This window comes from Sceloporus occidentalis, unplaced genomic scaffold (assembly GCF_023333645.1).
Source record: "Sceloporus occidentalis isolate IW3139 unplaced genomic scaffold, rSceOcc1.0.p SCAF_91, whole genome shotgun sequence".
In the NCBI taxonomy this organism is placed as follows: Eukaryota; Metazoa; Chordata; class Lepidosauria; order Squamata; family Phrynosomatidae; genus Sceloporus; species Sceloporus occidentalis.
Window position 1 is genome coordinate 2,199,947 of NW_028317071.1, and position 70,913 is coordinate 2,270,859.

At 45.1% G+C, this 70,913-nt stretch overlaps 3 protein-coding genes and 1 non-coding gene across 7 annotated transcripts; 1 reads left to right on the top strand and 3 right to left on the bottom strand.

The window, feature by feature from the left end:
- Positions 1 to 14,242: 14,242 nt before the first annotated feature.
- R3HDM4 (R3H domain containing 4) lies at positions 14,243 to 28,399 on the bottom strand. The gene is made up of 8 exons (XM_089496521.1): positions 28,226 to 28,399; positions 24,510 to 24,667; positions 23,202 to 23,320; positions 21,943 to 22,063; positions 20,804 to 20,889; positions 19,564 to 19,649; positions 18,608 to 18,663; positions 14,243 to 17,272 (listed from the first exon to the last, which is right to left on the bottom strand). The coding sequence occupies exons 1-8, from the start codon at positions 28,306 to 28,308 to the stop codon at positions 17,169 to 17,171; spliced, it is 813 nt and encodes a 270-aa protein (XP_089352647.1). The 5' UTR covers positions 28,309 to 28,399; the 3' UTR covers positions 14,243 to 17,168.
- Positions 28,400 to 29,083: 684 nt separating this feature from the next.
- On the top strand, positions 29,084 to 52,297 carry MED16 (mediator complex subunit 16). 4 transcript variants are annotated; one of them, XM_089496493.1, is made up of 16 exons: positions 29,746 to 29,785; positions 29,886 to 29,974; positions 31,941 to 32,135; positions 32,668 to 32,775; positions 34,115 to 34,284; positions 34,773 to 35,204; positions 36,536 to 36,641; positions 39,449 to 39,604; positions 40,353 to 40,564; positions 41,451 to 41,657; positions 42,570 to 42,780; positions 43,732 to 43,865; positions 44,656 to 44,851; positions 45,938 to 46,154; positions 47,264 to 47,347; positions 50,721 to 52,297. In XM_089496493.1, the coding sequence occupies exons 3-16, from the start codon at positions 32,000 to 32,002 to the stop codon at positions 50,845 to 50,847; spliced, it is 2,496 nt and encodes an 831-aa protein (XP_089352619.1). In that variant the 5' UTR covers positions 29,746 to 29,785; positions 29,886 to 29,974; positions 31,941 to 31,999; the 3' UTR covers positions 50,848 to 52,297. The 4 variants fall into 4 exon arrangements, with proteins under 4 accessions (XP_089352618.1, XP_089352619.1, XP_089352620.1 ...); XM_089496492.1 differs by having other exon boundaries at positions 29,084 to 29,974; XM_089496494.1 differs by lacking the exons at positions 29,746 to 29,785; positions 29,886 to 29,974 and adding an exon at positions 31,504 to 31,590.
- LOC149284540 (U6 spliceosomal RNA) lies at positions 29,338 to 29,444 on the bottom strand. The gene has a single exon (XR_016277839.1). It is a non-coding gene; the product is annotated as a U6 spliceosomal RNA (small nuclear RNA).
- CFD (complement factor D) lies at positions 52,127 to 57,892 on the bottom strand. Its single transcript, XM_089496497.1, is given in 6 exon segments — positions 52,127 to 53,051; positions 53,721 to 53,953; positions 53,956 to 53,986; positions 54,718 to 54,862; positions 56,023 to 56,176; positions 57,669 to 57,892. Coding segments are annotated over 6 exon segments (774 nt in total). The 5' UTR covers positions 57,724 to 57,892; the 3' UTR covers positions 52,127 to 52,895.
- Positions 57,893 to 70,913: the final 13,021 nt, after the last annotated feature.

The window sequence follows — 70,913 nt, forward strand, 5'->3', positions numbered from 1 at the left end:
AAGCCATGCAGGGATATACAGATTCCTAGTTGGAAGCCATGCAGGGATATACAGATTCCTAGTTGGAAGCCATGCAGGGATACACAGAATCCTAGTGGGAAGCCATGCAGGGATACACAGAATCCTAGTTGGAAGCCATGCAGGGATATACAGAATCCTAGTTGAAAGCCATGCAGGGATACACACAATCCTAGTTGGAAGCCATGCAGGGATACACAGAATCCTAGTTGGAAGCCATGCAGGGATATACAGATTCCTAGTTGGAAGCCATGCAGGGATACTCAGAATCCTCGTTGGAAGCCATGCAGGGATATACAGAATCCTAGTTGAAAGCCATGCAGGGATACACAGAATCCTAGTTGGAAGCCATGCAGGGGTACACAGAATCCTAGTTGGAAGCCATGCAGGGATCCACACAATCCTAGTTGGAAGCCATGCAGGGATACACAGAATCCTAGTTGAAAGCCATGCAGGGATACACACAATCCTAGTTGGAAGCCATGCAGGGATACTCAGAATCCTAATTGGAAGCCATGCAGGGATACACAGAATCCTAGTTGAAAGCCATGCAGGGATACACAGAGTCCTAGTTGGAAGCCATGCAGGGATACACAGAATCCTAGTTCGAAGCCTTGCAGGGATACACAGAATCCTAGTTGGAAGCCATGCAGGGATACATAGAATCCTAGTTGGAAGCCATGCAGGGATACACAGAATCCTATTTGGAAGCCATGCAGGGATACACAGAATCCTAGTTGGAAGCCTTGCAGGAATACACAGAATCCTAGTTGAAAGCCATGCAGGGATACACAGAATCCTAGTTGGAAGCCTTGCAGAGATACACAGAATCCTAATTGGAAGCCGTGCAGGGAAACACAGAATCCTAGTTGAAAGCCATGCAGGGATACGGAGAATCCTAGTGGGAAGCCATGCAGGGATACACAGAATCCTAGTTGAAAGCCATGCAGGGATACACAGAATCCTAGTTGGAAGCCATGCTGGGATACACAGAATCCTAGTTGGAAGCCATGCAGGGATACACAGAATCCTAGTTGGGAGCCATGCAGGGATACACAGAATCCTAGTTGGCCGCCTTGCAGGGATACATAGAATCCTAGTTGGAAGGTATGCAGGGATACATAGAATCCTAGTGGGAAGCCATGCAGGGATACACAGAATCCTAGTTGGAAGCCATGCAGGGATACACAGAATCCTAGTTGGAAGCCATGCAGGGATACACAGAATCCTAGTTGGAAGCCATGCAGGGATACACAGAATCCTAGTTGGGAGCCATGCAGAGATACATAGAATCCTAGTTGGAAGCCATGGAGGGATACACAGAATCCTAGTGGGAAGCCATGCAGGGATACACAGAATGCTAGTTGGAAGCCATGCAGGGATACACAGAATCCTAGTTGGAAGCCATGCAGGGATACACAGAATCCTAGTTGGAAGCCATGCAGGGATACACAGAATCCTATTTGGAAGCCATGCAGGGATACACAGAATCCTAGTAAGAAGCCATGCAGGGATACACAGAATCCTAATTGGAAGCCATGCAGGGATACACAGATTCCTAGTTGGAAGCCATGCAGGGATACACAGAATCCTAGTTGGAAGCCATGCAGGGATACCCAGAATCCTAGTTGGAAGCCATGAAGGGATACACAGAATCCTAGTAAGAAGCCATGCAGGGATATACAGAATCCTAGTGTGAAGCCATGCAGGGATACACAGAATCCTAGTTGGAAGCCATGCAGGGATACATAGAATCGTAGTTGGAAGCTATACAGGGACACACAGAATCCTAGTGGGAAGCCCTGCAGGGATACACAGAATCCTAGTTGGAAGCCATTCAGGGATACACAGAATCCTAGTTGGAAGCCATGCAGTGATACACAGAATCCTAGTTGGGAGCCATGCAGGGATACACAGAATCCTTGTTGGGAGCCATGCAGAAATACGTAGAATCCTAATTGGAAGCCATGCAGGGATACACAGAATCCTAGTGGGAAGTCAAGCAGGGATACACAGAATCCTAGTTGGAAGCCATGCAGGGATACATAGAATCCTCGTTGGAAGCCATGCAGGGATACACACAATCCTAGTTGGAAGCCATGCAGGGATATACAGAATCCTAGTTGGAAGCCATGCAGGGATATACAGAATCCTAGTTGGAAGCCATGCAGGGATACACACAATCCTAGTTGGAAGCCATGCAAGGATACACACAATCCTAGTTGGAAGCCATGCAGGGATATACAGATTCCTAGTTGGAAGCCATGCAGGGATATACAGAATCCTAGTGGGAAGCCATGCAGGGATACACAGAATCCTAGTTGGAAGCCATGCAGGGATACACAGAATCCTAGTTGGAAGCCATGCAGGGCTATACAGAATCCTAGTTGGAAGCCATGCAGGGATACACACAATCCTAGTTGGAAGCCATGCAGGGATATACAGATTCCTAGTTGGAAGCCATGCAGGGATATACAGATTCCTAGTTGGAAGCCATGCAGGGATACACAGAATCCTAGTGGGAAGCCATGCAGGGATACACAGAATCCTAGTTGGAAGCCATGCAGGGATATACAGAATCCTAGTTGAAAGCCATGCAGGGATACACACAATCCTAGTTGGAAGCCATGCAGGGATACACAGAATCCTAGTTGGAAGCCATGCAGGGATATACAGATTCCTAGTTGGAAGCCATGCAGGGATACTCAGAATCCTCGTTGGAAGCCATGCAGGGATATACAGAATCCTAGTTGAAAGCCATGCAGGGATACACAGAATCCTAGTTGGAAGCCATGCAGGGGTACACAGAATCCTAGTTGGAAGCCATGCAGGGATCCACACAATCCTAGTTGGAAGCCATGCAGGGATACACAGAATCCTAGTTGAAAGCCATGCAGGGATACACACAATCCTAGTTGGAAGCCATGCAGGGATACTCAGAATCCTAATTGGAAGCCATGCAGGGATACACAGAATCCTAGTTGAAAGCCATGCAGGGATACACAGAGTCCTAGTTGGAAGCCATGCAGGGATACACAGAATCCTAGTTCGAAGCCTTGCAGGGATACACAGAATCCTAGTTGGAAGCCATGCAGGGATACATAGAATCCTAGTTGGAAGCCATGCAGGGATACACAGAATCCTATTTGGAAGCCATGCAGGGATATACAGAATCCTAGTTGGATTTGAAGGGCCATCCACTCCAACCCCCTTTAGCCATGCAGCAATACGCAATGCTGCCCTTTGCCTAATTTCTCCCTTGAGTTTGGACTTCACTTTTAGGGTTGTTGTTATTATTGTTGTTGTTGTTGTTGTTATAGTTTATTTTTATAGCGCCATAAATGTACTCAGTGCTGTACACACAAATGATCAAACCAATAAAAATGAAACCTTCCAATGGCATACAATCTACAAAATGCCTTAAAACGATAGGGAATAATATAAAATAGAACCAGGGCCTTCTCGGTGGCTGTCCCTAGGCTTTGGAAATCCTATAATAGCTCCATCCTTGCTGTCGTTCTGTTGGCATGAAAAGACCTTTTTTATTCAGTTGCCTGAGATGGAGAAGCCAGCGGGGCTTCGAAGGCTTGCATCATGTATTTTGTACATGTTGGTTGCCAATAAAGATATAGCTGTTTTGTGGATTTGGGATGTTATCATATATGTTGGTTGACCAATAACGGGGATGTTATTGTGTACTTGGGTAATTTTTGGCCACCTCTCTCTCTCTCTCTCTCTCTCTCTCTCTCACTCACACACACACACACATGTTTGAAAGTTTGCAACATATATTTTGTACATGTTAGTTGGCCAATAAACGTATCACTGTTTTGTGGATTTGGGAAGTTATTGTGCATCTTGGTTGGCCAACAAAGGTATCTGTGGATTTTTTTATTTTATTCTACTTGGATGACTTTGGGCCTGTCTGTCTCCCTCTCTCACGCACACACACACACACACACACACACACACACACACACTTGAAACCTTGCAACATATATTTTGTGCATGTTGGTTGGCCAATAAAGGTATCACTCTTTTGTGTGTTTTGGATTTTTGACACACAAACACACTGTTTGTCTGCCTCCCTGTTGGGCAAAAGGAGTCATGAACTCCACCTTGAGCTCATTGCACAAAAAGCGAGGATGGCGGTATAACTTGGAAACATGCACATTCTGATCCAGAGGCGACCGAAACAAAAATCTTGCCCTGTACCCATTGTGCTCCCCAAAGCCCTGACTCACCAACCCAGATGCTGAGGCTGACAGCCATGGCCAGGCGAGGGGTGCGCTGCCGCAAGGACCGCAGTGGGAAGACTGTCACGTACCACCGGTCCACACTCATGGCCGTCAGGGTCATGCACGTGGCTTGCACCGAGACCTCCAAGACAAAAGGAGAAGGGGCTTGATATGAACCTGGCGCTCCTTGCCTTTCAAATGCACTCTCCAAAGCAAAAAGACATTAGTCTTGGGGCATAGAATCATAAATAGATTTGGAAGAGACTGCAAGGGCCATCCAGTCCAGCCCCATTCTGCCATGCAGGAAATCTCCGTCAAAGCATCCCCACTGACAGATGGCCATCCAGCCTCTGCTTAAAGACCCCCAAGGTCCCTGACAACCATTCGTGAAAGCAGAAAGCAGCAGTAGAACCATATTTACAATGTGTGGCACCCATTGTGCAATATGCCAGATGCTTTGCGCAACTTGTCGGACCCTTTCTGAAATATGTGGCACCCTTCGTGAAATATGTGTAGCGCCCTTTGTGCAATACCATTTCAGAAATATGTTAGCACCCTTTGTGAAATGTGGACCACACTTTGTGTAAAACGGAGCACCCTTTTGTAATGCATTTTTGAAATTTCTCAGACTCTTTGTTTTGGAGTGGTGAAGAGGCAAATAATAGAGATCACTTTATGGAATCCACAGGGGAAAAAGGGGGGAGATATGTCTCCAAGTGCTCAGAGCATGTTTTCTCACTGCAATGGCAAACCTCCTCTGAACATACCTTGCCATGAAAGGGTCGCCTTAGGGGTGTGATAAGTCAGAAATGACTTGAAGGCACACAGCAACAACAAAGTCTTATATATAGCTTTTTGTGGGTTTTTCGGGCTCTGTGACCATGTTATAGAAGAGTTTATTCCTGACATTTAAGGTGTACAAAGTCTTATATGACTTGCTTATAATCATAGTACCTTATAATCATAGTATCTTATTGTGCGCATGCATCAGTCCATTTTGAAAAAATGCATTTGAGATAAACACTCGACTTTATACATCATCCTTCTAACAGAGGTGGACAATTTAAAAGTTACAAGCACTTTGTGATATCTCAGCCATTGTGTTTTGAGCGCAGCCTGCTGTGGCTTCACATCTTTATTTTATTTTATAGCTTCCATCTCAAAATGCCAAGCTCTGAATGGATAACAAAGAAACAGCCACACTGGAGAATACAGAGGTCTGATAGCTTGTATAATTAAAATGTTTGGTTTAGTTCCCTTTTAGGGTTTAGGTTGCAAGGATATGAGCATATGAGGATGAGCACAGAGAGTGCTTAGTTTACTATGAAGTGCTATAGCGATTGCTATTAATTCTCCTAGTGGGAGTGTGCAGTTGGAGAGCTGTCATAAGCCACAGTTTGGGACCTGTCTTTTAGAAAACTGGATGCAAAGGGATGCTCCCGAAACTAGGATGTGAGTTACTCACCTGTTGGATGTAGTTGACAAATTTGCACATGAACTCCCCAAAGATCCAGCCCGGAAGCGGGTAGAGCATGGCGGTGAATGGGATGCAACACACCAGGAAGATGATATCGGTAGCGGCTAGATTGGCTGTGGGACAAAAAAACACACAACCCTAGTCTCAGTCTCCTGCGGATCATGTACCCTCCAACACTGCACAGAGGAAAACTGGGACTCGTGTGGGCAAGTGACCCCAGAGTGTAGTCAAGATGGCAAATGTATAAAGGGAGGGTTTACTTCTTGTCAGATGAGAAACGACAGGTCATGCATTCATCCCAAAGTCTGGGAGAGAGCAGCCACCAAGAAGGCCCTGTTGTTCCCCTTGTTTGCACCAAAGGAGCCGGAGAAGGTGGTGGGGCAGAAAGAAGGGCCTCCTCTGAAGGTCTCAGAGCTTTAATGTCTAATTAACAATTTGTAAGCCGCTCTGAAGAGTGGGGTATAAATAAATAAATATTATCATTATTATTATTTAATGGGTTCACAGAGGTGGACACCTTGGGAATTGCAGATCAGAAAAGTAACATCTCCAGACTCTAGTGCTAGCATAAAACCCCGTCATCCATATGCTCCTCCAGTCCCTTCCTGCCCTCATCCCTCCTCCATCTCACCAATGAGAAGTTGGTCACCGTCCTCATCGGCTTGTGTTTTCGGATGACGTAGATCACGAGGGAGTTGCCCACCAAGCCGACCACCATCAGCAAGGCAAAGAAGAGGGGTACAAGCCAGGCGTCCACCAAGCGGGGCGGGCGAGGGGGCTCTGAGCCGTTGATACACAACAGCCCTGCCATGCAGGCCACCGAGTTGTTTGGAAAGAAAAAGGAGGCATTGAAATCCGACTCAGAGGCACCTGCTAACATGGTCCCTACTTGCTTTCCTCCCTGGACCATGCACTTTCTTCCAAGAACAACTGGCAATGTCAACACCTACTAAGAAGGAACACTGTGGTCTGGCCAAGGTTCCACCAAGAAGTAGCTGAGGGATGAGGAAGCTGTCCAGAACCTTTCAGGACCATGGATAGCTCCCAACGGAGGGAGAGGTTGCTCCAGCACCTTCCAAAGCTGAGCTTACATGCCTCTGCAAAGGGACCGAGTGCCAAAATCACCCCACAAAAGTTACAAGTAACACAGCACTGAGCAGACAGTCCTCCACCTTCTCCTGTCTTTTGGAGAGTGGACAGATATGGTAGGTCAGATCAGATCAGATCACAGTTGCCTTTCCCAGGTTCAGAACTGTCATTTCTCCTCTTCTTTTCCTTCCAAAGAAGAATTTGGTGGATTCCAGAGACGTGAATCTTGCAGAGGTCAAAATGAGACACTTTGCATCTTTTCGCTTGATCCTTCAATTTCTTCCTTGTCAAGCAACTTCAAATCACAACTATGCCGGAAACCTCCCCGTACACATCAGCTCCATCTTCCTACAAAGGACAGTCTCCATCCCATGAAGGTGGCTTTCGTCTTCCTTCCCTGCAGCTTTGTAGGCAGCAAACTCATTTGTATTCGTTTGCATCCCTGGAAGAGACAAAAAGTTGGCATTGACATCCAAAGATGCCTCGGCAGTGGCGTGCAAGCAGTTTTTATTTTTTTGCTGCACTTCCAAAGTGTTTCTTTGACAGGCTGGGAGGACTTGATGCCATCAAGAATTCACCACGATGGACTCTGAAAGAAACTTAGGAGTTGGGGAAGCTGGAAGGATAGTGGACAAAGGAACTGCTGGCTTGCCACCGATTACTCATTGCAAGATAGCAGACGGATTCCTCTTCTCAGGTTGGAGAGCAACTGAGCCGTGTGCTTGTTCTTCCACTTCACTCTCTCCATCTGCCTTTGGTGGGTGTAGATATGGATGTGGAGGGGAAAGAGACTTTGCTTGCATCCAAGCAACCTCCTTTGGCAAGCGACAAACCCATCCATCATAGGAGGAGGCATAACGATTGAAGCGGGAAGCAAAAAATACCAGGTGAAGGACAAGAGGCAGCATCGCTCCCTGCAGCCGCATGATACAGTTAAATAGGTCAATTGCGTAGCAGCATGTGTCTGCTAACAACTTTTTTATTTTAAATGTGTCCCTGTCCTCAGCTGCCTCTCCATTCAAGACGGGTGACATAGGGCCTAAACAGACAGGCCAAAATAAAGCTGCTTCAGGTCGCATTGGAGGTATGTTGTTTAAATGATGCATGCATCCTGAGAGGCCAGAAGCCGTGCCAAAGCTAAGTCCTAAGGACTGGAGCACAGCTTTGGTGCAGCTTCTGACCTCTTAAAATGCTCATTTAAACAGCATACTTCCAAAGTGACCTGAAGCAGCTTTATTTGGTGAATCAATTTACTCCAAAGTAGGCATGGATGTAAGCCGCCTCAATCTTATTGAAGAGGCAGGATAGAAATAATAATGATGATGATGATGATGATGATGATGATGATGATGATAATAATAATGATAATAATAATAGTTGTTGTGTTTGTTGTTCTTTCCCACCTCACGGATGTTGCTTTGCAACCACACTGACTTTGGAAGGGAGGCTGAATCATTTTATCTCCTAAAGCTAAATTATCTTTGAGAGTTGGGTGCTGCATAAGCGTAGGGTTTCCAATCATCCACTTGTTTCTCTGGGCTATGCCTCTGAACATGGGCAGAGAGTCTTCCAGGATAGAGGATTAGGTAACCACCTCTCGGGAGGGCTTTGGTTCTGTGTTGCGGCATGGCAGGGGGTTGAACTAGATCTCCCTTGAGGTCTCTTCCAACTTGGCCCAAATTAGTGGCTTTTCTTATCTCTGTTGCAATAGAAACTTCCACATTGCTTGTGGCTGGCAGATCCTTACTTATCTTTGGCTTGTGTTTTCAGGCATGAATGGACGGCTTCATGAAATTACTGGGAAAGAGAGGCTTTCCCTTGGCCAAGCAAGTGCTTGGCTGGGGAGAATGGAAGATGTTGTTCACCTGTATTCACCTTGGGCCTGTCATGATGTTCCAAGAAACCATTGCCTGTCGCACAGTGGTAGCCAGTGGTGTGACTTGATGTGCCCCGGGGTCAATGCACAACAGGGTGCACCACAACGCACATCCAGATGCTGGCTGGGAAGTGCCAGAGCATCACAAGAGTGTCAGAAGTTGGGTGCTGCATAAGGTGCTGGATGCTTTATAAGAAGCACCTAGTGTGAAGTGGAGCACCGGGTGCATATTTTTTCAATTCACCAAGAGGGTCTCATTGCATTTCTGCAATCCAGCTCTGGATCTGTAAAGGCGTGAAATGTTGGTCAGGATGTAGGATATCGGCTAGCATTGTGGTTCCCAGTTCTCTACGCAAACACAGGGACGAAAACCCAGCAACGATCAGGTCACGAAGCCCTCCTTGAAATTAAAAGTGGCTATTTACTCCTGCTCTCTCCGTGCAAAAGGACTCTGTTCATTAAGCTATACAACATGCTTGCAAAAAGAATAGGGACAATCAATGGTCAGGAAAAAAACATCAAGGCCCAAACAAAGAGGAAACCAAAATAGCTTCCAGCATTAGCCCAGCATTATAAAGCTTCCAGCATTATAAGTGCAAGACTCTTATAAATGGCTGTGAAGCAGGTTTAATTCACACTTGACTTCGTCCAAGGCTCATTGGTCGAAAAACCCAGGTGTTTGCATTGTTGCAGCTTTAGGAAAGCCATTCGGATGCCTAGTCAAATGCTTTTCTTTTGGAAGCATTTGTGCACCAGCTTTTAGGGATGCTTGGCTCCCCCGACTCCTCAGTAGCTAATAAATGTGTGGTTATTCTGCTAACCTGAAGTCTAATAACCAAAGACAAAATAAAAACTAGAGGGATAGATAGATACAGTAGATAGATAGATAGATAGATAGATAGATAGATAGATAGATAGACAGACAGTTGTTAGGATTGTCAGTTTAGGATTTTCCCAGGCTCTGGTTTCCAGGTCAAGACCTAGGGGTGGTTCCTTGTGATGCCATTAAATGTTGCATTTCACTCTTTTAATGTGTTTAATTAATAATGATGGAGTTATGGAGTTAAAGCTCCATCCATAACTCCATTTATGGGACAGAATCAATTGCACTCTCTGCCCCATAAAACCCCATGATAGATTTGCCTTTGGTTCTCCATAAAGCGGAAACAACTTGAAGGCACGCGACGAAAACAAAAATAACAGTTGCAGGAATTGGGATGCCATGCACCAGTTTGGCACCAGAAAACAAAGGTAATCGTGACAAGAGGTTGCCTGAGCATGTGCCAAATTAACCTCTTTTTTTGCTACTGATGGGAACATTAAGCCCAATAAAGAAGAAGAAAGGACTGCATGTTGTTGAAGTGTCTATCTGTCTGTCTCTGTGCATATAAGACAGAGAGAGACAGGTCAAACTTTGAATTAATATTAATTAATTGAATTAATATGAATATAATACTGGCATTAACACCCCAGTTCCTGCTTCAAAAGCAACCATGGAGAGTCCAGCCCATGCTCCAAATTATATATATATGCGCGCTTCTGAAAATACAGAGAAGGTGCAAATTTTCTTTAATGGGGTCAGTCTGTGCAAAGGATTGTGTTCATGTGTTTGTGGCACCGTATCCTAGTCTGCTGATAGGCATTCGGAGATGAAAGAGAGAAAATTAGCAGCATCCTTAACTGGTTACCATTCATGCGTCTTATGCTGCATACCCATTGCCATGCTCCACCAGTGAAAGCTTTGTGATGCATCTCTGCCATGTACTGTACTGTCTGCTGCACCATCTAACACCAATGAAGCTGATGCTATTCTCACACATGTCAGAAGTGCATGGAAGGAGTACACTCTTTTTCCACATGTGGTGGAATTGTCAATATGCTAAAGAAACATTGGAAAGGCATACACACCTTGGCTTTAAAAATCCTGAATTGCAAAAGAAGTTTCGACCTGAAATTGTATCTACTGGATATGACTACAAATGAAATGTTAGCAAAGCAGCTTTTCTTTTATATGACAACTGTTACCCATGCTGCAATATAAATTTTGGAATCAATGATAACCCTTGGATGACCCCTGGCCAGACTCCAAGCCTGTCCGCCATTACTGGCAAAGCGAGAGGACATGTACACCTCCCCTAAGGGAGTTCCTATATTAACATCTCAGAGGGTCCAGGGAAGTCGCATGAAGGGATTATCTCAAGGCTGGGAAGAGTGAAAGGATTGCCTTCCCTGAAGCTATCAACCTCCTCCTCGAACCTATTGTCCAAGTGGCATAAGCCCTTTATACTATCTAAAGCAGACATCCAGGTGAAAAGAAAATCTTTAGAACACCTTTGTTTCGGCCAAGCCAGCCTCTTTGCCTCAGGCCAGATTTGGCCTATAAAAAGTCCCCACTTTGGCTGCTCAGTGCGCCATTTTCAAGGTCTACTTGCTCCACGTCAGTCAGACCTCTGTTTTGGTAGCCGGCATTTCTGCTCACTCCCAGGTTGCGGAGCAGACTTGTCTCACTGTCCAGCACCCCATTCGCTCCCCGGAGGGAACCTACATTCTGGCAAGCATCTCCATTAGTAGCGCCTGAAATCTGTTCCCATTTTTCCAACCCTAATTTTCCTGAGTCCTGAGTGTGTGGGTGAGTGTATGCGCAACGCATGTGTTTTTCCCCTATTTCAATAAATTAGACATCTAGTTATTAATATCTGTCTCAGCTTTATTTATTGGGATCCCCTGGTCTACTCCGTATACATATCGGGAGGGCGATTTCGGTGGGCTCTCGTAGCCAGCCCCCTCTTGCAATATTTGAGCTAATAACAATAATAATAAAATTCCCCTAAACGGACCCTTGGCTACACAACCGCAGCTCATATTTTGTATGGGGGAAATGGAAGAAAAAGGAATTCCTCGATAGTAAGTAACAGTTATAAGGAGAGGAAAGTCATTAGATTTTAAAATAATAATAATAATAATAATAATAATAATAATAGCTGATGCTATAGCAGTAACATGTAAACATTCAGCACTGAAAAAACCCCGGGGGAAGCCTGGACTCAGTGCAAAAGGATCCTTGAAAGGTGGCCATCCAGCCAACCTCTGTTTAAAAATCTCTAAGAAAGAATCATCCCATACCTTCCATGGGAATCCATTTGGTTCTTATCCTCAGGACGTTTCCCCCCCAAATCCTTCCTTGGAGTTTGAATTCATTAGTTAAAGTTCTAGAATCCAAGACTTGGAAGAGACCCCCAAAGGACATCCAAACCAACCCCCTTCTGCTACGGAGGAAGACACAGTCCATTTAAGAGAATGCTATCAAGCTGGTCCATCAATGGTACTCTCCCCAATGCTAATCCAAAATGCTGGAGGGTTGTGAAGGTAGGGGAACCTTTACAGATATGTGGCTGGATTGCCCCTTGGTATTGGACAGAAATTTTACAGCACATCTCCAAGATCACTAAAGCAAGTATACAGTTATCCCCACTTCAGCTCCTGTTCTCCATTTTTATGAATGAAAACAAAGCCCTGCAGCATAAAGGACTTATTAGTTTGCTTCTGGCTATTGCTAGGCTTGAGATAGCCAAGAACTGGAAAACTGGAAAGTTGACTATTGCAGGACAGAAGACTAGACTCTGGGGCTTGTGGCTAATGGAGAAAATGGCAGAGAAGATACATTCTGGATTGACCTTTCATGAGATTTGGCACCCATTCATTGAATACATCCAGCAAGATTTAGTCTCTAGACATCCCCCAATTTTAGCTAAATTTTTAGGGAAAGATGTCTTTCAGGATCCCTGAATACACCTTTCATCTATAACTTTCAGGGCCTTATCTGGGTTATGGCCTGTATTTATTGTTGTTTCGGTGTACTGTTTGTTGTTATATTTTGCTTTAGAATGTATTAATAAAATTTTAATTAAAAAAAATCTTCAGGAAGTTAGGTGGATTTGGAATTGGTTGACCAGCTGAACCCAAAGGATGCTCAACAATGGCTCCTTTTCCCCCTGGAGAGAAGTGACCAGTGAGGTGTCCAGTGGGGCTCTGTCCTGGGCCCAGGGCTATTCAACATCTTTATCAATGACTTAGAGGACAGAATTGGGAGCATACTTATCTAATTGCAGATGACACCAAATTAGGAGGAATAGCTAATACTCCAGAGGACAGGATCAAAATTGAAAATGACCTGAATAGACTAGAAAGTTGGGCCAAGGCTAACAAAATGAAATTTAACACGGAGAAATGTAAGGTACTGCACTTAGGGAGGAAAAATGAAATGCACAGATATAGGATTGTGGGGGACCCCTGGCTGAATGAAACTACATGTGAACGGGATCTAGGAGTCCAAGTAGATCACAAATTGAACATGGGTCAACAGTGTGATGCAGCAGCTAACAAGGCCAATGCAATTTTAGGCTGCATCAATAGAAGCATAGTGTCTAGATCAAGGGAAGTAATAGTGCCACTGTATTCTGCTTTGGTCAAGCCTTACCTGGAATATTGTGTCCAGTTCTGGGCAAAACAATTCAAAAAGGATATTGAGAAACTGGAGCCATGTGTCCAAAAGAGGGAGACTAAAATGGTGAAGGGTCTGGAAACCACGAAGCCCTATGAGGAAGGACTAGGGAGCTGGGGATGTTTAGTTTGGAGAAGAGAAGGTTTAGAGGTGATATGATGATAGCCCTGTTTTAACATTTGAAGAGATGTCATATTGAGGAGGGAGCAAGCTTGTTTTCTGCTGCTCCAGAGAACAGGACATAATGGAGCAAAGGATGCAAACTCCAGGAAAAGAGATTCCAGCTCAACATTAGGAAGAACTTCCTGAGAGTAAGGGCTGTTCAACAGTGGAACACACTCCTTCCTTGGAGATTGTAGTGGAGCCTCCTTCCTTGGAAGTCTTTAAACAGAGGCTAGATGGCCATCTGTCAATGGGGATGCTTTGCCTGAGAGTTCCTGCATGGCAGAATGGGGATGGACTGGATTGCCCTTGGGCAGTGATGGAGAACCTTTTAGAGACCAAGTGCCCAAACTGCAACCCAAACCCCACTTATTTAACGCAAAGTGCTGCGTCCCTCTGGATTTCTAGTGACAAACTCTAGTGAAGTCTGTGTTGGGATGATGGTGCATGTGCCCACAGAGAGGGCTCTTAGTGCCACCTCTAGCACGCGTGCCATAGGTTCACCATCACTGACCTTGGGGGGTCTCTTGCAACTCTATGATTCCCAATGTTGAAGTGGAACCTCTGCTGTAGTGTGAATCTATTGCTCCATGTCCTAATCTCGGTAACTGTAGAATACATCTCCATTTCCTATGAAACAGCCCTTCTGGTGGAATGCTAGTGTTGGCAGGGGCACCCAGAAGCCATGGAGTCCAGCCTTCCCTCAATTAAGCATCTCCAGCTAGACTCTTCTCAGGAGGTAACTGTTCAGTCTCTTCCTGCAGATGTCCAAAGAAAGACCCAACAGCTCTGATGCCAAATTGGTATGCTTCCATAAACTACCCCAATTGTACTGGCACAGCTGGCTGGTGTGATAAAGTCCTTAAAAACAACCACCACAATTCTTAAAAGCATTAATATTTATTTACACAGAAATGCCTCTATGGCAGGGACCGTGGTTTGCTAATGTCAAGGCAGTTTATACATTCTTTAGAAGCCAACGGCAAAGGCATGTCTGGGGATTACTCTCAAATGTGATCCTTTCCTTTCCTCAAATGCGCAGAAAAATGAGCGCGTCAGATAGAAAATAAGCAGAAAGGTTATCCCCCAAAAAACCAACTTCTACACTCCGGGATTCCTTTCCCCATAAAGGTACCGACAAATATGCAAGTTCCCAACTCCACAGCTCAGAATGGCATATTTTCCATTAAAAGCGGGGGGCAGAACCGACTGGGCAATTGGCTGCCCTATAAAACTGTTAGCACCATCTCTCACCCAAAGGAGTACAAGTCGGACAACAGTGATTTCATCCAAAATTTAAGAGATGTTGCCCTGCGGACACGGTCTGTGAATCGCACAACACGCCATCCAAAACGCACACGTGCCATTGCAAACTATTCCGAAGTGAGACAACTGGACAACATAGATTAAAAACAAATGCAAAGCTTTGGTTGATCACGTCTTTGAGCATGCAAAAGTAATGATAATAATAAAAATCCAGACCTGGAGTACAACTTCCAAGAAAAATGTACAGATTTTGGTCAACCTGCCCTACCTCAAGCTCTTCATTCAGAAGGTGAGCAACAACAGCAAGGTTATAACGCACCTGTCCCAAGTCGACATATTCTGCACCAAAGCCTTAATCCAGAAAAAAAAATAGTACATTTTATCTAATGCATGCCTCTGATTAAATCCATAATTAAAAATGCAATTATTTCCCTGTCATCAAAAGTGGCAAATCCAAGGCCAGAGCAAAACGGATTCAAAACTCTTTGGAAAGGGAAGAGTTGCAAAGATAATCTAGGCATTTGTGGCACATGAGTCACAGCAGAGATGGAGAATTGCCACCTTGGTTTTCTGTGTCTAATGGGCCTTTGCCCAGCAAAATGCCCAATTCAAGAGGCACATCCAAAGATACCAGCAACAAATTCTTCGGTGTTTTCTTTCTTTCAAGGAGGGGGTTTCACACGTACACACACTTACATATAAAACATCAACTATACAAAATGCGTTTGCAGAACTGGGAAGTGGTTGTGCGTCCATTTAAAAAACTAAGACTGTGGGATGAAGAAATAATGAGTTTGTGCCAGTTTAGATGGGTAAAATCCAGGCAGTGTTTACCTTGCCTCTGGGCACAACCCAGTTTCAAAAGTTGTGGGTTAAATCTGAATTAAAATAGAAGTCCGAAAGGCCAATTTCTGCTGCAGAAGCACCCAAAAGTGGCACCCGGTTGCTACCGAGTCCAAAAACACCACCCAAAATGAGCGACTGAGACAAACACAGATAAGATTTGATTGATCATGAATGATAAATCATTGCAACTATAAATGAACAACATGCCATTGCAACTAAATATGCCATTGCAACTAGTTTGAAACTTCCCTGTTCAGTGGCAGTCTCTCTCTGAAGGCAACAAACTATGGTTTTTTCCTGGTTGTGCTTCCTTTGCAATGTTATTTAGACCAACCAGCCAGCGCTGGTCAAAATTTAAAAAGCAAGCCAAGAAATATGCATGTGCTTTTCAAAACAGAGATATCCAAAAGTAGGAAACTGTTCAGAGTATCATGGGAGATTCCCAAGATATTCTGCAAAAGGCAAAAAGTGAAATGGTGTGAGTGCGAGTGTTTTCTTTCTAAAGTGTTTGCAAAAGGAAAAGACAATCGAAGGAGATTTTCACTCGGAGACAATTTTTTTAGAAAGGACGGCTATCATGCCAAAACTGAGCGAAGGATGCAACTTTGCGGTCACCCAAAAATAAAACTTGTATTTATACCCTGCTTTTGTTTTTGTAATAAAACAATCAAAGCGGCTGACATAGTTAAAAATTCCCTTTAACTTGAACAAAAAGAGAGGGATAATCTAACTTTTATGAACCCCTCTGCGAAAAGGTATAGAAGGTGCAATCTTATCCGTCTTTATTTGGGAGAAAACGCCACTGAAAAGCATTGGGATGTACTTCCGAGAAAGGAGCATATCCGCATAAATCAACATACATTTGAGTAAGATTTTGGAATTCGATTTTGGGATTAAATAAACTCAGCTGGGCGTGCAAAACAGTTCTCCCTCTTTTAAAAAATACTGATTCAAAAATTTACTGAATTCCAGATAATTCAATTATGATTTTTTAAAACTAAAATTTGTGGTCTGGGAGGATTGCAATCCTATCATTATTTATTTGGGAAAAAACCCGACTGAAATGGGTTGGGATGCATTTCTGAGAAAGGAGGCACATTGCAAATCAGCATAAATTTGAATCATTGAGCACCGACAAAGAAACATCATCAGAAATGTTGGCATCTTCTAAAGATGGCAGCTGCCCTTTTTTTAAACGACCAATTCATTTTATTTTTTAAAAGCTTCTTCATGGGTAAAACCAGGGGCAGACTTTCAAAAACGGAAGGGTTTCCGTTAAATGTTTAAAAATACAGAACTTGGGGGCATCGTGTCGCCTATCCAATAGTCTGAAAGTGCATCCAGGGCCCAAGAGAGGAAAGTTGGTGGTTGCTTAGCAACTGCCTCCAAGGTACCTCCAAGACAAGATGGAGGGTGGTTGCTAGGCAACAACAAGGACCACTTTTCTGCCACTTTGAAGATGCTCCAGGCCTGTAAAAAAGATGGCCAAAGATGGAGAGGTGTGTGTTGTTGGTCCCCACCAGAGGCGATCCTATTGTTGACCCATCCTGGGCATAATATTGTTTGCTTTTAAATAATCCCCCCCAAAAAATACAATTTTTGTACTGTCCCCCCCCCAAAAGCATCCGGACAATCTTCAGGAGTTTGGCAACCGGTTTGGGGGGGGGGTCTCCCATGATCTCCTTCCAGCAAGTATCAGCTCATTTGCTCCAGATAAGTTGAAAGGAGAAGCCGCGGAGGCAAGAAGACTTGGCGCTTGTTGCTCACTTTCATCTGCCGTTTGCCTTCGCAGTCAGTACCTTGGAGAACAGGAAAAGACTTGTTTTTATAAAATGAATTAAAATTAAAAGCAAAGCCCTGTTCTGGAAATCAGGGTTTGATTCTCTGTTTGGCTGTGGAAACCCACTGGCTGACCTTGGGCAAGTCACACACTCCCAGGCCCAGAACATGCCATGATAGGGTCGCCGTGGGGTTGGCATAAGTCGGAAACGATTTACACACAACTTGTTCTATAGCAGGAGTGGGCAACCATGGCAGGCTAGGGCCAGGTGGAAGGCTAGTGGAAGGCGAGGGGGCAACTGTGGAAGACTAGTAAATGGCTTAGGGGGACAACAGTGGAAGGCTAGTAGATGACTGGGGGGCAACTGTGGAAGGGTAGGATACAATTGTGGAAGACTAGTGGATGGCTGGGGGGCAACTGTGGAAGGCTAGTGGATGGCTAGGGGGGCAAGTGTGGAACATTAAGAGACAACTGTAGAAGTCTAGTGGGCAAGTGTGGATAGGTAGGAGACAACTGTGGAAGGCTAGTGGATGGCTGGAGGGGCAACAGTGGAAGGTTAGTAGATGACTGGGGGCAATTGTGAAAGGGTAGGATACAATTATGGAAGACTAGTGGATGGCTGGGGGGCAACAGTGGAAGGCTAGTGGATGACTGGAGGGCAACTGTTGAACATTAAGAGACAACTGTGGAAGGCTGGTGGATGGCTGGGGGGCAACAGCGGAAGGCTGGGGGGCAATGTGAAAGGCTAGTGGAAGGCTAAGGGTGGAAGCTGAGGAAAGCTAAGGGGACAACTGTGCAAGGCTAGTGGAAGGCTAGGATGCACCTATGGAAGGCTACAGGGGCAACTGTGAAAAGGGGGGAAAAGTGAAAGCCTAGCCTCAAGATAATTTTATACACAATACTTTTAATAATTTTGAGAAACACAGCCTGTCAACACTGATCAGCCTGAAAGCAAAGGGTGCCTCTCTCTCAGCTACCCATGGGAGGGAAATTGGATTCTGGAGTATTTCAGGATTGCAGGGGACTCAACCTGTATGTGGAAATTATTTACAAGTGCCCAGTTGACCATAAGTCATTTCCTATCCTACGAGAGCTTTGGTACCAATACAAATCATTTCTAGGGTTAAGCCACCAAAGTTTGACCCATATCTTCTTTCTCCCTTTCTCCCCCAAAATGAAAAATTGGAACACATACAGAAGGTTGCTTATTCATCAACCTGGAAGGGGCAGATTGTTAAGGTGGGGCAGGAACTCAGCCTCAGTGGGAGCAAGAGATAGTGGGAAGACACCCAAAAATGAAGTGTGTGCATGTGTGCATGCACACACAGAAAAGATTAGATATGAAGCTTCTCACTGGCAGAGTTGAGGTCCATATACTGGCAGAGAGCATGGAGCAGAAGCCGCTCAAAGCTGTGAGGAAGAAAGAAAAAAGACATTTATTATTTTTATTCTTTTCCCCAGTGGAAATAAATCCTTCTAACAATTCACACAGACAAACATATACATACAAGGCACCAGATCCCATCTGATCTCGGAAGCTAAGCAGGGCCAGCCCTGGCTAGTGCTTGGATGAGAGACCAGTAATAAATCTCATGCACTGTAGGCTCCACTTCAGAGGAAGGAACTGGCAAAACAACCTCTGGGTATCCCTTTCCTAAGAAAACCCTATAAAATTTATGGGGTACCCATAAGTCAACAGGCAACGTGAAGGCACACATAGGACCAGATCCCCTCTGATTTTGGAAGCTAAGCTGGGCCAATCCTGGTTAGTCCTTGGAGGGGAGACCACTAAGGAATGCCAGGTGCTTGAGGCTCCATTTCAGAGGAAGAAACTGACAAAACCACCTCTTTGAGGATTCCTTACCTGGAAAAAAACAATTAAATTCATGAGGTTTCCATAAGCCGATTGGTGACTTGAAGGCAAATGCACACAGATACACACACAAAGCACCAGATCCTGTCTGATCTTGGAAGCTAAGCTGGTTCAGCCCTGGATAGCTCCTGGATGGGAGACTGCCAATGAAGGCCAGGTGCTGGAGACTCTATTTCAAGAACTGGCAACAACATTTCGGAGAATTCCTTGCCTAAGAAGACCCTATGAAATCCATGGGGCCGCCATAAATCAACAGGTGACTCGAAGGCACATTGGACACATGCGACTGGCCCATGTATGTTCTAGTGTTGCAAAAATGGAGAGAAATCAGCTGCGTAGCCCCTTTCCATGTACCATGCGTCATTTTCTGCACCTCTTGCCATGCTTCTAACCAGTGGTTTAAAACACCGGGGAGCAAGACAGCAAATGTCCGTTACCTATTGTCCATCATTGCCGTATAGACGGCGTGAGGGTTAGTGGAGAAAAAAGCCAGCAACTCTTCCTCCAAACCTTCCAAGGTCTCCTACAAAAAAAGCAAGAAGCAAAGTCTTTAAGCAGAGTTTTGTCTTGCAGCCTTTGCATGAGTGCAAGGTTTTGCAATCCCTCAACTCTCTGGCCCAAAAGTTAGCATTGGAACCATCCTTGGAAACTGGTTTTAATTCAGTTTGTGCAGCACAATAAAAACAGTAGTGCAAGCTGATTTATTCCATTTCTATAGTGTCTGTTCAACTTCTCTTGCACCTCTATAGGGCAAAGGGAGACAAAATGTGATTCATTTTTGTGCCTCCCCCCCCCCCCCCCCGGGTAAGAAACCATTGTGCAATTCTTTTCAAATTCATTTTTGCATTCTTGGGGGCATTTCTGTCACGTTTGGGCCACCTGGACCCCAGAAGAAGCTTTTTTTGCAACTCTTGTTCCTAGAAAATGGTCTCTCTTGAACCTAAAAATGGTCCCAAAAGGCTAAAATAAATTTGGAGTTCTTATGGCTGCATGGTAGGGAGGGAAAGCATTTCTGGAAACATTTGGAAAACGGTCAAAAATATGCTTTTCAGGTGCTGGAAGACCCAGATGAGAAGCATCCTGGACTGTCAAAAATCTTCGCATTTCAGAATGTATTCTGCCCAAAATTTGCATGGGGTTGATTTACACAGAAAACAGCATTTTCATGCAATAATAGCATGTTTATGCAATTATTTGCATTTGAATGCAAATGTGTATATGAAATGTATATGTATCGTATAAATCCCAAACTATACCATTTGGTACCCCGGAAATAATATTTCTGCATACAAATGTGTGTGTGTGTATTATTTATTTTATTTTTATCCCACCTTTCTCCCAAAGTGGAAACCAAGGCAGCTAACAACACATATAAAACACATTAAAACAACAATTAAAATCGTAGATACACACACACACACACACATATATATCTATGCAGAAATATTATTTTCTGGACACCAAATACATATATTTTTCCCTCTGCAGGAAAGAATATTTCTTTGTGACTCTGAATTCCGAATAAATCTTGCCAAAGAAAACCTTAGGCGAGGGTCACCACACTTAAGCTAGCGTGGTATAATGATTTGAATGCTGGTCTAGGAATACAGGAGACCTGGGTTCAAAGTTTGCAAAACCAGCCATCTGGTTTCTCCAAGAAATGCAGAATGTGCCTACCATGGGAATCCGGCTTCGCTTGAGGGTCATTCGCAAGCGCCGGCTGATGCGCTGAAAACACTCTTTTGGGGTGAAGGCAGGATGCTCTGCAAAAACAAGGAAAGGAAAATGTGACGTGGGACAGAAACGGCACCGGTTGGATTTCTGCCTCCTTTTCCACACAAGGAGCCTTCCAAGGAGTCCACAGAAAGAATCATAGGATTGTAGAGTTGGAAGAGACCGCAAGGGCTATCCAGTCCAACCTCATTCTGACATACAGGAAATCTAAATCAAAGCATCCCCATTGACAGATGGCCATCCAGCCTCTGTTTAAAGACCTCTAAGGAAGGAGAGTCCACCACAATCTCCGAGGAAGGAGTGTCTTCCTCTGTCGAACAGCCCTTACTCTCAGGAAGTTCCTCCTAATCTTAATCTCTTTTCCTGGAGCTTGCATCCATTGCTCCACTGTGTCCTATTCTCTGGAGCAGCAGAAAACAAGCTTGCTCCCTCCTCAATATGGCATCCCTTTGAATACTTAAACAGAGCTATCCTATCACCTCTTAACCTTCTCTTCTCCAGGCTAAACATCCCCAGCTCCCTGAGTCTTTCCTCATAGGACTTCATGGTTTCCAGACCCTTCACCATTTTAGTCGCTCTCCTTTGGACACATGGCTCCAGTTTCTCAATGTCCTTTTTGAATTATGGCGCCCTGAACACAATATTCCAGGTGGGGCCTGACCAGAGTAGAATAGAGTGGCACTATTACTTCCCTTGATCTAGACACTATACTTCTATTGATACAGCCTAAAATTGCATTGGCCTTGTTAGCTGCCACATAACAATGTTGACTCATGTTCAACTTGTGGTCTACTTGGACTCCTAGGTCCCTTTCACATGTAGTTTCATTCAGCCAGGTGTCCCCCATAATCCTATATCTGTGCATTTCATTTTTCTGCCATACTAAGCGCAGTACCTTACATTTCTCCCTGTTGAAGGTCTCTGTTTCTACCATAGATTTGTCTAATGCCTGATTTACAACGTTTAACCTCTTAGCCATCACTTCTGGACACTAGGGAGGACTTTAAACACAGGTTGGAGGTCATCTTTCAGTAGTGTTTGGGTCCAACTTAGTTCGATGGTCCTATGATCCCCTGCCCTACCTTTCCAGTTGACTTCCATTTTGTCGTTCAGTTTGTTCTTCTTCTTCCTCGTTTCCTCCTCCAAAAACAACAAGACGCGTTCTTGTTCCTCGCCGGACCGGTTCATGAAGTCATTCCAAATCTAATCCGAGACACACAGAAAGCAAAACAAAACCACCATTTCCTAACTTGTTTCCAACATCTACCCTCCTGATAGCAACACAGAACTTGGAAAAGTTACTTCGGGGGACTTCGGCTCCCATAATCCCCTCAAGATTGCATGCGTAAAAGGATTCTGAGAGTTATAGTTTGTTAAAAAAAGCGATTAAAAATGATTTCTCACCAAGCTTTGGGAGCTTGATGAAAAATAATGCATGCAATTGCTATATGCACTTTTTAAATCTTATTTGTAAACTGTTCTGTGTCCCAATTTTGGGGGGTAAACATAGTAATAATAATATTAATAATAATAATAATAATGCATTTGCCACATTTCACTGCTATTTTTTGATCCATCTTGTTGGCAAATCAACCATTTTAGGTGGATAAAACATTTTAATGTCAATTAAGTTGCCAAGAGGTTTGCAAAGCAAGTCAGGGATTCAAAAAAGTCTGGTTTGTTTTTCAAATGTGTTGAGTCACAATTCCACCACGTTTGCCAGCAAAGCCAATGGCTGGGGATGATGGGGAATGTAGTCTAACACATCTAGAAGGGGACCCCAAATTTGGGAGGGGAAGAATATTTAACCAAGGAGAATCTGGAGCTGCAGAAGTACCCTTCCACTTGCTCACTGGTTTTATGGGATGAGGCAATGGGGCTCCCATCCTATTGCCTCGTCCCATTAAACCTCTCATCTTGTAGATATTTATGGGATGGGACCATAAGGGCGCATGCAGTCCAGCCCCTGCCAATTCAGTGGATTCAAATGGCAAGGAAAAAGATTGCACCCAAAGACGAGGAAGAACTTTTTGAAGGCTATGGAAAAGTACTGTTTTGGAGGGTGGTGGATTCTTCTTTAAATAAAGGTTAGAAATCCTTTTGGGAATGCAATAGTTGCCTTCCTGCATGGCAGAATGGGGTTGGGTTGGATGACCCCTGGGGTCCCTTTCAACTCCAGATTCTTTGCTCTTGCAAAGTGGTCAATTGGGACTTGGCACCCATTCTTTCAGGAAAGTGGAGAGATGCAAAGATCTGATCTGAAAGATGAAGGGGATCTCCTACAAAATCAGGCACCTCTTTCTGGTCGAGAGAGAGAGAGAGTTTAAGAGAAACGACAAACCTTCATGTAAGTCTCATTTTTGCAGGCTTCGGTGAAGATGCTTGGAGTTGCTGGGTGAGAAAACTCGCCTTCTTCGCTGGTGCAATCGTCCCGCTCCAGAAGGGTCATCAAGTAACGTGCTGTGAGAAATAGAAAGCCATCATAAATTCTGTAATAAGCGATCCAGGGACCCAGAGAGGCAGTATCTCAGACTTGATTTTGCCCATGGCTTTACTGCAGAAACTCAATGGCAATTGAGCTGGAAAAGACACTAAGGGGTCATCCAATCCAATCCCTGCCATGCAAGAATACACAATCAAAACACTCCTGCCACATGGCCATCCAGCCTATAAGAAAAAGAGATTTACTCCTAAATGTTAGGAAGAACTTATGAACAGTTATTGAGCTGTTTGACAGTGGAAGATGCTGCTTCAGAGGGTGGTAAAGTCTCTTTCTATGGAGGTCTTTAAACATAGGTTGGATGGCCATTTCTTGGGGGTGCTTTGAGTCTGTGTATTCATGCATCGCAGGGGTTGGACTGGATGACCCGTGGGGTTACTTCCAACTATGTTTCTATGGGGCTCGACAGACCGCCCCAAAAGGGTGGCCTGGAGCAGAATGTTTTCCCTCTGGAAGGACACTGCAGCAGCCAAACCGCGCAGCATCCCTTTGGAGTAAAAAGAACCTGTGAAAAACAGGTTCTTTTTATGGTGCTGGTGACTGCATGTCGCTTCTTTTATCATGGTGGTGCCTGTGTGGATGAGCGGCTGCCATGATGACGGCAGCGGCACATTCTAGCGTTCCGGACAGTGTGGTTGCTGCGCAGAGTGGAACTCTAAAATCACCGCCGCTGTGCCGTTTACCACCGGTATGTATCGGCCCTATGACACATTTAGGGATTACACTGGTTCCTCAGAGGTTGGAGGAGCCCCCTTCTTTGGTGGTTTTAGAACAGAGGCTGGAGGGCCATCTGTCTCAGGGAATGCTTGGATTGTGTATTCCTGCATGGCAGGGGGTTGGACTGGATGGACTTTGTGGATCCTTCCAATTCTAGGATTCTATGATGCTATGATTCTGTGTATGGCTGCATGTAATAAATAGCCTAAAAGACCAACAGGGAGCCTGCTTGTCATCCCATACAAATATCCTGAGATTCCAGGAGTGTTGATGCTAGCTCTGTCTAATGTTGGTAGCCAGAAGGTGACCAAAGAGACCTCCAAAGAGATACAGATTAGCTGACAAGCTGCAAAGGCCCCTCAACCCTCCAGTCTAAGGAGACCTGGGTGCGAAACCAGGCCTGTTTCACCCCCCCAACCTAAGAACGCTTACTGTTCTCCAGCCGCTGCAAGCTCTTGCGTCCTTTGGCTCGGGGGATGAGGTCCGAGTTCCGGATGGCTTGGGTGATGTAGTACTGCTTCCGTTTGGCTGGGGAGAAACGCTTGGTGGAAGGAGCATTCCCCAGAAGGGGCAGGCAACCCTCGATCCTTCTGCAAAGGGACAAAATCCAGCTGAGAGAGAGAGTCAAACAAGGGAGCAGGGCTGCCGAGTCAGAGCTGGAAGCACTAGACTTCTACTGATACGGCTGAGAATCACATTGGTCTTTTTAACTACTGCATCACATTGCTGGCTTGTGTTCAACTTGTGGTCTACTGGGACTCCTAGATCCCTTTCATATAGAATGTAGTTCAGCCCATGGAAGGCACACAACACACATACACACAGAAATGTAATGTTGCACCCTCGTCACCAAAAAAGCACTTTGCCATAGGGAATAATACGGCTTATAACTCATTGTTTCCAACCACAGATCAACATTTGGCCCGCTCAATGGTCCCCGCCCCATCCTAGAGTTGATCTAGGTGCAAGAGATGACTCAAGGAACTGACCAAACAGGTTTTGCAATTGCTAGATGGAAGGAAATAGTCGTGCCACTTTCCTTCTGACCTCGCCAGGAATGTTGTGGGCACCGCCATTCAAGAGGAATGTGGACCAAGCTGGTCCAAGGTCTGGAACCCAAGCCTTTGGAGGGATGTTTCAGGCCGAGTTTGGAGAACGAAAGACAGAGAGATGCCATGCTAGAGCTGTTTTGAAATATCGGAAGATGGAGCCTGCTTGTTTTCTGCTGCTCCAAAGACTCAAATATGCTTCTCTGTGTCTCCGACTGATGCAGTGACTAAGGATGGCGTCCCTCCCCTGAATGCCTGCCTGGAGTCGGTAATGGGCTGGATGAGGGAAAACAAACTCGGACTGAATCCAGAGAAAATGGAAGTACTTGTGATAGGTTCCTCAGGTCTAAGGAAGGAGATTTGCCAACCTGTCCTGGACGGGGTCACACTTCCCCTGAAGGACGGAGTTCGCAGTTTAGGAGTACTTCTGGACTCGTTCCTGCAGTTGACATCTCAAGTAGATGTGACGGCCAGAAGTGCTTGCTATCAACTTTGGTTGATACACCAGCTGCGATCCTACCTGGGCCAAAGGGACCTTGAAACAGTGGTACATGCTCTGGTAACCTCTCGTCTAGATTTCTGTAATGCGCTTTACATGGGGCTACCCTTGTACCAAGCTCAGAAGCTTCAGTTAGTACAAAATATGGCAGCCAGATTGGTCACTGGTGCATCTAGGCTTGACCATATAACACGTAATCTGAAAGCTCTTCATTGGCTGCCTATTCGTTTCCGGGCTCAATACAAGGTGTTGGTTATCACCTATATAGCCCTACATGGCTTGGGCCCGAGTTACTTACGGGACCGAATCTCCCCATATGATCCGCCCCGCACACTCAACACCATCTTCCAGATATGTTTCCTCATCTCAAAGGGCCTTTACAGTAATGGCCCTGAGGTTATGGAATAGCCTTCCTCACGAGCTCCGTCTCACGACCCCCTTGGAAACATTTAAAAAGAGACTTAAAACTGTGCTCTTTCACCAAGCTTTCCCCCTGAGGAGTGAAGACCAATCTGCCTGTCTGACGACGATATTCTGCCCTTGCCCCTGGATGTCTGATGGTTTGATAAGCTATTGATGTTATATTTATTCTTCGTATTTTATAAGATTGTTGTATGTATTCTGATTTTAGTAGCCTGTAACCCTGCTTCGATCCATCGGGAGAGGCGGGGAAACACAAATAAAATTTTATTATTATTATTAGAATTATTTGCGGGGGACACACAATAAGAATTTATAATTCTTATTTCTTTTTGTTGTTGGTGGTGTTGTCATTGTTGTGTGCCTTCAAGTTGTTTCTGAATTACGACAGCCCTAAAGTGATCCTATCATGGGATTTTCTTGCCAAGGTTTGCTCAGAGGAAGTTTGCCATTGCCATTGAAGCTGAGAGAGTGGAATTGCCCAAGGTGGCCCAGTGGGTTTCCAGGGCCAAGTTCACTATTATTACTATTAGTATTACTATTATTATTCAAATTAAATTGCAATAGAGCCCCTTCTCACGCTGTGCTTCTGCAAAACAAATTTATAAAACTAAAAAGAATAAAAAGCAAATCCCTCAAAAATAGAATTATGGGAAAAGCAGAGTTGTTGCCGACAAGGGAGCTGTGTCCTTGTCGTGTTGCGTGGTTTTTGTTACCAAGTTAACAAACCGGTTGCATTTCCTCTTTGAAGGCAGCTCCCCGGCATCAAGCAAAACAACAAGGTAGTTGCAACTGCAATTTCCTATCTGCAGAAACAGATAGGAAACTTCCAAATCCGAGACCAATCTCAATCAGTTATGTGGTGTGTGTGTGTGTTGTTGTGTGCCTTCAAATCATTTCTGACTTATGGCAACCCCAAGGCAACCCTATTCGTTTCTTCAGAGCAGGTTTGCCATGGCCATTCTCTGGGGCTGAGAGAGTGTGACTCACCCAAGTGGGTTTCCATGAGCTGAGCCAGAATTCGAACCCAGGTCTCCGGAGCCATAATCCAACGCTCAAACCACAGTATTAAATCATTTCCCCATATTGGGTTTAGCCCACTTTGGTGACTCAATTTAGGGTGTGTCTACACTGTAGAAATGATGCAGTTTGACACTACTTTCAGTGCCATCACTATGGAATTCTGGGATTTGTAGTTTTCACAAGGTCGTGAAATTAAAATTGTGGAAAAGGGGAATATTTTGATCTGGCGGGGGCTGTTTGCTTAGCTGGAGAAAGCGCAGCCCAGCAAGATAGGGCCTACAGTCTTAAAAGGTGGAAAGGGATCCCAGGGGTCATCCAATCCAACCCTCTTAAACCATGAAACCCTCTTGAAAGATGCCCATCCCACCTCTCTTGAAAGCCCCCCAAAGAAGGAGGAGCTCCCCACCTTCAGAGGCAGTCCATATTATCCCACCGCCCTGGAAGAATAAGGCTGCAAGGGACCCTAGAGGGCCATATAGTCTGACCCCATAAAGCCTGGCAGGAGGAAGCAAAAGCACCCCTGGAAGGTCCTCTCCAGCCTCTCTTGAAAGCCCTCCAAAGGAGGACAGTTCCCAGCTCCAGAGGCAGTCCATACCTCCCACTGGCTTACAGCTTCTATGATCCTATGACCATGAGGCTGCAAGGGACCCCAGGGGGCCATATAGTCCAACCCTATAAAAGGTCCACATCCAGCCTCTCTTGAAAGCCCTCCAAAGAAGGAGAGTTCCCAACCTTCAGTCCATGTTATTCCACTGGCTTACAGTTTCTATGATCCTATGACATTATGGAGCAATAAGGCTGGAAGGGCCCCCTGGGAGGGGCATAAAGTCTCAATCCCTTCTCAATCTTTGGTCCTTTAGTGTTTTTTTAAGACTTCAACTCCCAGAATTCCTGGACACTGAGCCTACTGACTGGGGCTTCTGGGAAGTGAAGTCCAAAAGCATCTGGAGGCTCTGAGGTTGAGAAGCACTGCCTGAAAAACCAAGCCAAAGGAGCCTCATCCAAGGCCTCTTGGGAGCCCTGTCCTTCCACTGCCTGCAAATGCTGGAGCCCTATGGGGCATCCCTGAGAGACAGCAAAAGCCGGCCTGGCAGCTGCCTGCCTGCCTTCCTTCCTTCTTTGCCCAGCAGCCCTTCCTTCCCAGCCCTTGGACTCACCCATAGTCCCCCTCCAAGGGGCCTGCTCCTGGCTGCTGGGGCTCCTCCTGGGTGCCTCCAGGGCCTTCTTTCAGCCCCACCATGGCTGCCCCTCCTGGGATCCCCTCTGCTTCCCCTCTCCTGAACCCAGCAGCTCCTAAAAAAAGATGATGGGGAAGAGAAGGGAAGGGGCTCCACCCACCAGGAAGTGACGTCAAATGGGACGTGGCGGGAGGGGGAGAGGCAGGGGTTGGGGCTTGCCTTGCATGCAAATCCGCCTGCTGCAAAAGGAAGGAAGGAAGGAAGAAAAGAGAAAGGAAAGAAAGAAAGAAAGAGGGGAAAGAAAGAAAGAGATGAAAGAAAGAAAGAAAGAAAGAAAGAAAGAAAGAAAAGGGAGAGGAAGTGAAGGAAGGAAGGAAGAGATAAAGGAAAGAAAGAAAGAAAAGGAAGGAAAGAAAGAAAGAAAGAAAGAAAGAAAGGAAGGAAGGGGGAAAGAAGGAAGGAAGGAAAGAAGAAAAAAGGAAGGAAGGAAGAGGAAAAGGACAGGAAGAAAGAAAGAGGGAAAGTAAGGAAGAGAAAAAGGAAAGGAGAAAGAAGAGAGAAAGCAGGAAAGAAGAGGGAAAGGATGGAAGGAAAGAACGAGGGAAAGAAAGAAGAGAGGAAGGAAGGAGGGAAAGGAGACCAGGAAGGAAGGGAGGGAAAGAAAAAGAGGAAAGGAAAGAGAGGTAAAGAAAGAAGAGAGAAAGAAAGAAAAGAATGGAAAGCAAAAAGAGGAGAGGATGGTCCTCCTTGGCCAAAGTGAAGCTTTGATGGGGGGGTTAATTTGCAGAACAAGAGATAGACTACAACTCCCAGGTTCCCTTTCCAGCCTTGGCTGGGGATTCTGGGAGTTGTAGTCTTTCAGCAAAGGCTAGAAGTGGTTTGGTTGGGCCTTGGGCTTAAGGTCTTGGAGACTTCCTCTCTGCTCTCCCTGGAGCCTCCCCTGAGTGCCCTTAGATAAGTCACACTCTCTCAGCCTCTTTGGCGCAGAGCCTTTGAGCAAGCCTTGCTGAGAAACGTCCCTCGGAGGAGAGCAAAGCGGGGCCTGGATCTCTGCGTTGAGCCCCAGTCTCTGCGGTTGTGCAAAATGCAATAAAAATATGGAACGCTTCACGAATTTGCGTGTCATCCTTGCGCAGGGGCCATGCTAATCTTCTCTGTATCGTTCCAATTTTAGTATATGTGCTGCCGAAGCGAGCACAAACGTCTCTCTGCCGGCAAACCTATATATACCTCTACATATAAAACATTTTCAGGTTATGGTGAGCAGATTTATTTTTAACAGCGCGGACCTTGACGCTATTTTAATAACCATTTAGCTTGTTATCTTTTTGCCTCCTTTTATATTTTAACTTTAAAACTGAACCAAACGTCAATTTTCCGGTTTTGCTCGCAGGGCATGATGGGAGACCCAGTATGCAAATTACGCCCCTCCTTATATCTTCCCTCTCTCAACGTAGCGGGGTCCTGGCTCTGATTTAGCCACCTAATTGCTTGTCAAATAGAAACACAACCAAGAGCCGACTTCGCCTATTAAACGAGGTAAACTGAAGAAGAACATGAAGGACTACGTTTCCGTCGGAGGTGGAAGCTTTTATAATTATATTTTTATTTTATTTTTATTTTTTTAACCTCACATCAGGCAGTAGCTTAGACAGCAATGCTAAGAGGACCATGACTGGGGAAGTTGGCGCAGGCGCAGTGCGTTCAGGGCGCTTGTAAAGGAGCTGGGTGAGTAGGGGAGGTTTGGGAGAGTCCATTCCTGGCGGCGGGGGTAGACAAAAGCGGTTGTTTCGCTTTTACACGTGTAATTGTTGTTGTTAACCGCTCTCGACTCGATACGGACGAGGTACCGCCAAGACCCCTCCATCTCTTCTCAGTTTCCCCAGATTCATAGCTGAGACCTCCTTTACTGCTCTTTAAGGGTTTTGGACTTCATCTCCCAGAAGCCCAGGCTATTGGCTAACATGGCTGAGGCTTCTGGGAGTTGAAGTCCAAGAAACCTCTGAAAGGGGTTGAAATTTTTAAAAACTTTATTGGTTTAAAACATACATCTCATACACCACGCACCCATCATCATCACTAATTTCACAATATCCAGGATATAACGCAATACTCTCGTCCCTACATATTCACGGCTTTGATATTTGCAGCTTTGATTATTCGTGGATTCGATTAATATGTCCTCTCTAGGAATATCTAGTTCCTCCAGTGCAACTCTATGGTCAAATTTTAACTAAAAGTCGCACTGAAAGACCTAGAGATTCCTAGAGAGAACACTCTACTAGGCCTTTGTTGCTCCCCCAGCGCAGTTCTATGGCCAGTGTCTGTTGGATGTTGACCATAGAGTTGCCCTGGAGGACCTAGAGATTCCTAGAGAGAACACTCTACTAGGCCTTTGTAGCTCCTCCAGCGCAGTTCTATGGCCAGCGTCTGTTGGATGTTGGCCACAGAGTTGCCCTGGAGGACCTAGAGATTCCTAGAGAGAACACTCTACTAGGCCTTTGTATCTCCTCCAGCGCAGTTCTATGGCCAGTGTCTGTCGGAAGTTGACCATAGAGTTGCCCTGGAGGACCTAGAGATTCCTAGAGAGAACACTCTACTAGGCCTTTGTATCTCCTCCAGCGCAGTTCTATGGCCAGTGTCTGTCGGAAGTTGACCATAGAGTTGCCCTGGAGGACCTAGAGATTCCTAGAGAGAACACTCTACTAGGCCTTTGTAGCTCCTCCAGCGCAGTTCTATGGCCAGCGTCTGTTGGATGTTGGCCACAGAGTTGCCCTGGAGGACCTAGAGATTCCTAGAGAGAACGCTCTACTAGGCCTTTGTAGCTCCTCCAGCGCAGTTCTATGGCCAGCGTCTGTTGGATGTTGGCCACAGAGTTGCCCTGGAGGACCTAGAGATTCCTAGAGAGAACACTCTACTAGGCCTTTGTAGCTCCTCCAGCGCAGTTCTATGGCCAGCGTCTGTTGGATGTTGGCCACAGAGTTGCCCTGGAGGACCTAGAGATTCCTAGAGAGAACACTCTACTAGGCCTTTGTATCTCCTCCAGCGCAGTTCTATGGCCAGTGTCTGTCGGAAGTTGACCATAGAGTTGCCCTGGAGGACCTAGAGATTCCTAGAGAGAACACTCTACTAGGCCTTTGTATCTCCTCCAGCGCAGTTCTATGGCCAGTGTCTGTCGGAAGTTGACCATAGAGTTGCCCTGGAGGACCTAGAGATTCCTAGAGAGAACACTCTACTAGGCCTTTGTAGCTCTTCCAGCGCAGTTCTGTGGTCATTGTCTGTCGGACAATGGCCACAGAGTTGCGCTGGAGGACCTAGAGATTCCTAGAGAGGTGTCCTCTCAGGTAAAAACATGGTGTGCCTAGTGGATTGTTCTCTTTAGGGATCTGTAGGTCCTCCAGTGCAACGCTGTGGTCAACATCTGCCACATATTGACCATAGAATTGTGCTGGAGGAGTGTCAAATGCCCACTTGAGTGCTCTCTCTAGGAATCTCTAGGTCCTTCAGTGTGACTTTTGGTTAAAGTTGACCATAGAGTTGCACAGGGATCCCAACCCATCTGTAGGGCTGTAGGGTTGAGAGAGGTTGATTGGATGGCTTTTATCAGCCACTGGGTCCTGGAAAGGCAGTATATAAATAAAGTGAATAAATAAGTAAGTGAGTGAACTTGTTTTTGTCCTTTTTGTTGAAACAGACGCACAGCAGGTTCCAAAGACAGTTTTCTTCCGGGTGATCAATCACTGAGGAGGCACGATGGATCTGGCGTACGTCTGCGAGTGGGAAAAGTGCCCCAAGAGCAACCACTGCCCTTCCATCCCACTGGTGTGTGCATGGTCTTGTCGCAACCTCATTGCTTTCACCACGGACCTAAAAAATGAGGAGGAAAAAGGTAGGACTTCACCTAATCTTGCTTGGTCTACTCAGAGGTTTAATAATCCCTGGTCTCCTACTTCAGGTGTAGGTAGCAACATCATAGTTGTTTTAGTATGGTGGAGTGGTTTGGGCATCAGGATTTGAATCCCTGCTTGACCATGGAAACCCACTGGGTGACCTTGGGCAAATCACACACTCTCAGCATCCCAGGATGGCAAAGGCAAACCCCCTTCTGAAGAAACTTGCCAAGAAAAGCCCATGATAGGTTCGCCTCCAGGTCGCCATAAGTTGAAAACAGTAATATTGGAAGTAATAATAATAATGCCATGATCTGTATTTCCATTAGGCACCCTGGCTGGGGATTATGGGAGTTGTAGTCGTCACATCTGAAAGGCTCTGATGCAGGAGTTGTCTTCAGTCTGAGTGTAGCCATTGAGAAGGTGCTTCACCATCTGTTTTAACTAGCACTCACCTAGAAACCCTCAGTTTAAATAATTTGGTTCTTCTAGCCATCCTAATCCTTTGCCTTCTCTCCTCTTCTTCTCTAGACCTCACCCACATGATCCACATCCTGGACACAGAGCACCCATGGGATGTCTGCTCCATCAATTCTGGACACGTCGAAATCATCACCTGCTTGGAGTGGGACCAGTCAGGTAGGAAGGTTGGCACTATGTCACAGCCATTTCTTTGGGCACGTGAAGTGCTTTGGATTTGACTCCCAGCATCTCCAGTTAAAGCCAGTACAGGATAGTAGTGTATTGGAATAGGACTTCTGGAGACCAGAGTTTGACTTCCCTCTGTGGAGCCATGTAATCCACAGGGCGATTTTTGGTCAAGTAACACTCTCTCGGCCTCAGAAGAAAGCAATTATAAACTTTGTCTGGCTAAATTTTGAGAACCAGTATGGTGTAGTGGTTTGAAGATTGGATTAGAGGCCAAAGCACACTGCAGAAATCATCCAGTTTGAGACCAATTTAACTGCCCTGGGAATCCTGGGAACTGTAGTTTGTTGTGGCACCGGAGCTCTCTGATAGGCGGGGTACAGACCTCCCAGAAGAGGAGCCTCCTTGGCGCCTCTCTCTGCTGCACAGCTGCACCGCAGCATACAAATTGTGCGGTGCAGCTGCACAGCAGAAAAGGAACTAAAAAAAGTGGCTTCTTTTTGCTGCGCCGCAAAGCACCAAAGATGGCGCATATACGTCGCAGCTGTGCAGCTCTGTATGGAAGCTGCGACGTAATGGTTACGCGCACCATGTGTAAGGCGCTGCGTGACGGCAGCGCATGCACGACATGCTAGGGTTGCGGGGCATATGCACGCACCATCCCGAGGCAACCCTAGCATGCCGTGGACACGCCGCAAAGGGCCCATCTGGAGAGGGCCTATGAGAAGGCTAAATAACTCAAAACTACTGTTCCAAGAATTCTGTAGCAATGAGCCAAGGCAGCTAAAGCAATCTCAAACTAGATTATTACAAAAAGTGTAGTTTTGTGAGATATTTAGCCTTCTCTTTCTGAGAGCAATGGCAGCACAACAAACTGTAAAGGCTAAAATTACATACCATTGAGCCATGACAATTAAAGTGGGGGTAAACTTGAATATTTCTACAGTGCGGATAGTGGGCAAGCCTATGGAGGCTTGTGCTGCAAGTTTTATTTTATATATTTCATTTGTATGCCACCTTTCTTCCCGAAGGGACCCAAGATGACTCACAGATAAAACTATTTTAAAATCCCAGTAAAATTCAAAACAATAAAAATCATCTACATGGAATATAAAATCACATAAAAGTATACAATAGTTAAAAGCTTCTTTTGCTCAGTTAGTGTCTAAGGTGCTGCAAGATGCCTTTGCATACTGATATGCCAGACTAAAATCTCTCGTTTTTAAGACTGTTGAGAAATTGGGGGTGCAAATCTGGCAAGTGATTTTCTGATGTGCAATTTCTAAGCTTGGTTGTCCTGACTTTCCTTGGTCTCTTTCCGCTGATGCAGGTTCTCGGCTCCTTTCTGCTGATGCAGACGGACACATCAAGTGCTGGAGTATGATGGACCATTTGGCCAACAGCTGGGAGAGCAACGTGGGGAGTGTGGTGGAAGGAGACCCCATGGTGGCCCTTTCTTGGCTGCACAATGGGGTGAAGCTAGCCCTTCATGTAGAGAAGGTGACTGGCAATTCTTTGTGCTTTTGTGTATTAAGATAGGTCCAGGAAGGGTATCATACAGCTCTCCAGAGGTTGCTGGAGTACAACTCCCATCGGGGTGCAGAATGGTGGGAGTTGCAATCCTGTCACAGCTGGAAGCGCATGCCCACCAATCTGTCTCTCCTTGGGTAAGACCTACTCTCTCAGCCTCAGGGTAAGGCAAGGGCAAACCTCTGAACAAACTTTGCCAAGAAAACCTCAGGATAAGGTCACCATAAGTCAGAAAATGATTTGAAGACACAAGTCTAAATACACAGGCCTCATATCATCCAGTTACACCTATGTATGTCACTATTAGGATGTCAGCAATTACCATTCTGGGGACTACAATTCCCAGAATCCATTGGCTATGCTGTCTGGGTGATTTTTTGAGAAAAGGGGAATGTTGCTCACCTGGGTGTGTCTCAGCAATGTCCTCCTCCTTAACTTTTTCTTCCTTCTGTCCTCAGTCCGGAGCCTCGAACTTTGGGGAGAAGTTTTCCCGGGTCAAATTCTCTCCATCCCTGACACTCTTTGGGGGGAAGCCCATGGAGGGCTGGATTGCTGTCACCATCAGCGGCCTGGTCACTGTCTCCTTGCTCAAGCCCAATGGCCAGGTCTTGACTTCCACAGAAAGCTTGTGCCGCCTCCGATGCCGGGTGGCCCTGGCCGACATTGCATTCACGGGGGGTGGCAACATTGTGGTGGCTACTTCAGATGGCAGCAGCGCTTCGCCGGTCCAGTTCTACAAGGTCTGCGTCAGTGTTGTGAACGAAAAGTGCAAGATCGACACTGAGATCCTGCCCTCCCTTTTCATGCGCTGTACCACCGACCCTATCCGGAAGGACAAGTACTTGGCCATCACCCACTTGAAATTCCTCGCTCGGGACATGTCCGAACAGGTGATGGACCCCTTCTCTTTCCACCTTCTCGCCCCCTTCTTCCATTGCAGGGGAACTTTAGTGTACAGCAGTCCTTCTACATTTGCTGGGGTTAGGGGCAAAGGACCCCCGTGAGTGTGGAAAAACACCTCTCTAGGAATCTCCATGTGCTCCAGATCAAATCTGTGGTCAACTTCTGCCAGACGTTGACCATAGAATTGTGCTGGAGGACCTACAAATGCCTAGAGAAGGGTTTTCTCAAGGAACCTCTAGGTCCTCCAGCACAACTCTACGGTCAACATCTGGTAGATGTTGAAATTCCCAAAGAGGACATATGAATGAAAGCCGCAAAAGTCAAAGCTGCAAATGTGGAGAGCCAACTGTATCACTGTATTGTTTTAGTATTTTAGCATTTTCTAGTATTTTTAGCATTTTATAGGGTTGTCTTGGATCATTCGTTTTTGATTATATATATCTGATGTTCTGTCCTTTGGTAAAAAGGGAGTTGTTGTTGTTGTTGTTGTTATGATTATTAAACCTAGAGGGAAGCTACTCTTCAACAATGTCTGGAGCAATACTTCTCTGAACCCCCTCCACCTTCTATATATCCTTCTTAAAATGAGGCACCCAAAACTTGTCTTGTCTGTCTATCTGTCTGTCTGTCTGTCCGTCCATCCGTCCGTCCATCCGTCCATCCATCGGTCTGGCCCTCCTTCCCTCCTTTTCCCCAAGAGTGGGATTCAAGGCAGTTTACACATTGCAAAGATTACAATTATGCAAACTTGCAAAATGTCAATATTAAAAAACAAAATAGAATCATTAACCATTATTTAAAAGGAAACTCTAAAAAACATTTTGAAATGCAATTTGAGACAAGATAGCCCTTTTGTTAAAGGGCTTCGATTCTAAAAGGCTGTCTGCATAAAATGGTCTAAGTTTGCCGATGGAAGAACACAAGGAGGGGGCCATTCTGGTCTCTCTAGAGAGGGAGTTCCAGAGTCGAGAGGCAGCCACCAAGAAGACCCTGTCTACCATTTTCCCAGCAGTCAAGGCAGTGGGACTGAGAAAGGGAATCTTGTGGCTCTCAGAAGTTGGGCAGGCTCCTGTCGGGTGGTACAATTCTCCAAAAAACTTCCAGAAGTGAGGTCACACCATTGAAGAATGTTCTCTGTGCAGGCAAATGTTTCCATCTTGGCTGCTGTTTTTGTCATGATTTTATTGTCTGCCACCTTTAGTCTTTGCACTGTTGTATTTTAAATTTATAATGATCTAACCATCTCTCACTTGGTTAGTGGGCGGCTTGAAAATGAAGCAAGCAAGCCAAGAAGTAAAATGGATTTTTCTTCTTCCAGATGTTGCTTTGTGCCTCCAATCAGAACAGCAGCATTGTGGAGTGTTGGTCGCTAAGGAAAGAGGGCTTGCCTGTCAATAACATCTTCCAGCAGATTTCCCCAACAGGTGAGTCAGGGGCCGGGGTTGCTTTAAGGAAAGAGCCCAGTGGCTGCGTTGCAGCTATCTCTAAGGGTGCATCCACACTGTAGAAATGATGCGGTTTGACACCACTTTCAGTGCTGTAGAGACCTTGGGTTAGTGAGTGGTTTGAAAGCAAAGCAAACATGCAAGGAAATAAAATGGATTTTCCTTCCTCCAGACATTACTTTGTAGACCGTGCCTCCAGTCCTACAAGGTCTACAGCTTTACAAGGTCTTTAGCACTCGCAGTCAAAAAGTGGCAGTGACTCCTCAAACTACAAACCCCAGCATTCTGTAAAATGGAGCCACAGCAGTTAAAGTGGCATTATGATAGTTGTACTCCAACCCCCCCCCCCCCAATTTACCGTAAGTCTGAAGATCCTGTATCGAACAGACCAGAGACAGTGCCCCTCCTGTTTCCAGCAAAGCTTTCAGGCTTCCCCTTTCCTTATATCAAAAGCTGGACCTCCCTGGTTTAAACCCAACACCTCAACCAAGGTAGGCAATGTGCAACCCTGTTTTTGTGGCCTCCTAAAGCACTCCGCTGCCACCAGGACAGCGACCAAAGTTTGGGAATCACTGGCTTAGTATAAGGCTGGAAGGACCTTGAAGGAAAGGAATGTATCAATACTAAATATTCACTCCATGCATCTGAGGAAGTAGAGCAAATCTACAAAAGTGCATGCACAACTTTTGCTCATCAGTATGCTGCAAAATCCCTTTGCAAACTGATATTCCAAAATAACGTAGCTACGTCTCCAGATATTTCTTTGCACAACATCCATAAAACACTTGGAATGTAATGGAAAGAGCCACCAAGGAAGGGTTGAGGCTTTGGTGAAAAGCAGAATAACAGCTCAACCGCTCACCTGCTGCAGAGCTGCATTCTGGCGCATGTATTCCTCATGGAGTTTCTCCACCAGGTTCTGCACCATACCTGGTTGCACATGGAGGAGGATGTCCCACCAGTCGTAACCTGTCACCATGCAGTATTCCAACAGGAAAAGCAGATGCCGGAGCGTGATGTTCATGTCCAGGATGTGGCCCATGGAGGGAGAGATCCGAAGCATACCTTTGCTTTCCAATGGTTCATTGTGCACAAACTTTCATGCACAAAATTATGGGAAAAATTGTGCAGAAAGTTACCTTCAGGCTATTCGTATAATGTGTCTGTGAAACATGAATGAATTTCATGATTAGACTTGGATCACATCTTCAAGGTATCTCCCCATGCATATGCAAATATTCCAAAACCCCAAACAGGTCTGGTTCCAAGCATTTCAGATAAAGGAGACTCAACTCGTATTGACTGAAACCATGCTGCAGTATTGCTCTGCTCTAAACCAAGGCATCTGTGCACATTGTAGTTTTTGAAAAATAGAGCAATAAGGCTGAAAGGGACCCCAGGAGAGTATCCAGTCCAACCCTCTGCTGTGCAGGGATAGACAAGGCAAGCACTCTGGGAGGGGGCTTCTCGCCACTGCCTTTGTTGGTGGGAATGAAGCCCCTGATGGGTCTGGAGAGGTAAAAGACTGGCCCCAGACCTTTCCAAGCTACCCATCCTCTGATAGCTTGAAATACAACTGGAAGATGTGATGCAAAAATGGAGAATCCTAGAGTTGGAAGGGACCCCAGGGGCCATCAACTCCAACCCCACTCCAGGATCTCCAGCTGAAGCATCCCCAGCATGGAGCTCTTTAGCCTCTTTTTGGAGACATCCAGAGACCCCACAACCTCTCCAGGTCATTGGTCCCATTGCCCAATCATTTTTGCCATCAAGCTGTTACTTCTAAGGTTCAGTCAAAATCTACCTCCCACACATGCCATAACCTGGTCCTTCCATCTGGGCAGCCCTCAGATGTGTAAAGATGGGTCCCCACCATCTTCCCTTCACCAAGTGGAACGTTCCCTGCTCCTCCAGCCTTTATTTCTCGGTTTTGTTCTCCATCTCTCTTGAACATCCGCATTGCCCTTTTTTTGTACCCGCTCCAACTTGTCTCTGTCCTCCTTAAAATGTGCCCAGAAGGGAGAAATTATCCCTACTGACTCAAGAAAGGGTGAAAGCAGCCATGTTCTTGTCTTGCCTAGTAGTTAAGGGCAGGCTCATTTCCAAAATCTTTCTCCCCATAATTTTAGATTTTATTTAAAATTGCAGTTTACCCCCCCCCCCCCGGGTCTGAAGCCAAATGATGCCTCTCTTTCTTGCCTCCTGCCATCCTGTCCTCTATGCATCATGCTTGGTGCATCCGAGTGCTTTTCCTGAGCCAAGAACAGTTTAAATAGAAAGCAGGATTTTTAATTTTAATTATCCCTTTTGCACGGAAAGCCACTTTGCTCCCCATTTTCTGGGAACAGGATGCTCTGACACTCTCTCAAGGCAAAGAAATGTAATTGGCTGCATGGAAACTCAACAAGCTCCAGTCTGAATTGCCTGTTTTCTTTGTAAGATGACGGTGATGTGAATGGCTTTTGTGGCTGGCGCCCATAGTTTTTTGTGGGTTTTTCGGGCTATGTGGCCATGTTCTAGAAGAGTTTGTTTCTGACATTTTGAATGTTTTCCCTCCATTTGAGCCAAATGGCTTTTAACTGGTAACTTTGTTTAACTGAAGTGTGCAGATTTCCAGTCCGCACAGCACTCTTTCACTGGGCAAAAAAGTGAATAAAGTGGAGCGCATTTTGCCCTTTTAATCCCATTTTGGGCAAATGGATACTACCGAAAGTCTTTAAACTGGGACATGTTCTATTTTTAATCATTGTTATTCAGCTTTAACTGCCTTTTAAACCATTTTAAAGTTGGAGACAAGCCACCGATGATCCTGAAATGGCGCATCTTGTCTGCCACCAACGACCTGGACCGGGTTTCGGCCGTGGCGCTGCCCAAACTGCCCATCTCCTTGACCAGCACGGATCTGAAAGTGGCAAATGATACCAAGTTCTTCCCCGGTTTGGGTGAGGAAGATCTTTTCCCTCCTGTTGTTACACATTGCTCTAAGCCAGGCAGTACAGGGAAACAGTGGGCCCAAAAGCAATAAAAAAGTAGTAAAAATAATAATAATAATAATAATAATAATAATAATAATAATAATAAGTGATAAAGAAATGGTAAAAGAGGAGGAGAAGAGAAGCTTGAGAGGTGACATCTTTTTTGTATTTGAAGATGTAGAAGATTTCCTTTCATTTCTTTAAAAAACCCAGTGCATTTCAGCCTTATCATGGGGTGTCCAGACATCTTTTCCAGGAACTGTCCTACATTTCTACCTTCTTTCCATGAGAAATTTCAAAATGTTCTCCATTTTGAGCATGACTTAGAAGCATGAATTTATAATTATATTAGTGTTCTTAGCTTTTATTTGGTAGTAGCCTACATTTTTCTTGAGGCTCCTACATTTTGCAGTGCCTTGTCGTCCTTTGCTATTTGCACATCTGGTCACCCTGCAATTGGCCATCTACATGGGCTATTATAACATAAATAGAAACACTTTTATTATGTACATAATATTTGAGACAAGACATAAACATCTTTTTAAAACACACACATCTAAAATTATAATGATATAGCTGTGTTAGTCAGGAAAATCAGTATGGAAAGGTGCTACAAGGTCCCTTTGCATATCTCTTTGCATGTTTTGTGTGTGTGTGTATGGTAAAAAATGATCTGATTTTCTGCTTTTTGATTTTGTCATGGCCTCCCTTCCAGGGCTTGCACTTGCTTTCCATGATGGCAGCGTGCAGATCATCCATCGCCTCTCGCTCCAGGCCATGGCAGTTTTCTATGGCACAACCCCACCACGTTCGCTGGACGAACCAGCCATCAAGAGACAACGGCCAGCAGGTCCCCTAGTCCATTTCAAAGCCATGCAGATGTCCTGGACCTCGCTCGCCTTGGTTGGGGTCGACAGTCATGGAAAGGTATTGTTGTATTGGGGTGAAATCGAACCTCTCACCATCAGACTGGGATGCATCATAGAATCCCAGAATCTTGGAAGATACCCCCAAAAGTCATCCGTCCAACCCCTTTCTGCCATGCAGGAAGACACAATGCTAGCGTTGGAAGAGATCCCAAGGGCTATCCAGTCCAACCCCATTCAGCCATGCAGGAAGACACAATCCAAGCAGTCCCAACAGATGGTCACCCAGCCTCTGCTTAAAAACCTCCAAAGAACTTCTTGAGACTAAGAGCAATTGGGCAGTGGAACCCATGATCTCAAGAGGTCTTTTTCTTTCAATGTCTTAAACAAATACTGGATAGTTCCCTACTGGCAACCCTCTTGCTAGATTTCCTGTATAAGTTTGAGTCTCCCTTATCTGGAATTCAGAAATATTCCAAAATAGTTCACACAGGTAGCTGAGATAGTGCTACCTTTGCTTTCCAATGGTTCATTGTGCACAAACTTTCATGCACAAAATTATGGGAAAAATTGTGCAGAAAGTTACCTTCAGGCTATTCGTATAATGTGTCTGTGAAACATGAATGAATTTCATGATTAGACTTGGATCACATCTTCAAGGTATCTCCCCATGCATATGCAAATATTCCAAAACCCCAAACAGGTCTGGTTCCAAGCATTTCAGATAAAGGAGACTCAACTCGTATTGACTGAAGTTTGGACTGAAAGGCCCCTGCCAACTCTATGATGGTGATTCTATGGTTCTGATATATTAAGTCCCTTAGTGAACACCCACCTTTTCTATAAAGGCACAGCATGTCAAAACAACAACAAAACAGCCTTCCAGAGAGCACAGAGGGAGGCGATTGATTTTCTTTCCAGTCTGTCACTTTTCCTTCCCCCTGCAGCTGAGCATGCTTCGGATCTCTCCCTCCATGGGCCACATCCTGGACATGAACATCACGCTCCGGCATCTGCTTTTCCTGTTGGAATACTGCATGGTGACAGGTTACGACTGGTGGGACATCCTCCTCCATGTGCAACCAGGTATGGTGCAGAACCTGGTGGAGAAACTCCATGAGGAATACATGCGCCAGAATGCAGCTCTGCAGCAGGTGAGCGGTTGAGCTGTTATTCTGCTTTTCACCAAAGCCTCAACCCTTCCTTGGTGGCTCTTTCCATTACATTCCAAGTGTTTTATGGATGTTGTGCAAAGAAATATCTGGAGACGTAGCTACGTTATTTTGGAATATCAGTTTGCAAAGGGATTTTGCAGCATACTGATGAGCAAAAGTTGTGCATGCACTTTTGTAGATTTGCTCTACTTCCTCAGATGCATGGAGTGAATATTTAGTATTGATACATTCCTTTCCTTCAAGGTCCTTCCAGCCTTATACTAAGCCAGTGATTCCCAAACTTTGGTCCTCCAGGTCCTTTGGATTCCAACTCCCAGAAGCCCCAACCAGCTTGGCCAACAGTCAGGAATTCTAGGAGATGAAGTCCAAAACATCTGGAAGACCAAAGTTTGGGAACCAATGCACTAAGCAAAAGCCAAAATTACACCAACTACTGTTAGCTAAAGCCAATGCTGCAGAGACTACTCCTGGAAGGACATCACCAAAGAGATGGAACAATTGACACAGGTCACCTAATCCTCCTCATGCAAAATTCTTCTGGTGTGCTGCCACTATGGAGTATGTGTTATATTCTAACACATGCCTTAAGTCCCCAAATGCTGGAGATTTGGGGCTGAGAAAAATAACACAAAATTCACCCAGTACAGGGGTTTTTCCCCAAGCTTCCTGGGCCATAATGTGAAGTGAAGACAATTTGAAACTGGATCACCCCTCTCCACTGTTAAATGGATTTTAACATGACAGCAAACTTGAGAGAGCTCTGTGCAGAACTGCAGTCCATTTCTTGGGTTTTTTGGGGGGGTGGGTATGTTATAATCTTACTAAGTTGGAAGGGAGAGCATGAATGAAAAGTTGTTCTATGACCATCTGTTGTCCTTTTTGTCATTCCAGGTTCTCTCCACCCGCATCATTGCCATGAAAGCGTCTCTCTGCAAGCTGTCTTCTGGCACCGTGGCGCGGGTGTGCGATTACCATGCCAAGCTGTTCCTGATCGCTATCAGTTGCACCCTCAAATCTCTCCTCCGCCCTCCTGTCCTGAACACCCCGGACAAAAGTCCCGGGGACCGACTGACAGAGATCTGCTCAAAGATCACAGATATAGGTATGTTGGAGGCAGCCCATCGCTGATCCTCACAGTCCAGTATGCTTCTAATATCAGTTTAGGACTAGAGTAAGTGTCTATATATCACAATTCCTCTTTCTACCCATAATTGGTGCCTCTCTACTTCTTCTGCACTGCTAACATGCACATCTCTGTGGATAAAACATGTGCAAAAAAACCCATACAATTGCATTAAGATTCTTTGCCTGCAGCCTTCTATCAATGTGAATATATAGAATCATACACTTGACTGTCTTATCCTTTTTTTAAAAAGCCATAGAGCCATAGTGGTTCGAATATTAGACTAGGACTCTGGAAACCAGGGTTCAGATCCTAGGTCATCCATGAAACCCACTGGGTGACCTTGGGCAAGTCACACTCTCTCAGCCTCTGGGAAAGACAATGGCAAATCTCCTCTGAACACATCTTTCGAAGAAAACCCCATGATAGGGTTGCTTTAGGGCCGCTCTAAGCTAGAAACAACTTGAACACGCAACAGCACCAGAGCTTGGCGCCACATCTTGTTTCAGGAAGTTCCATAAGGCATAGAAGCTTAGAGCTGGCAGGGACCCAAGGGCTATGTGGTCTAGCCCTCTTCTGCCATACAGGAATACACAGCTAAAACACTTTTGAATGATGCTTAGCCAACTTCTGTTTAAAGACCTTCCAAGGAGGAGATTCCACCACCTTGCAAGGCAATCCATATCCAATTGTCAAACAGCTCTTACAGTCAAGACATCTGTCATGTTTAAATAGATTCTCTTTTCTGGTCATTTGAATCTATTGATTTGCATCCTAGTCCTTGGAGCAGTGGGAAACAAGTTTGCTCCATCTTCTATGCAAACATCAACCCTTCTGTCTTCCAGTGCCTTCATCAATGTGTATAGTATTGTCAGGAAACACAAATAGCAAAACTCAGAGGAGTGTCACCTTGAGCCTTCCCTTTTTTAGATATTGACAAAGTGATGATCAACCTGAAGACCGAGGAGTTTGTCCTTGAGATGACTACCTTGCAGTCTCTCCAGCAGCTGATTCAGTGGGTCGGAGACATTATCCTCTACCTCCTTGCCAGCCTCCCAAATCAGGTGAGATCCCGCTTGTACAATCTCTTTCCATGAATCATGTGAAGTTTCACAATTTCTGCGATATGCATATTTCACAGTTCCTCAAAATCATGTTGAATCGTTGGCAGCCAATGTTTCTAAAACCATGAATTGCCTATATGTCTTCTAAGATTAGAGCGGGTGTGGTGTGATGGTTCGAATCTTGGACTAGGATTCTGGGAGACCAGGGTTCGAATCCCCAAGTCAGTCATGGAAACCCACTGGGTGACATTGGGCACATCACACTCTCTCAGCCTCAGAGGAAGGCAATGGTGGCAAATCTGATCAAATCTTGCCAAGAAAACCCAAGGAGAGCTTCATCATAAGTCAAAGATGATTTGAAGGCACATAAAAGCAACAACAGACTTTGAGCATAGGATATTAGGGAATACTGAGCTTTTCATTTTCTCAGTGGGAATCTTTCTTCTAGAGCACTGTGGTTTCAGTGTTGACATAAAACTCCAAATGATCAGGGTTCAAATCCCTGCTCAGCCATGGAAACCCACTAGGTGACTTTGAATACAGACGGGTCTCTTAGAAGTGGAATACATTCCCTACTCTGTCCTGCTAAAAAGATAATAAGCTGCTCCAGGAGGTCCTAGTATTGCCCAGTATTGTTAGATTCAAGTATAATTCTTCCTTAGCCTTTGCAGAGATTGCTGGGATTTTCTCCCATTTATGTCCTATTGAGGTGTTGGCTAAGCCTCCAAAATCAGATGAGACCAGGTGGGTATGTTGATGCCCTTTTCACCTTTTCTTTTTCCTCCTGTAGGGTTCTGGTCCGGTTCGCCCCGGGCACAGCTTCCTCCGTGACGGGGCCTCTCTGGGCATGCTGCGAGAGCTCATGGTCATGATTCGCATCTGGGGCCTCTTGAAACCGAGCTGCCTCCCCATTTACACAGCAACCTCTGACACCCAGGACAACATGTCCCTCCTCTTCTGCCTTCTCACCAAACTGTGGCTCTGTTGTGAGTGTTGTGTGGGTGTCCCACACATGGGAAAGGGGGCACTGGGAGGGCACACATACACGTTGGCACAAGGCTGTTGCCTAGGATTACAGTGCAGAAAGACTGCTTACCAGTGGGGGGAATAACAGGATTTTGTGGGGCATGGTAGGTTATGCATTTGAAGCACACACAGGTTTCCCAGGAGTCATGTTTTCTTGCTAAATATGCATACAGAACTAGACTATTGGTGAAGGTGTTCTAGGGTAGGATGGACACAGCTAACATTGGAGATTACAGGGCCACATGCATTTATTGATCTATAGTTTGAATTTTGCCCGTTTGAAGTAGGCCATTCTCTGTATTATCTGAATACCCCATTTCTGTCCAGGACAGTGGGTTTATCTCTGCTATAACCACATCTCTATTCACTGACTATTTGCCTGTAACACTGTCCTCAAACTGTGTCACACAAATCGATTTTTTGGAATATACTGATTTACCGTTTGGGAATTTAGAGATGAGCTCACGTGGCATTAAATGGTCTCTTAAGGCTGAAAACAATGTAAAAACGATTTTGAACTCAAAAATGCCATACTCTTCGTAGTACGATACTAACTACCAAATCCTCGGATATTGTTTTCGAATCTTTTCAAAAGTTAAGCTTAACAATTAAGAATTTACTGGCCCAACAAACAATGCCTAGAGAAACTCAGATTTCTTACATAGAAGGTGTTCTGCCGCCTTATGGCCTGAAGAGTTGTAAGGAGAGTTGCAGGTTGTAAGCATTGTCACCGGAAGAGAGGTCCCAAAATTTACTCACCTGCTAGATAGGGTTTTCCCCCTATGACATAAAAGTCCCAGCACTTACTTACTTACTCCCTCCCTCCCTCCCTCCCTCCCTCCCTCCCTCCCTCCCTCCCTCCCTCCCTCCCTCCCTTCTTCTCTTCCTTGCCTTTGCTGCAGCATCACACTGCTGGCTCCACATTCAACTTATGATCAACACTGATTCCTTTTAATGTGTCCTAGGACAGTTAGCATTGTGAGTCTCCGAAATATGGCATGCTGATTTCTCCCCTGACCAAACCCTTCCTTTTCCTTCCCTGGAAGGTCGTGATGAGAGCCACCCAAGTGAGCCGGATGATGCCCTGATTGACGAGTGCTGCCTCTTGCCCAGCCAGCTGCTCATCCCAAACATTGACTGGCTCCCTGTCAACGACGCCATCATCGGCAAACTGCAGAACAAGCAGCCTGTCCGCCTCCAGTTCGGGAAGCCACCCGGGCTCATTGGGCATGCCGTTTCGCTCCAGTTTGATGCCTCTGCCAGGTGGGCTGGGCACAGTGGGCTTTCAGTGTGTGTGCCACAGGATGTTAGCTGCCTTTCTGCTTGGGACTGATGTCTTTGCAATGGCCCTACGTGTGTTCAAGAGTGAATTGAGTAGTTTTGCAACATCTGTATTCACCAGGGGTTGTCATGATGTTAGAACCTACTGGAAAGGGTTGCCTGACCCTGTGTTGTACCAACCTATTATTGCAAGGAGAGATTTCTTCGGATGGGTTGTTCCATCTGCAGACACCAGCAGTGAGCAGAAGAGCAGCAGTTTGCAAGATGAATATATAGGTTCTCCTGCATTTCCTTCTCTCTCACACACATATACACACACATATATACATACACACAAACACACACACAATGAGAGAGAAGGAAAGAATGCAGAAGGAGAACCTATGCATGCATCTTGCAAACTGTTGCTCTTCTATTATATACATACACAACAACAACAACACACACACACACACACACACACACATATATGCGCACACAGTGTCTCTGTATACACTATATGCTAAGGATGGGATACTTCACTCAGTTTTCTTCCCAAAGGCAGCAATAAGTAACTTTAAGCATTTCCTTCCCGTTGTACGAAACTCTTCAAAACAGTTTTTGAAGCCGAGTCACAATTCAGGATTTAGTCCATGCAAAATTCACATATTTCATGCCCAGAAAATGCTGTTTTCTAGGCAGATCAGCAGACATGTGAGTTTTGCAGCACTTTTCTGGGCAGGAAACAGTATTTCTTCATTAGATGATTTTCTGTGCAGTAAACGTTGTTTTCTGCTTAAAGCAACCACGTGTGAATTATTTTGCAGAATAAGTCCCAAATTGCAAAAATTCTTGTCAGTTCCAGGATTCTTCTCATCAGGGTTTCACAACATTTGAAAAACATGTTTTCCAAAAATATATGAATATTCGCTCCTTCCTGGTTCTATATTCCATTTGTTGTGTAACGTATCAGGGATATTTCTCCTTTCTTTGAGACAGTATTTGAGCCGCTTTGTTTTCAAGCCATCCGGGGTCATCTTCCTTTCCTTGCAGAAAAGGAATGCTTTCCACATTAGAAATACGTATTCCCTTTTCCCTTCCTTGGCATTCAGGGCACCTGGACAGCCCAAGATTGACCACCTGCGGCGACTCCATCTTGGGGCCCATCCCACTGAGGAATGCAAATCTTGTACCAGGTAAACATCATTTGTTGTTGTTGTGTGCTTTCCAGTTATTTCCAACTAAGGCCCTAAGGTGAACCTATCATGGGGTTTATCATGGCAAGATTTGTTCAGAGAAAGTTTGTCTTTGCCTCCCTCTGAAGATGAGAGAGTGTGATTCGCCCAAGATCACTTAGTGGGTTTCCATGACTGAGTAAGGATTCGAACCCTGGTCTCTACTTATCAAATTTGCAGGTGACACCAAATTAGGAGGAGTAGCTAATACTCCAGAGGACAGGATCAACATTCAAAATGACCTGAATAGACTAGGAAGCTGGGCCAAAGCTAACAAAATGAAATTCAACAGGGAGAAATGTAAGGTACTGCACTTCGGGCGGAAAAATGAAAGGCACAGATATAGGATTATGGGGGAGACCTGGCTGAAGGAGAGACTTATTCGTGTGAAAGGGATCTGGGAGTCCAAGTAGAGCACAAGTTGAACATGTGTCAACAGTGCAATGCGGCAGCTAAAAAGGCCAATGCAATTTTAGGCTGCATCAATAAAAGTATAGTGTCTAGATCAAGGGAAGCCAATCTAGTCCAATCCTTCTGACATCCAAGAACCCATAACTACAGCATTCCTGAAAAACGCTCATCTAACCCCTGTTTAAAGTTAACCACTTTTGATGCATTTGCTGCTGTGGATCATTTTCTCTTTATGCTCTTAATTCCATTTATCTGTTGGCAATATTTATCCTTTCTAATTCAGGAACAGCTTACCAGTGGCATCAGCTGCTCCATGTTTATTCAGGATGAGCAGAGCTACATTAGCCCAGCAAATATGTTCCCAAACACACTTTCGCTGGGTTTGGTCAGGGAGAAGAGGGATACAGAGTGACTTAAGCTGTCAAATACTCTTGATTCTCCCCTATAGATTATCTAACCCAACCCATCCTTTCATAAGATACTGCTCAAAATGGTATAAAATTGAAAAAGGAAGGGTAAAAAAATGAGGTAAAGGAGGATAAAATCAGAAGGAATTGCATGAGGCAGTCAGAAAGATTTCAAAATTCAAAATGACCTTAATAGATTTGAAAGATGGGCCAAAGCTAGCAAAATGAATTTCAGCGCAGAGAAATGTAAGGTACTGCAGTTAGGCAGAAAAAATGAAATGCACAGATATAGGATGGGGGACACCTGGCTGAATGAAACTACGTGTGAAAGGGACCTAGAAGTCCAAGTAGACCACAAGTAGAACATGAGTTAACAGTGTGATGCGGCAGCTAACAAGGCCAATGTGATTTTAGGCTACATCAATAGAAGTATAGTGTCTAGATCAAGGAAAGTAATAGTGCCTCTGTATTCTGCTCTGGTCAGGCCCCACCTGGAATAATATTGTGTCCAGTTATGGGCAAAACAATTCAAAAAGGACATTGAGAAACTACAGCATGTCCAAAGGAGGACAACTAAAATGGTGGAAGGTCTCTAAACCTTGCCCTGTGAGGAGCGACTTAGGGACCTGGATATGTTTAGCCTGAAGAAGAGAAGGTTAAGAGGTGGTATGATAGCCCTGTTTATTTGAAGGGATGTGACATTGGGGATGGAGCAAGCTTGTTTTCTGCTGCTCCAGAGAACAGGACCCAATGGAGCAATGGATGCAAGCTCCAGGAAAACAGCTTCCACCTCAACAATAGAAGGAATGTCCTGACAGTAAAGGATGTATGAGATGCTCCCTTGGAGAGTAGTGGAGTCTCCTTCTTTAGAGATCTTTAAAAAGAAGCTGGATGACCATCTGCCAGGGATGCTTTGATTGTGAGTTCCTGCATGGCAGAAGGGGGTTGGACTGGATGGCCCTTGCGGTCTCTTCCAACTCTATGATTTTATGATCAGTAACAACTAGAATCATAGAGCTAGAAGAGACACCAAGGGTCATCCGGTCCAGCCCCCTGCCATGAAAAATCTGGATGTTCCAGGTCCTAGTATACCACAGTGATTCTCATTGTAACACACACACACACACACACACACACACTGAATTTGCTGTGCTGCCACATTGGCTTTTTCAGATGGTTCCGATTTTTCATCTTGCGTGGGATTGTTTGTGACTGTCCTTTTTGCAGCCTCTTCTTCAAGAACTGTCATCCTTGCTGAGTCTTTTTCCCTTAGCAAGTCTGGCCATGGGATTCCACCCTGTATTTCCCTTAACTTGTTAAAAAACCTCAAAGACATATAGCCATGTTAGTATGGAAAATCAGTCTGCAGTCTGCAAGAGTAAAGTTGGTAGCATGAGCTTTTGTAGACTTAGGTCTACATAGTAGGCTCAAGTCTACAAAACCTCATGCTACCAACTTCTGTCTTTCACTTTGTCTCAGAGTTGCTGCAAGATCCCTTTATGTATTGTTAAAATCAGCTTTCCTGAAATCCAAGATCCCTGTTTGCCCATATTCTTCTTTGCCCTCTCCTACAGTTGTGAGTTCTAGCATTACAGGGTCACTTCTCCTAAAGTACCAATAGCTTTGATTCCAATGGCCATATCCTCCCTAAAGTCTAGGGCTGCTGACCCCCTGGTTCCTTCTTCTGCCTTTTGAAATAGGAAATTATCTACAAGGCACATCAAGAATTTGTTGGAAAACCTACGCTTAACAGAGATGATATCCCAGCAGACATCAGGGGAATTGAAGCCCCCATAACTACTAATTCCAGCACCTTTCAGATTTCTGAGATCTATTTCTGAAAAGCATCATCCACTGCCTCTTCTTGGTCTGGTGGCCTATAGTAAACCCCTGGCACAATGTTGCTTTTATTTATTTCTCCACTTATTTTAAGCCAAACACTCTGAAGTGATCCACTCTGATCGCTCTCAAGGATTTCTGTACAAATGAATTTGTTTTTGACATATAATGCTACTACTACTCCTTTTCTCCGCATAAAGTAACCATGCGTGAATATGACCCTTCAGTTGTCATATTCCAAGCATGAGAGTCTCATCCCGCCAGGTCTCCATTATGTCGATAAAAATCATATTTAGCTTCTTGCATGAGGACTTCAAGTTCATCTTATTTGTTAGCCAAACTCAGTGCGTTGGTGTACATTTGAAGCTTTGTTTGTTCCCACATATTAATGTACTTATTAATTTTACTAATTTACTGTCAGCCTCTCTGTGGATCCCATTTTCTCAGCTTCTCTAGAAGCCTTGGGCTCAGAGTTTTCTTGTGGGTTGATGTTTCAATTATCATCTCCAACCCACCGCCCAAAGGATTTAATTTAAAGTAAGATACATAGGTCAGTAAGAATTAAAATCTGGATGTCCCAGGTCCTAGTACAGCACACAGGTTCTCAAAGTAAGTGCAGATTCCTTTGTCTGCCCTGGAGCAGCTCAGTTATGAGTGTCTTCTTGTTTGTCTTGAAGGTGTGGTTGCGTCACCATGTTGCGTTCCCCCAACAAGACAACAGCAGTCAAGCAATGGGAGCAGCGGTGGATCAAGAATTGTCTCTGTGGCGGGTTGTGGAGGAAGATGCCGTTCAACTGCTCCTGACTGTGGCACCCCAGAGGATGAAGGAGGAAGGATAGCAGCAAAGTCCGGGGGACAGTTGGACCCGTTGCTTTCTGCGTGGAGTGACTTTATGGAGGGACAGTTCCACCTTCCCATCTTTTGGGCACTTGGATGTCCAAATAGATGACTTACTCCCCTCTCCCTCCAAAAAATGCAGCTAGAAAAATATATTTAGAGGATGGGGATGAGGGCCTGCATTCTTGAAGTGGGAAGATCCTGGAAAATTCAGGGCCAATGTCACAGATGGATAGGCGCTACCGGTCACCAATGGCATGTTCCAGCAATGCCTAACTTTGTTCCTGCAGGTGTTTTGCCCAGAAGCCCCAGCCAGCTTGGTCAGCAAGCAGGAATTCTGGGAGCTGACGTCCCAAACCTCTGGAGGATCCAAGTTTGGGAACCACTGCTCCAGCTCCTGTACAATAAAGACACTCGGAAGCATTGGTTCCCAAAGTTTAGTCCTCCAGGTGTTTTGGACTTGAACTCCCAGAAGCCCTAGCTGACTTTGCCAACAGTCAGGAGTTCTGGGAGCTGAAGTCCAAAGCATCTGGAGGACCAAAGTCTCCCTTTCTGTATTGGGAACCTGCCAATGCCAGCTTTCAATGGGAGACCAGGAACTTGGGGAATCTTAAGGTGTGTATTAAACAAAAATCAGCAGCCTTGAATTTGAAATTGTATTTTTTTTTCCTGGCTACAGAAAGTCCTTTGTTGTTGCTTTTTAAGAACAGATGGGTTTTTGAGAGTTGACCAGTATAGCTCACTTCCCTGAGGTGTTTGTTTTCTACATGCAAGGAGTTTGGCCTTTTTTGTAAAAAGGGAGGATTCAAAATTTAAAGTCACCCCAGCTTCTGCTTTTGGAAATGAAATATGCAAAGTACGGCTGCTAGCATACTGGGGAGGCAGGAGAGAGATAACTTTCCTTGGGTAACTTTTTTTGACATCCAGGGCATTTCAGGTCTGAAATTCTGCCACCTTATTTTGCTGAAATCTCTATCTCTAGGGAGGCTACTCTGGGCCTGAATTTACCCATGGTCTCTTGGAACTTCCTAGGGTTTGCAAAAGTTAATTTTGTAGCACCACATCTCCATGAAAAACGCAGCCAGTGTGAGCATGTGGTCCAAAAAAGGAGCTTTTCCATGCAGCATTTTCATTCTTTCCATGTTTTCCTTTGAAACATAGAATGGAGAGGCCCTGGGAGTAAAATCTTTGGTTCCCGAATGCGGTTCCCAGGATGATTTGACAACACACACAAACGCACCCCCTGCTCACTTGCTTTTGTGTGCCTTTTCACACTGTTTATTCTGTTGTGTATTTGTCTCCGACATTTGCCTGTTTTCCTGGTCCGCGAGCGCGAAAATTACAACTTTCATGACACGCTGAGAGTACAGAAAAGGATGGAAGCAATAATTTTGCAAATAAAAGACTGCCAAGTGTTTTGCTGGTTTAACTGTCTCCCGCTTTTCCCTCCCACGCTGCACTGAAGTCTTTCCTCTTTCCAAAGAAAGAAGGACAGAAAGGGGAGGAAAACCCCCACACACATACTTGCTGTATAATGTGGCTTTGGACATGGAGAATCATGGAATCCTAGAGTTTGAAAGGGTCACAAGGGGATAACTGGTAATCCATCCCTCTGACATGCAGAAAGAGGCAACTAGTGAAAGAAGGGAAAACCCTGACAATTCTTTGCAGTGCAAATAGTTACCATTCTCCCCCCCTCACCCCCAAACCTGGGGAAGTTACTATTTGGATTGCAAACAGAATTGCTACACAAGGATAGACATTAGGCATTGAAGTCTAAAAAGGTAATTTCTCCTGGGAGAAGGAGCATATCAACAGTGGAAGATGCTGCCTTTGAAGGTGGTGGCGTCTCCTCCTCTGGAGGTTTTCAAATTGGATGGCCATCTGTCGGGAGTGCTTTGATGGTGTCTCCCTGCGTGGCAGAATGGGGTGGACTAGGTAGCCCCTGGGGCTCCCTTTCAATGCTAGGGTTCTGTGATTCTTTTTCAAAGCAAAAGTGCAACTTCTGTGATGGGTTAATTGGCGGATGCCATGACAGCCCTGATCCATTCGAGGTAAGGAGGGATCCGAGTGTAAATCCCAGGTTTCTTCCAGTTGCCGCAGACACGTGAACCAGCGGCCACAACCCCTTCGGCCACACCATGGCAAACAAGGGGCCCTCCAGAATCGCCCTGGACAGAGAAGAGAAAGCAGAAAGGCCGAGGTTCAGAGGTGGGAGCTCTTCCATCTTTTGCCCTGTCCACATCTCCCCAAAAGCAAGCCCCACTGAGCCCCATTGCATTTACTCCCAGGAAAGGGAGCTCAAAATTTCAGCCCACAGGACCAGAAGCCCTTTCCCAGTGCCCAAAGGTGGCATAATTCCTATGGTGCCACCCTATGTAGTCCTGGGATCTGTTGTTCAAGGGGCATTAAGACCTCTTGGTCAAAGAGTTCTAAGCGTCACCAGACTACAAATCCCAGGGTTTAATAAACTGCAGCTGCAGCAGTTAAAATGGGACTGTAATGCTATCGGTGGGCAGTATGAAAGGCCCCTACGCTACAGAGAAGACGTCAAAATCCCTTTGGAGAAAACAAAGCCAAGCCAAGTTCTTGGCGAGTCCTTCCCATTCCTGACTCTAAAGCAGTGATTCCCAAATTCTGACCTTCCACATGTTTTGGACTTCAGTTCCCAGAATCTCAGACTCTTGGTCAAGATGGCTGAGGCTTCTGGGAGCTGCAGTCCAAAATTATCTAGAGGACCAGACTTTGGATACCAATACAAGTCAAAGGGTCCACATGCCTTGCTTGACCACAGCTGTGCTGGCAGCCAAAAATCCTCTCTCTTCCTCCTCCCTTCCTACCTTGCAGGTATCCTTGCGGGAATCCCTCTTGATCTCAGTGCACATCATGTTCTCTGTCACCTCCCCATCATGGTGGATCCTCCGGTTGCAGGTGGCCCAACTCAGGATGCTCAGCTCCACCGACTGTAGCCTGTCTGGACGTTTCCCAGTGTTGGCAGTGAGGCCCCAGCCAGCCGCCGTGCAGAGGGTCCCCGCGGGCACCTCTCGGTCTTCTCTCTGAAAAGCCAGGTCCCCACATCTGTGCCAAGGAGGGCCGGTTCAGCCAGCTGGTTAGAGGAAGGGTGGGAAGAGTGACCCTTGATGCAAAGGACCCCCGGAGTTGAGTCCCAGGCCCTAGCAGCTGGGACTAGTTCATGGCATGTGAAGTCGAAGGCTTTCATGGCCAGCATCCATAGTTTTTTGTGGGTTTCTCAAGCTATGTGGCCATGTTCTAGAAGAGTTTATTCCTGATGTTTCACCAACATCTGTGGCTGGCATCTTCAGAAGATCTTCTCATCTTCTCTGAAGATGCCAGCCACAGATGCTGGTGAAACGTCAGGATGAAACTCTTCTAGAACATGGCCACATAGCCCGAAAAACCTGCAAAAAACTATAGTTCACGGCATGCTCAGAAACATTGCTCCAGCAGAATGTGTCAGCAGGAAAAAGTTGGTGCCCACCATCAGTGTGGCCTGCAATGGGGAGGTTCATTTGGTTTTGTATTTGGAGGTGGAAATGTTGCCCTGAAGAACATGCTGGATCAGAGGGGCAACTGCTCCAGACCCAAATCTCTCAATAGATAGATTTCTGTCAATGGGAAATAAAATCAGTCTGTGTTCCTTGTCATGGAGGTGGTGAATCTGTTTTGGGTTTTCTTCTTTGGGAAGTTCTCGGGGGGGGGGGAGTCCTACAACCTATCTTGAAAAGATGGGGGACCATGAACTGACACCTCATACTTCTGGGATGGAGTCTTTACATGGAAAGGAGAGCATTTCAGTCTCGGGTCCAGGAGACCCACCTGGACAAGCAAGAAGTCATCGGCGTTGGTCTCGATGCTGCTCCCAGGGTGGGGGATGAGACGGCGGACCCCGTAGAGGCGCTTGTGGGGTTCGTGGGCCGTGAGCGAGTGGGCCCCCAAGAGGACCTGGAACGTCCCATTGATCCTGCAGCCCAAAAGGGGATCTGTTCAGTACCTGAGTCTCATGACCGTTTCCCCAAAAGTTTGGTACCCATTTACTTTCCAAGTTCCCATCCTAGTCAGAACTATGCAACACTACAGATAATGGCTGGCAGAGAGTATTGCTGTGTGTGTGTCCGTAATTCCTCTGCATTAAATAAAACTATATAATCTTACTATAAGACTATATCAATGCCTGTCCCAGCCCATCTTAAGAGTCGGCAGTCAGTTTGGTCCAAGAAGGTCTGTTCAGTTGCTCATCAGGGTACAAGAAGGATGGCATTCCCCACCAGCAAGAGAGGCTAAGATCATCCAAAGCTGGATCCTTGCTAAACTCATGGCTGCAGTGTCCTTCCATGGTGCAAAGGACTGGAAACATCCTTCAAGTTGCACTCCAACCAGCAGCCAAACTGACCTCCTCTGCCCAATGCGGCTGCTGGCTATTAATGTAGTCTTAGGGGAACCAGGCCAGGAGATGTTACTTAGTATAATATCGGTATAAATAGTAAATTTATAGTAATGACAATATAGATGGTATTGCAGCATGCAATCCCCCACATACCACACAATCTCTTCCCACTTGAACCTCAGTTAAAATGGAGCCCAGCGTGATAAGCACCCATTTAGTCCACCGAACTACATGTCAGCCTTTCCATATTTTCCCCAAGCATAATCTGTCAAATAAGCAAAGCTGCCCTAACTGGATGAACTTCCGACTTGTGTCGGACCCCAGCGCCTCATCCCCTAACCAGCATGGTCACTGGGAATACTGGGAAGGAACTGGAACTCCAGAACATCGGCCAGGTTGGAGATGCAGTTGGATGTTTAAGGTTATGCGCCAGGTTTTCCCTCTTATACAGAAAGACACAGAAAATGAAAAAGACAGAATCCTCCTCCTGCCTTGGTGCCTTCTTAGTGCCCATTAGGAAGGGCAACACTGCCATCTCTCTTCCATGTTCTTAGCAGACACAACTGTTCCTTCTCACATATATAGGGAGGAAACAGAGCAACTTGAAAGAAGGATTGCTTTAGACTACACCTTCCATAATCCCCCACATGGGCTGGAAGAGCATGGGAGGTATAGTCCCTGGAGACAAGCTTTCCGGCTTTGAAGATTCTCTGCCTTTGAGAAATGGCAACACTCACGTATTCTCCAAACAGTGGGCAGCGCTCAGCACCCATTCCGCTGCGATAAGGAAACCGCCAGAGATGTGCTGCCCATTCTCCTGCAGGGATGCCATGTAGGGCATCGAGTGAGGATGGGGCTCTCGCCCGCCCAGGATTCGCCCCCAGGGACGACCTGTGGAAAGCAGCAGTCAGAAGTTATGGTAGCCCACCCAACCCCATACACCCAAGGTGCAACATATTTGTTGTGGCAAGAAAACCACCCACTCAGGAAGACTGGAAGACATGTGCCAAATGCCAGCAGTCCCAAAGTGGCACTGCCTGGATGCACTGGAGTGCCACTCCCATCATTCCTGGAAGTGGAAAGAAAACCTTCCCCTGAGGAAGAGTGGAAGGCATGAGCTGTCCCAAAATGGCACTGCCTGGATGCACTGGAGTGCCACTCCCATCATCCTTGGAAGCGATGAGTCCGGTAGTCAAGTAAATTTGGACAAAGTACAGTTAAAATGAGGATGGCTTCAGAGTGTTTTCCATATGAGAGGATGCGGTAAGAGAGACTGGATGAAAAAAATATATGAATACTTGTTTGGCAAAAGAGATGTGGTCCCAAGAAGGTACGGCACCATCCTGATATTTAATTTTTGCCTTGCTTCCTTGAGTTACCATATATCTAAGCTGGACTATTTAGGTATATAAAGCGGGGAAAAACCCCGCAAAGCCCTGGGAACTAACAAACTGAAGCAAGAATAAAACTTTAATTCTTGGGTGCCTTTTCATAACCTCCAGTCCTTTGACGGAGGCAGCACAGCAGAGTGAGGTTTTCTCATATGGAGATAAATACCAAAGAAAGAGTTAGTGGTATTTAATGCATCTATTTGTATTCAGAAATGTGTGATCAGAAATTTTGCGATCAGAAAAATGGCATCTGGAGACAGCTGAAGCGATCTGCTCTTCCTTGGATCCAGTTGTTCAGTCCAAAGACACAATCCCTGATATCGCTTATCAGGCCGGTATATTTCCAACCATTGGTACAGTTATTTGCAAGAGTAGAATACTCAATATATTGTTTATACCAGAGTTGTAGTTCCAAAAAAAGGAACTTTTCCAAGCTCTGCTTAACTCACAGCAGCATAGACCCAAGTGAGGAAGACAACGACAAAGTCTCAAAGAACAGATCTTATTCAGATAGGGTCACATACAGGAACAATTTGGTTCCAGGATTTCAATAACAAAACAGGAAAGCTTTATGCAGAAACTATTAATGTTCACGACAAACTTGGAGGGTAGAGAATTCTTATTTAGACAAACTAACTGAATCTGTCCATTTGGAAGTCACAATTGCAATGGCCTGAACATGCTAATTTTCATTATTATTGCTACAGTTGGCCCTCCGTATCCATGGATTCTTTATCCATGGCTTCAAGCATCCATAGCTTGAAAATACACCCCAAAGCAAACCATTTTATATAAGGGACCCCATTTTACTACACCATTGTATATAATGGGATTTGAGCATCCACAGATATTGGTATCCACAGTTGAAAGGGGGGTCCTGGAACTGAATGCCAGAGGATACCAAGGGCCCGCTGTATTTATAAAATAAATTTCTTTTTGGTTCTTTGTTTGCTGGAAGACACCGAGACAAAACATGTCAGGAGAATACTCACCATAAGTGGAAGAGATGCTCAAGACAAGTAAGATCCAGACCACAGTGGAAGCCATCTCAGATCTGCAAGGCAATGCTTTGCGCCGTGAATCTCGGATGCAGCTGCATTCGGAGATATTTACATATTCTTGGGAAGTTCCTTGTTTGAGATCAGAGGTCCAAGGGCGAATTTCCCCCACAATAAAACCAAACAAGAAACAGCCTTTTCCCAGCTGTTGGTGTTGGCACTCACTCCGCAGGAAGTCTCTTGGAATTTGCAAGATAAGGGAGGATTGTTTTTCAGTTTGTCCTGAAAGGACAGCTAGAGTTCAGACTGTACTAAAAGCCGACTTTAGAATCCCCAAGAAAAATATGAGTGTGTGTGTGTGTGTGTGTGTGTGTGTGTGTGTGTTGTATGCCTTCTGAAGTGCGCCTGATACCCATTACCTTTTAAACCAGATCACAAATTGGTTTGAACCAGTTCAAATGACCCTGGTTCCCACTTGAACTGAATCGCTGAAGTGGTTGAGACAGGGTTGGCCTTATGCTAGGCCCATTTAACCCATGTCTTTTTGACGCCAGTGTTTCCTGCGTCTTTTTGGATAGAATGATTCTGCGCAAGTGTGAACCAGATGCAGATCGGGATTGATATAAATTTGCCCTTCGGCCGGCTGGAGCGGGTCCATTTTGAACCGATTCATTCATGAACATGAACCACAAGCAGGTTGTTTTACAGGAGGAAAAATGTGATTGGGGCAAATGTAGTGTGAACCACATGCCACTGTCGAACTGATCCATTGATTCAGATCACAAATCAATTTATCTGTAAGCGGGAATCAAGCCCTGGACTCCAAGTCATAGTCCAACACTCATACCACAACACCATGCCGGCTCTCATAAAAACATATCAAACATGTATATTCTTAGATATATCTTATATCTGGCATTCTGCTTGGGACTTTTGTCTCTGCAAAACTGACGTATGCACAAAATTGAACGGAGTAGTTTTGCAACATCTGCATTCACCTCTGATCTATGCAATGGTAGCCAGTGGAGTGACCGATACCCCACAGAACATTATGCAGTGGGAAGCCATGCACATTAGGGTCGGGTTGCACCCTGAAGCACATGAAAACATTGGCTAGGAAGGGTCAGATCTCAAAATCAGAAATACCTGATAGTGCTAGGGCACTCTTGCTTGGATGTGCATCTTCAAAATTCACTAACAGTGTCTCTTTTCATCTCCGCAACATAGGAGTTTATCAGACAAGGGGAATTGGAAGTATAATCTGATGGCAATCTGAATGCAATCATGGGGTTTAACGTTATTGCGTGATAACCCACTACACACAAATTTGGGCAATGGGAAGTCAGTCTGAACGCAATCATGTGGTTTCATGTTATTGCGTGATAGACTGCAACACACAAATTCGGGCAATGGCATACTATTTTCGGGCAATGGGAAGTCAGTTCGAACGCAATGCGTATTCACGTAATTGCGCGAAACTAGCGACTTTAAGTGAATGCATTCTGGCCCCACTTTCTTTTCATTCGAATTTAAGAGAAATTCCTCCCGTTTGATAAATTCCATAGTTATGGATTCATAGAATCCTAGACTTGGAAGAGACCCAAGGCCAACCAGTCCAACTCTCTTTAGCCATGCAGGAAGACACAGACAAAGTCCTCCCTGTGTGACGGATGGCCATCCAGCCTTTGTTTAAAAACCTCCAAAGAAGGAAACCCCATAACCTTCCACGGTGGCAGCGTCTTCCGTTGGCAAACGGCTCTTACCGTCCATAACCGTCAGGAAGTTCTTCCTAATGTCTAGGTCGAATTTCATGTCTTATAGTCTTAGTCCATTGTTCTGTTTCCAGTCTCTGGAGCAGCAGAAAACACACTTGCTCCATCCTCAATCAATATGTTGGATTCTTTGCCCAAACAAAAGTATTGCATAAATTCCATTCCATTGAACTAGTCATTAACTATGGGTAAAATCAATAGTTTGTGTGAAGCGATACAAGGCGTGTACTGCATTCAGGTCTCGGTCAATAGCAAGATACCTTGCAACGGGAAAGAAAGAGAATACAAGCTGACCTATAAACTGAAGCTTTGCAAGATCACACTAGGGAAGAAAATCACTCAGTAAAACCGTACTGTGTGGAGTCAGGCCTTACCTAAAGCTGCTTTATGTGCGATTGCGTTTGCGCACAGATTTCACAAGAGGAATTTGCAAGAAGCAATGTGTTGGAAAGAAACCCATGCATTAAAAAAACACCCCCGATAAATGTAACCAGGTTCCTCTCAGAGACAGTTTTCCAAGAAGACCTGGAGGTGATGCGAATGGTGCATTGGATTGATTTCGAAGGTCAAAGGCTGGCATGCAATCCATGCAGAAAATTGCTCTTGAGTGCAGACCCCAACTTACCGTAGATCACTTCACAAGAACAATTGATTTCACTGGAATTATTGACTAATTCAATGTAATGGAATTCATACAATACTTTGGTTGAGGGGGAGGGAAATCCAGCGCATGCATTAATCACTCACAGAAATAATAGCTTTCGACGGATCGGCACAGTTCTTAAATTGTTTTGCAAAGTGATTTTGCTGTGAAACGCTTCCTTCCTGCTGCTACCTTCCAAAGGGTCAGTCTATGGTTCTGTCTGTCGTCCCTTTGTATCTCATTGCAATGCATGTCCTCTCTTCTTAACTGTTTTGTATGAGGCATATATTCTTTGCAAAAGAGCATTTAATAAATAATTTAAATATAGATTTATTCAAGGGGCTGGCTGCTAGTAAAGTACAATGTTAAGGCGTTGCCTTGCTCAGAGTTCTGGAAGTATCTTGCAAGCCAAGGCAGCATTTCAAGGAAGAATACAGTTGAATACAGTTGAGTAGACAGTCAAATGCAGTACAGTTGCCCCTCCGTTTTTGCAGACTTGGAGTCCGCGTCCCTCGCCCATTTGCTGGTGGCAAATGGAGGGGGACAAAATGGGGCGCGCGCCATGGCGTGCACCGCCTTTCAAGCCAATGGGGCTTGAATATCAGCGATTTTCCGTTTTCGCGGAAATAATGCTATGTAATATAGCATTAAATAAACCATACAAAATGAATTTATATTTATATCAATGGGCAGTAAAAATGAAATACACAGATCTAGGATGGGTGACGCATGGCATGACAAAAGTATACTCGTCCCTCCATATTCACTCAGCTTAGGGGCATAAGACCCCCATGAATATGGAAAAACCGCAAATAACAAAAGCAACATGTTTTCGTCTAATAGAACGCCTCTCTAGGAATCTCTAGGTCCTCCAAGGCAACTCTATGGTCAACGTCTGACAGACACTGGCCATAGAACTGCGCTGGAGGAGCTACAAAGGCCTAGTAGAGTATTCTCTCTAGGAATCTCTAGGTCCTCCAGGGCAACTCTATGGTCAACGTCTGACAGACACTGGCCATAGAACTGTGCTGGAGGAGCTACAAAGGCCTAGAAGAGTATCCTCTCTAGGAATGTCTAGGTCCTCCAGGGCAACTCTGTGGTCAATGTCCGACAGACACTGGCCATAGAACTGCACTGGAGGAGCTACAAAGGCCTAGAAGAGTATCCTCTCTAGGAATGTCTAGGTCCTCCAGGGCAACTCCATGGTCAACGTCTGACAGACACTGGCCATAGAACTGTGCTGGAGGAGCTACAAAGGCCTAGTAGAGTGTTCTCTCTAGGAATCTCTAGGTCCTCCAGTGCAACTCTATGGTCAATGTCTGACAGACACTGACCACAGATCTGCGCTGGAGGAGCTACAAAGGCCTAGTAGAGTGGTCTCTCTAGGAATCTCTAGGTCTTTCGGTGCCACTTTTAAAGTTGACCAGAGAGTTGCATTGGAGGTTCTAGATATTCCTAGAGAGAACATATTAATCAAATCCATGAATAATCAGAACCACAAATATCAAAGCGCAAATATGGAGGGAAGAGTGCATGTGCAAAAGGGATCTGGGAATCTTAATGGATCACAGGCTGAATGTGAGCTAGTAGTGTGATGCAGCAACTAAAAAGGCCAATGCGATTGTAGGCTGCATTAATAGAAGTATAGTGTCTAGATCTGTAGCAAACTGAGGGGTCGCCGAAACCCACAAGCCCTAAGGCTGGTGGCCCGCCGCTGGAAGAAGGAGTCAGGAAACCGAAAGTCAAGAGAAACAAAACACCATTTATTACTGCGCAGGGCTGCAGCACACTCAGAGAGTGTTACCAAGACTGCAGCGCCCTCTATTGGGCTTATCTATCTTTTATACTTTCTCCCTACATCACCCCATGTAATGCAAACCAATCGCAGAAGCCAAAGAACATTATTACCTTATATGGTAACATCACCCCATGTAATGTAAGCCAATCGCAGAAGCCAAAGAGCCTTATTACCTTATATGGTAACATCTTCCTAAATACCAACTCATCTGATTATGCTAGCATCTTGACTGCTTTTATTCACTTAAACTAAACCAGAGCCAGCGCCATTTTTAGGGTGTGGTCCTCTCATTCCCCCCTTTTTCTTGTTACTGCAAATATCTATTTTGCAGTGACATCATCATACTTCTCACAATCCTCTAAGGAAATTTTCTGATATGCTTGGAGCATCATAACTTTTTCACCCAACATTCCATCTATCATTTTATGCATCATTCTCTGCAAGCATTGCATTATGCAAGGTAAACACATACATAGAACCAATCCTATTATCACAATTAAAAATATTGTATAAACTATGCCTCTTATCCATCCTAAATTTGGTAGCCAAGACGTCAGCCACGACCACCAATCTCCAGTTGGTTGATATGTTTTTCTTACATTCTCAGCTATTTTATGCAATTTCTCCACATTTGTTTCAATTATTCCACTTTCGTTAATATAATGACAGCAAGTAGTATTCAGCCACATACACAATCCTCCCTCTCGGCTTAAAAGATAGTCTAATGCGATTTTATGTTGTACTAAAACCTCTGCCAAAGAGTTTACCTCTCTTTGTAGGGTCTCTAACCCCTCTGCCGATCGATTGGCTAAACTTTCCATTTGATATGATAAGATCCTAAGCTGTTTTACATTTCATGCCACTCCTGTTCTGGGGCTAAGGATGGTCCAGAATCTCTCCCCTTTTGTCAAATATGTGTTATCAGGGTCATATCCGTATTTTTCATCGTACACTCGTTTCTTTAATCTGTGTCTATGCCAGCCAAATTGCCAATCCCAGGCCGCTGGAGGTTGATCCTGTGGGTGAAATCTTAATTCACCTGCCATAAGAGTCCCAACTGTACAGGTACCATTCCATGCATGAGGTAATATCTTTCCTGCCCATTGTCCACAGATCCAATACATCCCCGGGGGTAACCCTCCTATCCAATCGCCTGGGCCAGCCAACGGTCTTGTCTATCTATTTAAGGCCCCTAAAAGTGTACGACTTCCTATTTGTCCAAATAAAGTTGGTCTACTTTGGTTATCACAGCCTAAGGGATAGGATAACTCTCAACACTTTTTACTATTGTTCAAATGTACAGTGAAATTGCAATTATTATAATCCCCTACATTCATACACTTTACCATCTCATTGTAACCATATCCCTGGCTCGCATTTCCCTTCCATGCTGTTTTCTCTATCAATTCCAATCTCTGATAATAATGAACACATAATACTGCCAGGGGCCTTTTGCTTTGTTTTAATAAAAATTGGGCCATATCGGGGGTTGCAGGGTCTCCCACCCCGAAATATACCCTGGTCACATTCCATCTTGTCAAGTTCAAAGTTGCGGAAACTGTAATTGGCCAACCCTGGCCATGGTGTGAAGGGCCATGGGAGCATATCCAGCAACTGCTTTGATTAAATTTCTTGGAAATATTATTTACCATTTGGTGAAACCTATTTTGTCCCCATTCGCCATCACACCCCATGGGAAATATAAACATCATCACTATACATCCTAACAATAACATGTATCCCATAAGGTTCAATGTAACACCTCGCAAATGCGAGCTAAGAGGGCAAATTGAAGGGTCTAAGGAAAAGGGATTGTCAGGGATCTCTATTTCCAAACAATCCCTTTCAAATGTCTGTGTGTTTTTATTAACCAAATGTCCCTTCTTTCTTTCAGAACTGCTCTCGGGTAGCAGTCCCTCCTGTTCTTCAGGGTGGAGCTTGGTCTCCTGACCCTGGAGAGGGGGCTCCTGTTGCGATGCTGCCCTCTCCTCCATCTGGAACCCTTTTCCTGGTAAGTTTTACCTTAAGCGGATTATCCTTGTTTGGTTGTGCTATCCACTCGTCAGGGGAGCTGGTGTGGTCTTTCTTTATGTGTGTGTAGTGGATCCAGGACTTCACACCTGCCAATTTCACTGCAGTTGGCATTGTCAACAATATAATGTACGGTCCTTTCCACTTTGGTCCCAATGGTGTTATTTTCCAATCTTTTAGCCACACCAAATCCCCTGGAGAGAAAGAATGTAGAGCAGTAAAGGGGAACGGATACCTCACAATGCTCACATATTTGTGCAGTTTGTCCAATACTGAGCCAAGAGCTATAACTTCTTTGGCCAATCCTTTTGTTCCCAAAGCTCCTGGATTTTGGGAATTGTAGGTAGTGATTGGACTGACCATAGGTGGTCGTCCAAACACCAACTTGTATGGAGACAATTTTAAATGTTTAATGGGTGTACATCTTATCTTTAACAAAGCCATAGGTAACAATTGGACCCAATTCATTTCCGTTTCTTGATGCAATTTTCCCAAAATGTCTTTCAGAGTTCTATTCATCCTTTCAGTAACTCCTGATGATTGGGGCCGGTATGCACAGTGCAATTTCCATTTTATTCCCAAAAAGTCAGCCAGCGTTTGAATCACTTTGTGTACAAAGGCTGGCCCATTATCACTTCCAATTGAAAAGGGTATCCCTCCTCTAGGGATAACATCCCTCATCAGAATTTTAGATACTTGTTCAGCTTTTTCATTTGCTGTGGGCCATGCGTCGACCCAACCAGAATAAGTGCATACAGACACCAGCATGTATTTAAACTTTCCCACCCTTGGCATTTCAGTGAAATCCACCACAATGTTTTCCCAAGGGCCCCTTCCCACATATTGTACTCCTGGGGGTAAGAGGGGTCCAGTACGGGGGTTGTTCATGGCACATACCTGACACTTCATAGTTACTCTCCTTACTATAGCTGTAACCCCATTTATGTAAAACTATCTATTTAATAATTCTAACATAGCTATGGCACCACTGTGTGTCTGTTCATGTACCCTCTGTATGAAAGCTTCAGCTAGGAAACTAGGTATAAAGACTCTATTTCCTGGAAATATGAAAAGCCCATTTAATCTTTTTGCTCCCTCTATTCTAGCCCATTGTTTTTCCTCTGGGGTGTAAATAATTTCTTTCGGTAATTCAGTGATTGTATTCAAAGTTAGAATCTGTGTATTTCCTTTCCTGGCTGCCTCCTTTGCTGTTTGATCAGCTAAGCGGTTTCCTTTTTCAATTAGTCCATCTCCTGTTTGATGACCTCTGCAATGCATCACAGACACTGTCTTAGGCTTCCACACTGCTTCTAATAGCCTTAAAATTTCTTCTCGATTTTTAATCATTTGTCCTGCGGAATTTAAAAGTCCTCTTTCCTTGTACAATGCTCCATGGGCTTGTAAAGTGAGGAAGGCATATTTTGAATCTGTGTAAATGTTCACTTTCTTTCCCTTTGACAGTTCTAAGGCTCGATATAATGCAATCAATTCTGCCTTCTGAGCTGAAGTCCCTGCTGGTAAAGGTTCAGCTTCCCAAACTTCTCCTTCTTCAGTGACCACAGCGTAGCCTGCATATCGGATCCCATTTTCCACAAAGCTGCTTCCGTCTGTAAAGAGGGTTGCGTCTACTTTGGACCTCGGTGTATCACGTAAGTCTGGTCTACTTGAGTAAACTTCTTCCATCACCTGTAAGCAATCATGTTCTTGTTCTTCCTTTGTCTCTATAGGTAGCAAGGTAGCAGGATTTAAAGTGTTGCATGTAGACAAACTGATACTTGGGTTGTCTACCAAAATGCTTTTGTACTTTAGTAATTTTGCATTTGTCATCCAATGGTGTCCTCTATGTTCCATCAGAGTCACAACAGCATGGGGTGTTTTCAAGGTTGTTGGTTGTCCCAACGTCAATTTATTAGCCTCTTCGGCCATAGTGGCTGCAGCCGCTACTGCTCGCAGGCACGGAAGCCATCCTTTTACCACTGGTCCCATTTGTTTTGAAAAATATGCCACTGGTCTAGGCCAATTGCCAATGACTTGTGTAAGAACTCCAACTGCAATAACTTCCCTTTCTCCTACATATAGAGTAAAGGGCTTAGTCAGATCGGGTAGTCCCAAGGCAGGGGCTTCCATAAGGGCCCTTTTTAATTTCACAAAGGCCTGTTCTCTTTCTTCTGTCCATTCGAAGGGGTCTTCTTTACCTCCTCTGGTGGCTTCATATAATGGCCTTGACATGACGGCAAAATTAGGAATCCAGAGCCGGCAGAATCCAGCTGCTCCCAGAAACTCTCGCACCTGTTTCCACGTCCCTGGACTTGGAATAGAACACACAGCCTCCTTTCGCTCGACTCCTAGCCTTCTCATACCATCCTTGAGAATGAAGCCCAAGTATCTGACTTCTTGTTGTATCAATTGTGCTTTCTTCTTAGAAACCTTATATCTTTTGTATTCTAGGTGTAACAAAACCTTTTCTCTATACATGACTCTCGGGTTGTCGTTGCTATCAAGATGTCATCTACGTATTGGATGCCATATGGGTTTCCTGCTTGGGTGAGTGGAACTAAATCCTGGGCGAGTGCCTGTCCAAAAATAGTCGGGGAACTGCAAAACCCTTGTGGCAAACGAGTCCAACTGACATGCAGTTTCTGGCCTGTATCCGGCTGTTCCCATTGAAATGCAAAAATGGGAATACTCTGGGGGTGTAATCGAATGCAGAAAAATGCATCCTTTAAATCTAATACTGAAAACCACTTTGCCTCCGGAGATACCAAACTAAGTAGGGTGTAAGGGTTGGGTACCACAGGGTGCAGGGGTTCCACTCTTTTATTAACTGCTCTTAAGTCTTGCACAGGCCTGTTACTTCCATCCTCTTTTTCTACTGGCAATAAGGGGGTGTTCCAGGCCGACTGGCATGGCCTAATTATTCCATAATTTTCTAGTTTCTTAAGGTGAATGTGTATGCCGTTCACAGCCTGTCTAGACAAAGGGTACTGTGGTACTATAACAGGAGTTGTTGATGCCCGAAGTTGAATGATTACCGGTGGTACATCTTTGGCCATCCCCGGAGGATTGTCCTCTGCCCAAATACCAGGTATATTAAAGGACATCCAATCTACTCTCTCTGTCAAGGCAGCAAACAACCTCCACTCTTCTTCTTGGGGTAGAATCAACATCAATCTATTCTCAGACTTCTCCTTCGGGCCTCTAAAAGTTACTTCTAATTTCCCATCATCCTCAAACATTAATTGTGCTCTCATTTTGCAAAGTAGGTCTCTTCCCATCAAAGAAACTGGACATTCAGGGATATAAATGAATTTGTGTTTAACCTCATAGGTGGATAAATTACAACTTCTGTCGGTCAGAATAGGGCGTATTTGTCTTTTGCCCATGGCTCCTATTATGGCAGTTGATTCTTTACTAAGAGGGGCATATTGTTTATTTACTACAGATTTAGTTGCTCCCGAATCGATTAAAAATGTTGCTTCCTGGCCACCAATTTTCATCTTGACCAATGGCTCCTGGTGGCCATTTACAATCACCCTACATCCTTGTGGAGCCGGTCTGTCTCAGTCTTCATTTCCATCCATGGCAGCCATCCCATATAGGTCTTGTCCCAAGACCTGTCCTACCGCCGCTCCCATCCATGGTTCTGCTCGCGGATTCAATCCTCCTTGTCCACGTCCTTGTTCTCTACTTCCTTCACCCTTCTGATTGGTCCCTTTCTTAGGACACTCCTGCTTCCAATGACCTTCTTCTCTACAGATGGAGCACTGGTTATGTCCCAAGGAGGAACCTCCTCTACCTCGACCCCTTGATGCTCCGTGTCCTCGTCTGGCTGTGTTTCCCTGGAACACAGCTGCCACCAAATGGGTCCTCTTATTGAACTTCTCTTCCTCCTTTTTCTGCGCTTCACTTTCTCTTCCCACATATACTCGTGTCGCTATCTCCAAAATCCTTCCCATTGTCATTCCAGGTAACCCTGTATCCTTCTGTAGCCTTCGCCTAATGTCTGGAGCACATTGGGCAATGAAATTATTTTTCAAAAGTGTTTGGCTCTGTCCGTCCTCTGCCTCATCGTCCATGTTATAGGGGGAATATTTCCTGTAACCTTCCCTCAGTCTTTCCAGAAACTTCGCCGGTGGCTCATCTCTTTCTTGAACAATATCTGCAATCTTCTTCAGGTTTATTGCCTTAGGGGTCCTTTTTTCAATCCCTTGATTATGTACTGATGATACTGTTGTAACTGAGTTCTACCTTCTGATGTCGTATAGTCCCAGTTAGGGGCTTGTGTGGGCACTTTTAACTCTGTTTCTGCCAATCTCTGTGCCTCCTGTCCTCCTGTGTCCATATAGTCTCTCCCTGCCTCCTCTCATGCCTGATTGAGAACCATGTTTTTCTCCTCAGGAGACAGGAGTGTGTCCATGAGTTGTTGTACATCTTGCCAGGTAGGCAGATGGGTTCCGAAAACTCCCTCTATCAATAAGGTCATAGACCTAGGGTCCTCCGACCAGGCGGACTTGCTAGCCTTCCAGTTCAGCAAATCACTACTGGTGAAGGGAACATGTTGATATGCTGTAACTGTTGCATAAGCGGGTCGTCCTGTAGTGGGGTCTTCTGTTGGCACAATTTGGGGAACTTGCCGTAAAGGCAATGTCTTTACTGGACTGGTCACTGGCAATCCTATTGGATTCATAACTCCAGTTGTTTCATTGGTCCTTTGTTCTAATGGCTGAGGCACCAATTGGGGTTTTGGAACTTCAGGATATAATGGCACATATGGAGGTGGTTGCACCAGGTCATCTTCCCCTGAGTCGGGTAGAACTTTGAGTTCCTATATCTTCCCTTCCTCTTTGGGTGCCTCTAACTTTCCTGCATTTTCCCTTTCCTCTTTTGCCTTTAACGTATTTGATTTCATCATGCATAATTTGGAACACTCACATTTCTTGAGCCATTCTGGTTGATCCAAAACTATATCATACCATGCCGAAATGTAATACCATTAATTCGGTTTGTGTCTAGCCACAAATTCTCCTATTCCGGCAACCCTATTGCTGGCCATGGGTTTGGTACTGGGTATGTAGGCCAAGCTGTTTGACACAAGGTCCTAAGGGTACTTGATTTCTTAGTCCCTCCTTTTATGTATTTTTTGAATTCCTTCCAGTTTCCTAACATGCAATCTAAGGGCGTTGCCTGACTTGACTGGCCCTGTCCCATTGCGGATCTAGGTCTTGGGGCACCCTCACTAGTCCGACTTCCTGACAATTGTCTACCTCTTTTATATTCCCTTTAGGTACCTTCTATGTTTCTTATTCTTCGTCTAGACTGTATTCCAACCCACACAACATCACAACATTCAGGGATAACAGGGAGACAATCACTTGTAGAGGATGGGGGAAGTGATTGTTGGGTTTTGAGGCAGCAAAACCTCTGAAACCGATTCACACAATACATACAAAAGCCACCCACAGTTTTTTTCCAAGAATCCCAATCAATACTTGCCTCCTCCTCCTCCTCTGGTGCACCGGTCCCCCCGAGGCGGTTGTTTCTCTCGTCCCCGTAGGGTTTCGGCACTTGCGTTGCAATGTCCCGTCCGAACAACAGAAGCCACGCCAACGGTCTTTAGTAGGGGCCCCTCTCGTCGCACGTCAGTTGCGCCATCTGGCCAGGAAATGTCAACGAAGTGGGGACAATGGCCCTATCCCGATCCGTCCTCCAAAATGGCAGCGGCGATCCCGGACGAGCCCCCAGAAATATGTAGCAAACTGAGGGGTCGCCGAAACCCACAAGCCCTAAGGCTGGTGGCCCGCCGCTGGAAGAAGGAGTCAGGAAACCGAAAGTCAAGAGAAACAAAACACCATTTATTACTGCGCAGGGCTGCAGCACACTCAGAGAGTGTTACCAAGACTGCAGCGCCCTCTATTGGGCTTATCTATCTTTTATACTTTCTCCCTACATCACCCCATGTAATGCAAACCAATCGCAGAAGCCAAAGAACATTATTACCTTATATGGTAACATCACCCCATGTAATGTAAGCCAATCGCAGAAGCCAAAGAGCCTTATTACCTTATATGGTAACATCTTCCTAAATACCAACTCATCTGATTATGCTAGCATCTTGACTGCTTTTATTCACTTAAACTAAACCAGAGCCAAGTGCCATTTTTAGGGTGTGGTCCTCTCAGATCGAGGGAAGTAATAGTGCCACTCTATTCTGCTTCACTTGGAATATTGTGTCCAGTTTTGGGCACCACAATTCAAGAAGGATAGGGGCAACATGTTCTCGATGCAACACATTCTCATGTGTTTGAGAGCTGTAGAGGTTCAAACTGAAAAACAATCCTCCTTTATCTTTCACGATGCAAAAGAGGAAGCAGAGACTTCCTGTGGCTTGACGTACCAACGCCAACAGCTGGGAAAGGGCTCCTTTTTGTTTGTTTTTGGCGCAGGAAAATTCCCCCCGGAGAGGATGATCTCAAACAAGGAACTTCCCAACAAAATGCAAATATTTCTACACTTGATCTTAGCCAAAAGGCTGAGAAGCGATTGTAAATATTTCCAAAGGCAGCTGCAGACAAGTGTCGTCCCGCAGATCCGAAATTATGTCTTCAGTGGACTTTTGTATTGTTCGTAACCTCTCTGCGCTTTCGCCTTTCTGGCGTTCTCCAAACATATCCTGGCTATTTCTTTGAATTTCTTTCTTTGGCGGTTTCCACCTTTTTCCCATTTCTTGCACATGCCCCTTTTAAATCTTAGCTCAGTTGAAAGGTCTTTAGTCATCCATCCTGGTTTCTTGGGATGCCTCCCATCTTCCTTCCAACTGTTTAAAATTGTGCCTTCGATATCTCCATTTTAAGAAGCTCCTATCTATCATGAACTCCTTTCTTTTTTAGTACTTTGGACCCCCATGCTATGTAATACAGCATATAACAGTGTATGTAGTATTGCATATACTGTATTTGGTTATGTACTCAACTGTATTCTTCTTCCTTAAAATGCTG

Excerpts from the sequence above, each read along its gene's own strand:
- MED16 (XM_089496492.1), top strand. The coding sequence starts at position 32,000 with ATGGATCTGGCGTACGTCTGCGAGTGGGAAAAGTGCCCCAAGAGCAAC. Across the intron at positions 32,776-34,114 it reads CTTGGAGTGGGACCAGTCAG|GTTCTCGGCTCCTTTCTGCT; the intron begins GTAGGAAGGTTG and ends CCGCTGATGCAG. Across the intron at positions 39,605-40,352 it reads CAAGTTCTTCCCCGGTTTGG|GGCTTGCACTTGCTTTCCAT; the intron begins GTGAGGAAGATC and ends CCTCCCTTCCAG.
- R3HDM4 (XM_089496521.1), bottom strand. The coding sequence starts at position 28,308 with ATGGTGGGGCTGAAAGAAGGCCCTGGAGGCACCCAGGAGGAGCCCCAG. Across the intron at positions 23,321-24,509 it reads CTTGCAGCGGCTGGAGAACA|CACGTTACTTGATGACCCTT; the intron begins GTAAGCGTTCTT and ends TATTTCTCACAG. Across the intron at positions 18,664-19,563 it reads ACGGCAATGATGGACAATAG|CTTTGAGCGGCTTCTGCTCC; the intron begins GTAACGGACATT and ends TCTTCCTCACAG.